This window comes from Erpetoichthys calabaricus, chromosome 15 (assembly GCF_900747795.2).
Source record: "Erpetoichthys calabaricus chromosome 15, fErpCal1.3, whole genome shotgun sequence".
Classification (NCBI taxonomy): Eukaryota; Metazoa; Chordata; class Cladistia; order Polypteriformes; family Polypteridae; genus Erpetoichthys; species Erpetoichthys calabaricus.
This window is the reverse complement of record NC_041408.2, coordinates 46431095-46503183: the sequence shown is the minus strand read 5'-3', so window position 1 is coordinate 46503183 and position 72089 is coordinate 46431095.

Genomic DNA, 72089 nt, shown 5'->3' with positions numbered 1-72089 from the left:
TAGTCTTGTCGTGTTGAACCAGAATCCAGTGTATTCTAAGAAAACTGCAAGGAATAGCAGGATTTAGCACATTTTGAAGCTTTGGAATCCCATAGGAATCAACCTTGAAACTGAATGGTAATGATTTAGTAACACTTATGTGTTTTGAGAAATTGTCTGCCCTGTTAGGAGAAAGAAAGCCAGGTATGTGTGTGCTTATTTTGGGCAAGAAGGTGGGAGAGGAACTCACTACCCTTTTACGAGACTTTTATCAAGAAGGGTTCTCAGTTCAGTTAGAGCTTTGTTTCAGAAAAGGAGCACTTAGTCCAGGTTCTGCTTTTCTAACACTTTTGTAAATAACTTGTCTTGAGCTGCAAAAATGGATACTTGTAATTAGCCTTTCTCTGGCTTGGAGATTTATATCTGTGTAGCTGCTGGACACTTAAAAAGGTGCTCTGTCTATGGCAAGGAATCTTTTTCTTTTCGTGTTTCAACTAAGGATTGTAACCACAAGTGGGTGCCAGTGAGCCCCAAACCCAAGACACAGTTATACAGCACAGGCTGATGTGATAAAATAAAGGATTTTTATTCACATTAGGCAGTTCTTCTCAATTCTCCAGCAATCAGCCGCAATAACAATACACAATAATAACAATTCTTCTTCCTCTCCACCTCCACTGAGTGTTGCCCACTGCCTCTCAACTCTGACTCGCCGATGTGAGGCAACAGGCTCCTTTTAAGCCGGACCCAGAAATGCTTCCAGTCACACCGTGTCCTCAAGGAAGCACTTATGGGCCATAGAAAAAGTAGGATGGTCCTCCCCAGAGAAAAAGTAGGGTGGTCCTCCCCAGACAGTGCCCTCTATCGATCCCCAGGGACCCTGACAGGGCTGCACATCCAGACTCCATCTCACAAACACCCCTGTGGGTGTCCTGACCAGGTTCCCATACATGTATCACAGCCACCTGGCGTATGGGGGATGAAACCACTCTCAAACCTCGTTTTTTCTCAATCTGTCTGCTATAGTATACTGGCTGGGTGCAAATTTATTTCCTTGTCCCTCTAGCCAGTTTCCTTACAACATCACACTGGCATCCCATCTGGGTAATAGATATCCTCTGCGGCCTGCTCCCTCCTACAAGATATATAATTGAAAGACTAAGGAACTGGAGCACCTGTGAATTGTCTGGGACTGAATGAAGACTGCAACCCAACCTGGTTGTATAATTCTTTGCACTACTTATCTTTGCTGCCATTGGTTTTGATGCAAATAAATATTATTTCTAGTGAAAGGTTAGCTCAATGTTTTCGTCTAAATTGCTACTAGCATTACTAAGAATTAGACTGATAGATCCTAGTTTAACTGTGGTTCCTTATGGGCTAATAGATTGAAGGTAAAGACAGCCCCAGTGAGCAAGGCCACTTTTTGATAGGGGTCCCAACAAGGGTTGAATACAATGGAATTCAATACAGACAGTGAGACAAGTAAGACATTACAGGTCTGTTGTATAGCTAGTTTTGACATTTCTTCCTATCCCTCATTAAGAAAAGAACCTAAGCAGTTAGTTGGTACCTTTAGTGTTAGGTGCAGTCATAGGTGATCAGATAACATGATAAAACATTAAGAAATTGTGTAATTGTATTTGTATTATTATTATTTTTGAATGTGAGTTGATGCTCATTTCAAAGCCCTCTTGGTTTTAGAAACATTAAGTAAAATCACAAGCCTGACTGTGCTGTCTTAATTATGTTGGTATGGATTTGAAGGGTGTTTGGGTATGATGGGGGTTGTTAACTCCTTTTCTGGGGATGCACTGCCATGCACAGTTTCAAGCATTTCCCACATTTCCTACCCCAAATCACACCTGATCTAATTCATGAAAGGTTTCATCAATTGGATTAACTAGATCAGGTGTGTTGGGGGCAGAGAATACTTGAAACTATGTGGGAGTGGGAGTTCCCAAGACTTGTGTTGAGAACTCATGGACTATAGATGTACATGGTATAAAAGATATTTGTAAACAATTAAAAAGAATAAAAAAGAAAGACTTGAGAAGGATATGGTAGACATTGTAACTTCCATACTCATTCACACTGTGGACAATTTAGAATTAATATTAATATTCAAGTCATCTAATTATGAATGTCCGTGAATAATGTATCACACAATAAAGTAATAAAACAGCAGACTGTTTGCATAAAACTTAAAACTAGTTTTTCCAACCTCCATAAACAGAAAACATTAAATTTAAGCAACAGTAGCTTCCAATTTCTTTTGTACAAGTTCAGCATATTAGTTTGCATAATTACAATTTTAGTAACAATTTAATTGGTGTCAGAAAGGTTATACACTATTAACATCAAATGTGTAAATGTCCATTAAAGCCTTACTGAAATCCAATAATATACACATATCAAAGTCCTTCAGACCAACACATTTCAGGACCATTCACGTTGAGATTGTTGAGGTTTTACCAATTGGCCAGTCAGTCTGCCTTCTGATATGGTATCTTGTGATGATACTGCTCACAGTGGTATCATCGACAAATTTCAGCAGTTTTAGTGATGGTTAACTGGAGGTGCTGTCATTGGTGTAGGCAGACAAAAGGAGAGGACACAGAACACAGCCTAGAGGGAGCTCTGTGTTCAGGATCACCTCAAGAGTACACAAGATACAAGTATAGTGAGAGTTTTTTTTCTTTTTCCATGGATGACTTTTTACATTGTTTGCCATTATCCAGCTTTGGTTACAAAGTTGTTCTGTCATTTCTCCACGAAAACATGAGATGAAAAGCTTTCTCAGCTATCATTACAAACTACAATGGGGTAAGTAACATATAAAAAATATATAATTTTTGGGTGGAATATTCCTTAAAGAGAAGGTTAAGAAAGGCAGAGTAACTGGTGCTTAGGAAGCATGTCTAACATACCAACATATCAGAATCCATAAGTTGTGCTTCACAACAGGACTCAGTCAGGTCAACTTTGGAATCAGCCTTAGGGTTCTCTGTTAGATGGCACTAGTGAGACCTGAAAGAGAGAGGAGCCTAAAAAGAAAGCCTCTTGTTAGACACAACAAAAGGGGAAATCCAAAATCTGATGGGGTGTCTCCTAAAGGTTTTACTTGTTGGGAGGACTGGTTCAGAAATTTCAGGTGCTCTGCAGCTTTGCTTTCAGGTATACCAACACAGGGATAAGAAGTCATCTAGAAGCAAATATTGATTAACAAAATAACACATTTAAATACAGAAAATGCCTATAAATCTTTAGGAATGCTAAATTGGAAGCTTTGCATAATGTCAACCTTACTACCCAGCATTAATAGAGTGTTAATCCCACTGCAGAAACAAGAGAAACAGTGTAGGTCTTTCTGATTCTTAAAATACAAGAGCTAGCTTAATTTGGGGTCTCTTACAGTGGTCTCTAGATCATCTTTACCCATGAAGTTAACTCCAGAATGCAATATAAATGCAATATAAAGCTGGAATGAAGGTTCAGCCATGGAGCGGTCTATGCAGACTGTTTCTTAAAAGAGAACAGAGAAGAAAAAGATTGGTTTGATGAGTAGTCTGGTGTGGCTTAAAAGGTGAACCATGGCAAAAGTTCATTTGAGTGGAAAGCTAGTTCTTTAGCTGCAGTAAGACAGCATGTGTTCCTTTTGTTATTTTATTTATTTTACAATTATAATTACTACTTTTTACATTCTGTTTAGGTGTATTTCCTGTTTTATGTTCAAAGCTGCCAGAAAAAGTTTCAGTTTGTTTCTCCACATCCCTACAAGTAAAAATCAGGAGTGGTGACCCCTAGTCTTTCTCGTATACTCAGATATGGAGATGGATATTTGAAGAGTAAACCAGAACACAATGATTATATTTTTATATTATGTACATTAAAGAACTATCAACAACAAATCAAATCAAATTAATAATATATTGAACAATTGTTACAAAAGTAAAGTTGAATAAATTGGACTCTGCAGCTGCATGAATAAAAGGTAAAGTACCACTTCTGGTTAACGGAAATAGCCCAAAAATTGACAGAAATTAACGTTTTGTACCTAATACTTGTATGCAAAATTTGGTTGATCTAAGTGAAAGAGTACTCAAGTTATCGTGTTCACATACATACACACACAGTATTTCCTGACTCAGGTAGGTCTAAAACGTCAATATTCATCAAAATCTTGAAACGCAACTTTTGGTGGAATCCAATACTTTCCCTATACTTTGTATACAAGAAAGTCATGGAGGTCTAAAACATCGAGATTCATCAAAATCTCGACATAGAACCTTTGGACAATTACAATACTTTCCCTATACTTCATATATGTGAAAGTAAAAAGGGATTTAGAGAATGTAGTTATGACTGTATATGTATAGTTCTTTTCTTCAATTGTTTAGTAAATCAATTCTTCATAGTCTGGGCATATTTAGCCAATTTATTCAAGGTCAGAGTGAGCTCAAGCAGACATTTTAATTATATTGTAATGTATACAGGTGGACTGACCCACCTGCCAGGATGACACTGCTTGAGGGAGCAGCAAAATGGATGAGTGTCCTGGCCAGGAAGAATGCAGCTCCTTGCCTCAGATATGAGACAAGATAATGGAAGGATAATGGAAGAATGTTCTGTGAGGGCAAAGAGTCATCTACTGGACTAGGTGGCGATGCTCAGCTGGCACACCCCCAGTTTGGGAACCCACAGAGGTTTGTGAGAGCTGTAGCTCGAGAGGACAGCTATGTTGATTACCCCAGGGGCCAACATGGGGTGCTGCCAGAGGAGGTCTCCATTACTTTATGGCTGCTCCACCTGATCTGGAAGTGCTTCCGGGGTACAGTGCTGTGACACTAGAAGTAATCATGGGTCCAGCATAAAAGGAGCCAGTCCGCTTCACTCAGAGAGCTGGAGTTGGGAGGAGGTAGACAAGGTTTGCCTGGGAGGAGTAGAAGAGTAGAAAAGGGAAGGATTGAAACATCATATCATATATTATATGGTATTGTGGTGTGTTGGACTGACTAGAGAAAGCCTGTAAAAGTACTCTATCAAATAAAACAATGTTATTGGAACCTGGGACTGTGTCTTTGGTAGATGTGTTTGAGGTTTGGTGCTCTGCTATGCTTGTTAATGGTCACAAGACATACATAAAATTTGTGGTGCAGCTGACCAGAGCTCAGCTCTACTACCTCTAATTCTGAGCTGACAACATTTCATGACATCCAAATTTACTCCAGGGGCCTCATGTATAAACGGTGCGTACGCACAAAAATGTTGCATACTCCTGTTTCCATGCTCAAATCGCTATGTATAAAACCTAAACTTGGCGTAAAGCCACGCGCATTTTCATGCTAGCTCAAACCCTGGCATACGCAAGTTCTCCGCTTGGTTTTGCAAACTGGCGGCACCCAGTGTCAAAGCAGTGTTTTTGTTCAAGTGTGGTTTCCCTTTCTTTTTTAGATGCACATCCCTGACGCGGCTTTATACAGTAAATGCACTGAAATTAACCACATATTGTTTATTATTTTAAGGCATCTGATTGTAATTAACCTGTAACAATATAATGGTCCACGGAATGGCCAAACTATTCCAAATACCATAGCTGTTTAGCGTTGTTAGCCTCACTGCACCTTCTTCTTCTTTCAACTGCTCCCATTAGGGGTTGCAACAGCGGGTCATCTTTTTCCATATTACTCTCACTGCACCACTCGGAGTATTTATATCACTGTACCTGAGTGTGGAATCACAGCTCTACAGCAGCTGATTGTAAAGGATGAAACAGAGAGCCATATTCACCATAATGCCATAATGATGCCAATAATGATTTTCTGTATATTACCTAAATTGAAGAGCCATCCTCCAGGACCCCAACAGTTCCTTTGACTTTTTATCCTTCATTCACTCATTTTAAATAGGTGAGTATCAAGCACCAAGAAGGTACATGACATGATTGACGACTGGGCTGGGGACGGTTGTCTCCATGAAGTGTCATGAAGCTTCACATGACTGATTACTGGGGTTAGAGTTCCCATAAAGTAGTAAGCACCAAGATGCACCATCACTCAATCAATTATCGGGGGGGGGAGGGGTATTGGTCCCCATAAAGTGATATGAAACAGGAGAAACAGGTGCTGCACAGCAATTTCAATATGGGGGGAGTGAAAAGATAACAACTGTAGTGCACTTGCTGGCACCCACAGACCCCAGAGGGGGCTATCTCACTGAAGCATATTTTTCCCAAGATTCCTTGTGGATATCAGAATGGGTCTCCAAACCCAGGGATGCTGCCATTTTGTGGGTTGGAAAGGCATATAGCTTTGAAACAAAGCCTCACTCCATTGTTCTGTTACACTGGTCTCCCAATTAGGTAAGGGAATGGAGTCATTCCTGGCTGGGAGGCCTGTCCATGCAGTTCTTTAGTCCCCGCTCAGCTCTGAGCCTCATTAGGGGGTGACGGTGCCAGTCTGAGTCACCAGAGGAGGATTCACAAACATTTTACATTTCCTGCTCCTGTAGGAAACAAAGTCAGAATTACCTGGCAGACATGGTTTCCAGTACTTACTATCGCCCTCAATCTGTTAAGGCTGTCCATTTTGGGTTACAACCCTTGTCCACCAACGCAGGGTACAGTGTCTCCAGAAGTGTCCCAATTACTGACACTCAAAGCAGGGTCCTCAGGATTCAGTGTATTTTCTGTTTTCTTTTTCTGAAGCAGAGAGGGAACTTGGGAGCACCCTCCCTTTCCAGTGCTTTCACTAGTTTTTATGGGGTCTCACCTTCTTTCTCCTGCTTGCCGCATGAAAACATAGTCAAAGCAGGAGGAGACCTACAGGCACATGATGTCAGTAGGCTTATCCCATTGGATTCTTTCCCTTGTTTGGCGAGTCTCTATTTTAATACGGACCCCCCCTTCTTGTAACGGTGTAGCCACCACCTGTTAAACCATTCCCTTTTTGGGGGTATCTTGCTCTTGCATCTTCAGTACGCCTGTTATCACTTTCATTTGCACCAAAGCAGGTGAAGCAGATTCACAATCGCTTATGCTTCCTAAAGGGACAGATTGATATCCCTGAAGCTTAACTTAGCTGACAGGCTAAGAGGGGTTCCCAAACTTTTTCATATGACTGTATCTATGTGAAAATAAAGAATCGTTTTGCATTTTCATTTGGTCTTCTGGAATGATTTATTTGAAAACTGAGGAAAGATTTTTTTCCACAACAATATTTAGTATTAGATTAGTCAGATGCGCACATACAAATGTGACTTACTGTATTGTGTTTTCAATGTAAAATAAAGTTGTAGGATTACATTGGTAGCAAGGGACAAATTTGCCCTCAACTAGATGTTAGTCTACTACAGATTTAATTTAATTTAATTTAATACGCCAGTTATAAATATTTGAGCTGTTATTATGAAAATATTTTTACAATTTTTAAACCTATATTTATGGATTCTTAATTCAACAAAACAAGTTTTCACATTAATGCATCAGTAGTCTACAGATAACCAGAACAAAAACTATGCTAAACACTGAAAATATATTTGTGATAACACAGGTTCTCCAGTAGAGGACAGTAAAAGTCCATTTCTGTAATCAACATGCATTAGTGGCATAAAAATATTTTTGTCTATGACAGGGAATAGCAAGTGGAAGAATGTGTTCATGACATACTCTATATTAAGAATTTACAATCTTGGTAAATACCGAAAAGCTTACAATACCAAACTATCTCATTTTGCTAAAATTTTTTTTGCAAATGTAAATATAAAGCTGTATGTACATGCTTTAGTATACTTAGCTAGATAGACAGATAGTTAGATCTTTAACATTTGTAATACAATTCCATTTTTAAATAAATTAACAGCCCAAATTACAAATGAATGTCATCATGTGGGTTTCATACATTTGTACTCAAGTATATTTTGCTTATAAATAAAAAAAAGGTAATGTGGAACTTCAGTAGGAGATTTATTATTCTAAATCAAGAATAATAATAATAAGGATTCATTACATTTATATAGCGCTTTACTCAGTAATAATGCGTTCATCCATTTTCTTAACTTGCTTTACGTATTACAAGGTTTAAGTAGCTACAGCCTCTCCCAACTGCTTTGGGCATGAGGTAGCAATGAGCCTTGGATGGAAAGGAAACCTAATGCAGGGTGGTCTCTTTCATGCTGGGTTACCAATTAGCCTAATGTCTTTAAAATGGAGGAAAACGTGAAACCCCATGCGAACATGCATAGTCCACACAGGCAGTGACCAATAAGCACTGTGTAAATAAATAATGGTCACTTGACGGTACTTTGGTTTTGAAGCAGTGCATATTTAGAAAATTTTTCAGTTAAGTAATAAATAGGTTCTGCAGTATTAAACAATGTGCAATGTGCTCAAACCTGTACTTCAGTATTTGTATTTCTATACAGAAACATGTGATCAGATACAATCTTCTTTAGCTTTTCATGCTTTTGTAAAGATGTGTACTAATCAGCCAAACAATATAAGTTACTTAATTAAAAATACATACAATACATTTGGGTAGAGCATGTGTTTTTATATGTGTAATTGTCTTTTGTTGTAGCATAGATCTGTTTTAGGGTATATCAATATGGGTAGAATGGTTGAAAGAATAAGGAAAAAATATGCACACTAACGGTGGTGACATAAGTAAGCATGGCAATACTGGAGGAGGGCAGGATGCCCTGCCAGTGGTATCTGTGTACCAAAAAGGCAAGAGAAATGAAAAATGTTGCTAGAGTGCAGGAGGCCTAATGTGTCTGGATAGCTGAGATATTGGGAAACTACAGAAAGTGGACAGAAAAGTTAAAAGGCTATCCACCTGACAGAGCACAGCATATGACTGTAACCTCCAAAATGGGATGAATTCATCCTTTTATCAGAGAAAACTGGCAGGACTGGCAGGAAGCTGGTTGTTGAAGAACTCTTTTTAAATTAACACTTGGGATCCAATGTTTGATTCTCTTCATAATTTTCAGCAATTCAATCATGTCACCTCTTAATTTCTGTTTGCTTGAACATCAAAAGTTTAACTGTATCACTCTTCACAGATCAAAATTCATAGTCCTGGAATCAGCCAAGTTGCGTATTCTTTGGACTTTCCCAAGTGCTGCTATGACTTTTTAGGTATATTCACAGATAATTCAAAAACAGCCTCTGCAATAGCCACATATAGTATGTCTGTCTGTCTGTTAGTTTGTCTTTCCACATGAAACAACTTGGCTCCCAGTAGACCGATTTTGTTGACATTAGGCACATATGTTCTTCAAGAATCAATATAATTTTTGTTGAATTATCTTGAATACAGCGTGCTCAACCCTTTATTATCAATTTCAAAATTTCCAATTGATAAGCTTTGGCAAGTTTGTGAATTTGCCTATCTTAAAACTGAGAAACATTTGGTGCGGCTTCCCCTACAGATCACTTTACTATGTCAATTTTACATTGAGAGCAGTTACTTAAAACTGTGAATACAGTAATCCCTCGCTATATCGCGCTTCGCCTTTCGCGGCTTCACTCCATCGCGGATTTTATATGTAAGCATATTTAAATATATATCGCGGATTTTTCGCTGCTTCGTGGGTTTCTGAGGACAATGTGTCTTTTAATTTCTGGTACATGCTTCCTCAGTTGGTTTGCCCAGTTGATTTCATACAAGGGACGCTATTGGCAGATGGCTGAGAAGCTACCCAACTTACTTTTCTTTCTCTCTCTCTTGCGCTGACTATCTGTGATCCTGACGTAGGGGGTGTGAGCAGGGGGGCTGTTCGCACACCTAGACGATACGGACGCTCGTCTAAAAATGCTGAAAGATTATCTTCATGTTGCTACCTTCTGTGTGCAGCTTTTAAGTATGCTGCACGGTGCTTCGCATACTTAAAAGCTCAAAGGGCACGTATTGATTTTTTTTATCTGTCTCTCTCTCTCTCTCTCTCTCTCTCTGTGCTCCTGACGGAGGGGGTGTGAGCTGCCGCCTTCAACAGCTTTGTGCCGCGGTGCTTCGCATACTTACAAGCCAAACAGCCCTATTGATTAGTTTGCTCCTTTGAAGAGGAAGATATGTTTGCATTCTTTTAATTGTGAGACTGAACTGTCATCTCTGTCTTGTTATGGAGCACAGTTTAAACTTTTGAAAAAGAGACAAATGTTTGTTTGCAGTGTTTGAATAACGTTCCTGTCTCTCTACAACCTCCTGTGTTTCTGCGCAAATCTGTGACCCAAGCATCACAATATAAAAATAACCATATAAACATATGGTTTCTACTTCGCGGATTTTCTTATTTCGCGGGTGGCTCTGGAACGCAACCCCCGCGATGGAGGAGGGATTACTGTATATATATATATATATATATATATATATATATATATATATATATATATATGTATATGTACATATTTATATATATATATATATATATATATATATATATATACAGTGGGTACGGAAAGTATTCAGACCCCCTTCAATTTTTCACTCTTTGTCATATTGCAGCCATTTGCTAAAATCATTTAAATTAAATTTTTCCCTCATTAATGTACACACAGCACCCCATATTGACAGACAAAAAAAAGAATTTTTGAAATTGTTGCAGATTTATTAAAAAAGAAAAACTGAAATATCACATGGTCCTAAGTATTCAGACCCTTTGCTCAGTATTTAGTAGAAGCACCCTTTTGAGCTAATACAGCCATGAGTCCTCTTGGGAAAGATGCAACAAGTTTTTCACACCTGGATTTGGGGATCCTCTGCCATTCCTCCTTGCAGATCCTCTCCAGTTCTGTCAGGTTGGATAGTAAACGTTGGTGGACAGCCATTTTTAGGTCTCTCCAGAGATGCTCAATTGGGTTTAAGTCAGGGCTTTGGCTGGGCCATTCAAGAACAGTCACAGAGTTGTTGTGAAACCACTCCTTTGTTATTTTAGCTGTGTGCTTAGGGTCATTGTCTTGTTGGAAGGTAAACCTTTGGCCCAGTCTGAGGTCCTTAGCACTCTGGAGAAGGTTTTTGTCCAGGATATCCCTGTACTTGGCCGCATTCATCTTTCCCTCGATTGCAACCAGTCGTCCTGTCCCTGCAGCAGAATTAAGGCCAACTCCCGCATGGAGTTTGCTAAAAGACACCTGAAGGACTCTGAGATGGTGAGAAATAAGATTCTCTGGTCTGATGAGACCAAGATAGAACTTTTTCGCCTTAATTCTAAGCGGTATGTGTGGAGACAACCAGGCACTGCTCATCACTTGTCCAATACAGTCCCCCACAGTGAAGCATGGCGGTGGCAGCATCATGCTGTGGGGGTGTTTTTCAGCTGCAGGGACAGGACGACTGGTTGCAATCGAGGGAAAGATGAATGCGGCCAAGTACAGGGATATCCTGGACAAAAACCTTCTCCAGAGTGCTAAGGACCTCAGACTGGGCCGAAGGTTTACCTTCCAACAAGACAATGACCCTAAGCACACAGCTAAAATAACGAAGGAGTGGCTTCACAACAACTCTGTGACTGTTCTTGAATGGCCCAGCCAGAGCCCTGACTTAAACCCAATTGAGCATCTCTGGAGAGACCTAAAAATGGCTGTCCACCAACATTTACCATCCAACCTGACAGAACTGGAGAGGATCTGCAAGGAGGAATGGCAGAGGATCCCCAAATCCAGGTGTGAAAAACTTGTTGCATCTTTCCCAAGAAGACTCATGGCTGTATTAGCTCAAAAGGGTGCTTCTACTAAATACTGAGCAAAGGGTCTGAATACTTAGGACCATGTGATATTTCAGTTTTTCTTTTTTAATAAATCTGCAACAATTTCAAAAATTCTTTTTTTTTGTCTGTCAATATGGGGTGCTGTGTGTACATTAATGAGGGAAAAAATTAATTTAAATGATTTTAGCAAATGGCTGCAATATGACAAAGAGTGAAAAATTGAAGGGGGTCTGAATACTTTCCGTACCCACTGTATATGGCGGACAGCTGGGACGCCTCCACTCTGGAAGCACCGGGAGAGAAAGTGTGGCCAGAGCATTACCTTCCCTGGAACATTAGATGGCAGCCCCCTGGGTTGCAGCAGTGCCTCGGACTCCCGCAGGGCTTCATGGGAGTTAGAGTTTGGTACAGCCCTGTTGGGATCCGCGGGCGCCGCCAGGGGGTGCTACAATTACAGCTGAGCCCTGGAGAGCAGCTCTTCCACCACACCCAGATAACCTGTGAGGCTATCGCTATATTTTTCAATCAAAAAATTAATGATATTAGAAATAACATAGTATATCTCCCCAACACTAAGGATCCTCCTAAACCCCAGTATTCCATTATAAACAAATTAAACTCTTTCACTAGGATAGATTTACCTGATTTACATAAAATAATTTCTCAAATGAAACCCTCCACCTGCATCCTTGACCCAATACCAACAAATTTTTTCAAAGAAGTATCGGGCGTGCTAATTGATAATGTTCTTGACATAGTAAATTCATCATTAGATACGGGGATCTTCCCAGACTGTCTTAAGACTGCTGTAGTTAAACCCCTACTTAAGAAAAATAATCTCGACCCCTCTGCTCTTGAAAATTTTAGACCCATCTCTAACCTGCCTTTCTTAAGTAAAATTCTAGAGAAGGCAGTCATTATGCAGTTAAATGACCACCTCAATAAACATGCTATTCTTGATAAATTTCAGTCAGGTTTTAGAACAAATCACAGCACAGAAACTGCACTCGTTAAAGTAATAAATGATTTGCGGGTAAATGCAGACAGAAGTCATTTATCTGTTCTCATCCTCTTAGATCTGAGTACCGCATTTGACACCATTGATCATAATATTCTTAGAAATCACCTTAGTCAATGGGTGGGCCTCTCTGGCAGCGTCTTAAATTGGTTTGAATTCTACCTGGCAGGGAGAAAATTCTTTGTTAGTTGTGGTAATTACAACTCAAAGACACATGATATCTTATATGGCGTTCCACAAGGCTCTATCCTGGGTCTGCTGCTCTTCTCAATCTACATGCTTCCATTAGGTCAGATAATCTCAGGGCACAACGTGAGTTACCACAGCTATGCTGATGACACACAGCTGTATTTATCAATTGCACCTGATGACCCCCATTCTCTTGATTCACTTACACAATGTCTAACTTGTATCTCAGAATGGATGAATAGTAACTTTCTCAAATTAAATAAAGAGAAAACTGAAATCTTAGTGATTGGCAATAATGGATACAATGAGGCTATTAGAAATAAACTGGATGCATTAGGATTAAAAGTCAAAACGGAGGTAAAAAGCTTAGGGGTAACTGTTGACTGTAATCTAAATTTTAAATCGCATATTAATCAGATCACTAGGACAGCATTTTTTCACTTAAGAAACATAGCAAAAGTTAGACCTCTTATATCATTGAAAGATGCTGAGAAATTAGTTCACGCATTTGTTTTCAGTCAACTAGATTACTGTAACGCACTCCTCTCAGGACTACCCAAAAAAGTCATAAATCGTTTGCAACTAGTGCAGAATGCACTTACCAGGAAAAGAAAATCCAAGCACATCTCTCCAGTTTTGATATCACTATACTGGTTACCTGTGTCATTCAGGATTGACTTTAAAATTCTGCTTATGGTTTATAAAGCCTTAAATAATCTCGCCCCATCTTATATATCGGAATGTCTGACATCTTATATTCCAAATCGTTATCTCAGATCCTCAAATGAGTGTCTCCTTAGAATTCCAAGAGCAAAACTTAAAAGAAGTGGTGAGGCGGCCTTCTGCTGTTATGCACCTAAAATCTGGAATAGCCTGCCAATAGGAATTCGCCAGGCTAAAACAGTGGAGCACTTTAAAAAACTGCTGAAAATACATTACTTTAACATGGCCTTCTCATAACTTCACTGTAATTTAAATCCTGATACTCTGTATATCCAATTCATTATAATAACTATTCATGGTGGCGCTAAAATCTGTACTAACCCCTACTCTCTCTTCTGTTTCCTTTTCCGGTGTTCTTTTCTACTCAAAGCACCATGATATTCCAACAATGATGGATGGATTAAAAGCCAGAAGTCTGTATGACCATCAGCATCAAGTGACTTCGTGAGAACCCTAACTACAAAGAGGACTATTTCATTTACAGTATGTTAGGTAGAATGCCCAGGGGGGACTGGGTGGTCTCGTGGCCTGGAACCCCTGCAGATTTTATTTTTTTCTCCAGCTTTCTGGAGTTTTTTTTTGTTTTTTCTGTCCACCCTGGCCATCGGACCTTACTCCTTTTCTATGTTAACTAATGTTGTCTTAATTTCTTATTTTATCTTTTATTTTTCTTTTCTTCATTATGTAAAGCACTTTGAGCTACTTTTTGTATGAAAATGTGCTATATAAATGAATGTTGTTGTTGCCGGAAACACAGCATCAGACACCTGGAGCACTTCTGGGTGCCCTATATAAGGGGCCAGCAGACACTACTCCGGGAGCCAGAGTCGAGAGGAGGGGGACGAAGCCTGCCAGAGGGAGAGTGGAGGAGAAAGAAAGACAGAGAGAAAGAGAGAGATAAAGAGAAGATAAAAAAGTGAAAAGAAAGTGTGTGTTTGGGCTGTTGGTGACACTGCAAATAAAAATCACATGTGCTTTGGTACTGGTGTCATTAGTGTCTGTCTGTGATCCGGGCTGGAATGTTCACTATATATATATATATATATATATATATATATCATAGCGATAATTTTCAATATTATGTTAAGTTTGTTCAACCCACTTTTCTTAAGAAGGCAGTTTAGTGAAGTTCTGAATGCTGTTTATGACACCAGTTCTTTAACATAAAGCCTTGGAGAAGATATGCCTGCAAGTTTCTCTTTTAAATAATTATTTTGTAAATGTTTGTTGAAATGTTTATCTGCTGTAGTTAATTGCTTTATTTATAATGTATTTCTTTATTGATTGATTACTTGCCGTGAGCACTGTACTGAAAGCACCCTTTTTATTGTATTTTGTAGTTTTACAATCAAGAATGAAAGATTTATCAGTATAAGCCTCACTCTGAGCAAAAAACGAGTTTACAGGAATTATTGTTCGCTATCCGTCTAGTTTTGCACGGACACACAATTATGAGGGCAGAATATATGTACTGTATATATATATATATATATATACACAGTATATTTTTCTTTTATTTGTTCGACAGCCACTCCTGACAGCAAAATAGTGAAAGACCTCCAGTTGTGTGTACTGAAGCAAACACATCTCACTGCAGGACATGGGATGGGACAGGTCAGAAACAGTGATATTTCAGTTCTGATATTAATTGTAGTTTTAGTTTTTATTTTATTTTATTAAATTAATTTTTATTTTTATTTCGTTCTAGTCTTCAGTGGAGTCAACAATTTTCATTTTTATTTAGTTCTGCATTTAAAATTTTAGTTTTTATTTTACTTAGTTCTGGCTTTTTTACATAATATTAGAACAATTTTAGTTTTTTTCTGTTGCAAAACCACAAATGCTGTTATTTTTCAGTCAACAAAATACACTCACAGTTCATAATGTCATTAAACACAGCTTGACTATCAATGATGAAACAGATTAAGTGGCCTAATGAGTACAGTCAGCAAGATCAAATGTTTTAAACCAAGAACCCAGTCTGTGCTGGTTGCTGTTAAGTATTAAACAAGCACACATTTCAAGAGATTTTTTCATATTGCAATGATGTTCACTGTGCAGATAGCCACACAGTGAAAATATTCGCTGGACAAGCGCCTGTAATACAGGTGCACAGACAAGGTCCTCAGCCACTGGTGCCAGCAGACTGTATGTTGATGATTTCTGCTGCCAGTACTGAAGCAGTGACATGCGGTGAGGTTCATGGCTGGTGGGGCACGGACTCCTTCAGAGTCAGAGTTACAAATATATGAACTCAAAAGAGTAGCTTATTCACTATTCAGTTGACAGCCAGCATGCACATTGACTACTGGTTATGTTTCATATCTTATCAGCATTCTTTACACACACATAGGTAAGGAACATATTTGGATAGGAAAGAACGTTACATTTCTAGTGGCAAGAGAGAGCGGAGAGAGTGCATTTGCTCCGCACCCTCCATGTGTTCTAAATTTGCCGTTGCAATTTCACAATTTATACTCATTCAATACAAATGAAAGTATAGAGTGGTGTACAAAAAACAGATTTCAATTTTGACCTTAATTGAAATATGTAGTTGTATTTAAAAGCTTTTAATTCTGATGCTTTAATCAATTTTAATACAGACTGTTCAACAAAAGGATAACAAGAAAAACAAAAGAATATTTTATTTAAGGTCAAAATTTAGTTTTTAAATATTGGATTTTTTTTCTTAGTCTGACCCCATTTTTTATAAAATTGAAAGCAGTTTATGGTCTTACCTTTATTGGTAAATGAAGCCCATGCGCCTATACTTCTCCACGAAAATCTCTGTCACTCTCTGTCACTTTCTGTCATAAGTCCTCCTTATTTTCCTTTAGTTTTAAAAGTCTTAATCTTCCATTTTGGCAATCAGTTGGAACAAAAAATAAAAATAAACGGACTGCTCTAGTGCACTTGAGTTTTTGATATCGCTAACTTATTTGCGCCCAGAGCGTCTGCATAGAGCAGCAGCAACGAGCGCTTGTTGGGCTTCAGTGTGGCATGGTACTATCTGCCTCACCTTGTGCCTTTTCACTGTGGTTTTATGTTTGATCAGCAAGACTAAATATGTCACAGACATTCATTAAAGATATTAGCCAGACTGTGGAAAGTCAGGGTGTATAATAAACATGCATGCAAACCTTATATTGGCGACATACAGAGAGACAGCAACAAGCATGCGCCAATTGCATGCATCAACCCCGTGTATGAGGGAGACCGCAGTCCGAGGCGAGGTGAGGCTTGCCGCTGCCACACCTCGCATTTCTCCCCTGTCTTTGATCAGGAAATGCCTAAATTCATTGATTTTGACTATAAAAATGATCAAAATGATCACAATTATTAGATTCATACAGAAAACAAATTTATAGCACACACCTGTTGTCAAATTTATTTTATGTTATCATTATTAGTTTTTTTACTTTTCATGATGACAGGTGAGACTACATGTCCCTGTATGAAGTGCAGTCCTGGTACCAGGGAAGTGCTGGACTTTCATTAAGCACTGATCCAGCTGGCCCTGCACTGAAACTCTGAGACTCTTTTCTTCTTCTTGCACGCTACATTTGCTTTTATTATCATCTGCGCTGTAATTAAAGAAATTTCCACATGTTACTTCCTTGCTTTCTACCCGCAAACATCAGTGCAAAACTCGCCATCGTCAACCACACTTGCTTACTGCTTCAACCCGATGAGCCAAATGTGTGCAACAAACAAACAATAGTCCTTGTGTCACGTACTGTAACTATAGTAAGCCTAAGGTACAAGTAACATAGTAACAGCAACATAGCAACAGCGTAACGTAACTGAATGCTCAGGGCGACCTACAAACAACCCCTCTGCATGACTGAACCGAATTGAATGAAAATGCTATTGCTGTTTTTTTCATTTTTACTCAATTTTCATTCTCGTTTTAGTTCGCTCACATATCACTAATTTTTATTTTTATTTAGTTTTAGTTTCTCTATTTGCTTTAATTTCAGTTCTCATTCTTGAAAAACGAAAAAAAAGTATTTTTAGTTCTAGTTCTCATTTTTGTTATGAAAATAACACTGGTCAGAAGAAGGGTGGCTTGGATGATGGAGTATTACCATATGAGAAAGGTATAGCATTAGATGTGTGTTTATTTTTACAATTCAATCATAAGGATATTCTTTATTCAATGTGCTAGCAATGATACCATTTATAAATTCAAGATTTTAAATCACCTTTGAGTACTAATTCGAAAAATTTTATGTTTAAGAAATTTGAACTACAATTAGTCACAGACCAACCACATCCAACTGCTAAAAACAGCACAGGAAACCTTTATCATCTGCGTTTGAATCTGCTATTTATGAAAGCATTTTCAGCAACATGATACTGTAAAATGGTGGTAAAAACACACTGCTAGTACAAGTTCCTATTCCTTTTTTAGGACACTGTAATTGCAGTAACAAAACTTGAATGGCCTTTGAAGGCTTTAAAAAGTGCAGGGCTAATAGACTTCAAGATCCTATCACTATAACTTGGTGGACTTGGACCTAGTGTGAAGCGACCCCAGGACTGAGTTTAAAGTCACCTCTAGCTAAAGGCTCGTTGAGTGCACAGTTGGGAAGTGAGTTTAGCTAAACACTCCACTGGTGGGAAGTATCTGAAAGACAAAGACAGAGACATGGAAGGAGAGTAAGGGGTGAGGCCACCTAACCTAGTAGGCAGGTGCTATAGACTATAGTGGCTATAGACATTATTTTGTTCAGTTCATTTTATGCTAAGTATACTTTGTGTTTTTAATACTCATTATTTGGGTGTATTCTGGCCACTCTTATGCCATTCATTCATGATTGCTGAAAGAGTGCCCCCTTCTGTCTACAATAGTAAAAGAATATCACATTTTGCAAGCTTGTAACACAGTTATCAATTGCTTCAGCCTGGTGAGACGATTTTTGCACTGTTTTTTTCAGTTGTAAGCATGTTAGCATAATATGTAAAAAGTCTGTTCACATTAAAACATCTTGGTTCCCAGTTTACTGATTTCATTGTAGTTTATTACACTTATTCTTCAAGAAAATTTGTATGAAAAGTTAAGTGGTTTATGCCCTGTTCACATATGCTTATTGTCTTATACTCAATGGTATCAGCATCATCGCCTCCAGCTCCCTTCAGCCCCTTGATTGAAAAGAATGGTCAGAAAGTGAATTGATGGATACCTAAAACCAAGATAAAATTATTCCATCCATTCATTTTCTTAACCCACTTAGTACAATGGAAGAGTGCCTAGCTCAGCATTAGGCACAGGAATCAGTCTATTTTCACAGGGCACACACATCCACCAATACTCTTTTATGTGGGCACAAGTTTAAAACATCAAATGCACTTGTTTTTTAATTGTGGTAGGAAGTCATAATTACAAGAAACATCCCATGCTGACACACAGCCAAAGTACAAAGTCTAAATAATAATAATAATAATACATTTTATTTATACAGTGCATCAACCATCTCCAAGCTGAGGTTCAAGTTTACACTCCTTATATTTTCAGGCAGCATATTGTAACATAAATATGACTTCATCATTACTATTTGAATGTGTTTATCATTATTGTAGTGTTAAAAGATGTCAACGGAATTGAAACAAGAATGTGCATTGTCCTTTGTACCTAAGCAGAAAGAAAGAAAGAAAGAGAAAGAAAGAAAGAAAGAAAGAAAGAAAGAAAAAGGTTTTGTTCACTAGCCATGACTATTGTTATTGTTGAATGAGAGCTTTGAAATCAGAAACTTTATTTTTTCATTGTTTTTATTAATTACTTTTTTTTAAGAAAACATCGCAAACACTTTTAGCTTTGCCATTTCACTAAAATAATAGAGACACACATTTATAAATTGTATGCAGAGTTGTATTAAATAAACAGAAATGCAAATTCAGAGAGTCATCAAGCTACTTTTCACTTGGTGACTTTTGACGTTTACTGATCTCTGGTGACCACACCTTAACATAAAACAATGGTCCGCAATATATTTAGCTTTTTTTCCCAGCTAATATTTCATAGGCTTCACTTAAGTTTACCATTGTGGATTTGCTGTCTGCAAGGACAGCTTAGTCCTAATTGTCTTAAATGATCTAATGTGAAGAAAATTAGTTGCAATATTCCCCAAGCTGTTTTGGTAGTATAATGTTGTCTTGATGCAGTATGTCTTATTACATACTTGTGTGTATTCATTTAAAGTAGAGTGTAGATCCTGCACAATATAATTAGCTATAGTTCAAATATAATTATCTGTAATAAACAGAATGAATTGGGTAGCCAGCTCATCATATAGGAATGGCTCATGGGTCAGTTGACATCTCTTTTTTATAACACTGACCATTATCTTTAATATGGTTAACCCCAAGCTAGTTGATAAGAAGAACCTTGATTATTCTTTATTCTGGTTTTCTATAATACTTACACACATTTCTTCAAATTATGCCTATCCATTCTAGAATTATTTAAGTAATTTGTTAAAACAATTCAATAAACACAAACATGTATGGCACATTTTACCATTGTTACTATAATACATGGTAACACTTTTAATAATCTTTATTAAAGTAAATTCTTTAGATGAAAACACAAACAAACCACAAGTTTTACTTACAAAAATACCTAAACTATGAAATAAGGAATCACAACTTTCAGGCACAGATACTAATACTAGTAAAAATTAGTTTAATGATTTCCTTAAATGAGGCCCCACCTGTCACTTAGACCCATTTACACAAAAACACTTCAAATTTTAGTTATAACAAAAGAACATCATATACTCAGCACATTTCACAAATCTGTGCTCGTAAGCATAGAACAAAAGGGTGTGTGTAGTGTCCAAAATACGTCACAAAGTAGGCCACAAGGGACATGCCCCAAGCCAGCAAGTCCCCAAACTGCTACCTGCAGGATTTGGCCCAGATAGACCTAAAAGTTCAAAATACAACGACAGTCCCAGAAATATATCACAGTACTTTTTTTTTTGTTAATTTTTGCATGCATTTGGATTGTGTTATGGGAAATCTAATTTTGTCGTTATTTTATAATTTCACTTTCATTTTAACAAAGTTAAAAATTTGTCGTTTTAATGCAGTGTCACTTTATTTTCTAATAGGTGCCACTACTTCAAGTACCTGTCACATGATGACTAGTTGGTAAGGGGTATTACTAAGGGGCAGTATTTATTCTAGCTCCATGTGTTACACTTTGTCCAAGATTATAGACATTCTGAAAAAATCTTTGCATGTCCTTTTCATTTTTGTTCTCCTTTGAATCTAGATTTTTTTTCTATTATTCTAGCATTTTGTACATTGGTATTTGGTATCCTGATCTCCAGGTTTTGACTTCTGGCCTGATTTTTTAACTATATTTTACCTCCTGCTCCCTTCCCTCACTGCCCTTGTTGCCTGTCATATTTTTTCACTCTGTGGCAGAACAAAAATAACTGCAATATTCATTCCTACTATTGTATATTTAATTCATGTTGTGTAAACAAATATTTAACAGTTCAAGCTCTATTAGCAGTGCTATGAATTAGTTACTAGAAAAAACACTTTCAAAGAGTAGCATACTTTCTAGCAGTGATGCACAGATGGTAAAACCCATACCATATTAGAAAATTGGAGAAAAGCAATGCTTTAGAAAATTAAACAAGAAATGGAATATTATTCAATTATTTATTTCTAATGGAATAATATTATACAGTATATGTAGTTGCTAAATGGCACACTCTGTCAACCAAAAGATTTTCTGACGTAGGCTCTTTATGATTTGCTGTTGGGCAGACTGCTGTGGAGCATAAAGCTTTAAATGTATAGTGTAACACTCTCATGACCTACCAATTAAATCATATTCAATCATATTCTGTAATCTCAAACTTAGGTGGTGTCATTAATGGCATAAATGAGCAGAGAACTGGCTTTGTAACAGTCCACATAGCCTTAGATCAAGGATTTTGGACTTGGGTAGTATGAAATGATACTGTAGCTCTTTAACGCTGTAAGTGGGTACTTTATAGTCAGTAATTGGCTAAACATTTTGAGAGTTACTAAGTTTTTTTTTCCTTCCCCTGTAAGGCCACTGATTTTTACATGTTTGGTGTATAAGCACCTAAGGGCTGGTTAGACCTTTTGCCTTCAGACTTACTGATTGCAGTAATTACTTTAAGTTTCATGGCCATTAAGATGCAGTGTAAATGCTATTCATGGCTACATTACTCATTTTAATGTATGATGTGAACACCTAGTGATTTCTTCTGGCCTTTAGAGTACTTGGCATGTATGTATTCTTGGAGTCTTGTTGTTGCTTACATCACCTGTGAAACTATTTTTTAAGAGTTTTCTTTTAAGGTAATTAACTAGAACTCAGTGTGACATGCTAAAACACAGGAGGTTGGCTCCTACTTTATTATCCAAAGCCAAATTGGACAATCTTCCCACTTAAAAATGTTTATATTTAACTGAGATTCACCTGGGAATCAGTGACTGTTATATGAAAAATATTTAGGTTAATCTGCTGCTACTCGTCAAGTCTGCTGATAAATGTGTCTGCCTACTTAAAAGAAGTAATTTGCACAATAGTGTGCATGTAATTATGCATAACTGCTGGGCTGACAGTGAATAAAAGTGATCTCACTGCCTTGCAGTACAGTTTGACTTTCTGGTAGTCTTTGGGGCTAGTCCTCCTTAAACACCACCTATTGGTGCACTGAGCTCAGTAATGTCATAGCTTGCATGTGTGCCACATCGCAAATGTTAATGTCATAATATGTTATATTTTGAATATAAAGAATTCAACAGAGTAGCAAGTGGAAACTTTGTTTAAAGGCAGGGTGTTAGAAAGTTAGTTATAAGGACAAGCAGGTTTATTACCTAAAAGGTTGAAATGAAGTCATAAATACGTTGACAGTCTGGTACAACACAATAAAAATCAAGAATCATTAATATTAGAAGAAGCAAAGGATAACAATGGAAAAAAATACTTAAGTAAAAAGATGCTAGGCTTCTAGAAAATATAGACTCATTAAATTGAAACACAAACACAGAGCACAAGGAGAACAGAGAGAGAACACTGCTCATTGATACACACAATAAGTGGCCACTTCATTTGACAAACTGAGCTAATTGTGAGTTGGATTTTCAATCTACCTGCAAAACAGCCTCAGTTTGTGTAGTAACAGTTTAAGCAAGGCATCAAACATATGTCACAATGATGATGGCCCATGTCTTTTCCACTGAGTCCCATGGTGTGGCAAATTAGGTAGTAGTGAAGCTCAACTTCACACTGCTTGTTCCTTCTCCTCGCAGATGTTCTCAGCTGGAGTGTTAAATGTAATGTCAAATACATGGAGCCTTATCCTGCACAAAAAGGCCAGCCACAGATAGGTACAGTACAGTGCTTACATTAACAGAATGCAACTAATAGGAAGCAATGTTTAGGAATCCTGTGGCATTGGAATGTCGTACGAGGAAATCGACTGCATGCCTGAAAAACACGTCCTATGTCATTATACCACTCATTCACCTGCACTTTAATACTCCTAGCTGGATAAATCCATAGACTCACAAGGTCAGACTCATGAACACTCATAAAGCTGAGGCATTAAACTTTGAACCCAACCCCAGCTGCCTGGCAAGACCCGTGTATTGTGGGTTAGTGGTTCGGATTATGCGGACAGGGTGAAATTAGATGGGCTTATAAAGTTTGTCTTAAATGTGTAATTCTGATAAATTTGATTTATTTACTCTTCCTCAATCTCTCCAGAACTTCAAAAGCCTTTCCTCTTTCAAGTCCGATCTTAAGATATATTTATTCACCCAATATTTCAATTCCTTTATTAAGATCTGACAGTTTATATTCCTTTTTTGCCTGTAAATTTCTGATGTTATTATGAAGTTATTTATACTCTGTTTGTATTGTGCTATTGAAATATTTTAGATTTCTATTTACCTATTTCTTGATTCTTATTGGTAAATGACCTTGGGTTTTAAAATAAGGTGCTGCAGAAATAAATTGTATTATTATATTAGTGTATTGCAATTATATTTACAAGATTTTATTATATTAAATGATCAAAAATGAATACATCGAAAAACTTTTTTTGAAATATAAACTAACAGTTACATACATTATACAACCGTATACAGTATACTGTATTTTGAAACTAAGTCATGGTCATTCACAAAATTAAAATCCAGGTCATTCTAAGAATGCTGAAAGAAAAAGTCAAAGCAATAATTAAATTTAATAATTGTTTTAGGAAATGTACAGTATATACAAATTCAGTTACCAACAAACACAGTAGCAGAGCTGAGTAGTTAATCAGTTTATTGTGACCTATATTAAGCTTCATATGAAAACTATATCAAGCACTGCCTTCTAATCGTTTCAATATGAATAAAAAAGAAAAAACATTTAAACCAGAATGCCAAATCTAACTCAAACCACAATCAAAGTCGAAATGAGTTCAAAGTTCAGAGTCCCAGTCAATGTTACTTAAACATTTTGAAGAATCATTGTTCTAAGCTTACAGCTAGTTTTATATTTATTCAGGCACTTATTGTGTGGTGATTGCTTATGTGGAGAAAGAAAATGGAAGGACAGGAATTTGGGGTGGTACTTTGACAGAGACAGTATTGCTGCAATAAATTATTTAATCCAGGGTCATACGCATCCCAGCAAGTATTTTATGGGAGGCAGGAACAATCCCTGGATGGGTCACTAGCTCATCACTACCGCTGTGCCACCGTGCCCCCACATTTTTAATACATGCTTTAATGCATTTCATCATGAAAATGATATCAAGTATGCATCTTAGTATTCTAAAATGTTCATAGAGCTGTAATATCATGATGTAATTTTTTCTGTGTGGCGATCACTGACTGTGCGTTCCTGCCGGCATTAGAAAAAGTGTATTAAAGTAGCACATAGAGATTAACGACTGGGTCAGGGAACACACAGAACTTACTAGCATGCTACTTTAGTTATAATGGGGTTTGAGAAACTATAGTAAATTATACAGTAATTTTAAGATGAAGTTTACGGCGTTATACTTTAATGACAAAGTAAGCTACAAGATTAAAGTGGAAACTTCAAGATTAAAGGCAAGAGTTTGACTTTTTTATCCTTTATTGAATTTACTAAAAGCATGTAATGTTCCATACAATAAAGTCAAACTTAATAAAACTAAATTCAATTCAACTCCCATCAATGAAAAAGAGAGGATGGCCAACAGCTAGTTTAAAACTTTGAAAGTAGTAAAGAGGGAAAGAAGACCTTCACCCAATATAAATGCTTATTCTAAAATGTTATTGATTAGATCCTGCCAGGTTTTAAAAGAGTTTTGAACAAATCCTCTGTGTAAGAAATTGATTTTTTCCAATTTCAAATGCTTCACCACCTGAGGCCACAGGTCCGCCACGCCCTCAACCCTCTACAGTTCGCATACCAGGAGAAGGTGGGAGTGGAGGATGCCATCATCTATATGCTACACCGATCCCTCTCCCACTTGGACAGAGGCAGTGGTGCTGTAAGAATTATGTTTCTAGACTTCTCTAACGCCTTCAACCTCTGCTCCTCAGGGACAAGCTGACTGAGATGGGAGTAGATTCACACCTGGTGGCATGGATCGTGGACTATCTTACAGACATACCTCAATATGTGCGTCTCGGAAACTGAAGGTCTGACATTGTGGTCAGCAGCACAGGAGCGCCGCATGGGGCTGTACTTTCTCCGGTCCTGTTCAGCATATATACATCGGACTTCCAATACAACTCAGAGTCCTGCCACGTGCAAAAGTTTGCTAACGACACTGCTATCGTGGGCTGCATCAGGAGTGGGCAGGAGGAGTATAGGAACCTAATCAAGGACTTTGTTAAATGGTGCGACTCAAACCAATTACAACTGAACACCAGCAAAACCAAGGAGCTGGTGGTGGATTTTAGGAAACCCAGGCCCCTCATGGACTCCGTGGTCATCAAAGGTGACTGTGTGCAGGGGGTAGAGACCTATAAATACCTGGGAGTGCAGCTGGATGATAAATTGGACTGGACTGCCAATACTGATGCTCTGTGCAAGAAAGGACAGAGCCAACTATACTTTCTGAGAAGGTTGGCGTCCTTCAACATCTGCAATAAGATGCTGCAGATGGTCGATCAGACAGTTGTGGCGAACGCCCTCTTCTACATAGTGGTGTCCTGGGGAGGCAGCATAAAGAAGAGGGACGCCTCACGCCTGGACAAACTGGTGAGGAAGGCAGGCTCTATTGTAGGCATGGAGCTGGACAGTTTGACATCTGTGGCGGAGCGATGGGCGCTGAGCAGGCTCCTGTCAATCATGGAGAATCCACTGCATGTCACTCTCCTGCTCCACTGATAGACTGAGGAGATCGTTCCTCCCCCACACTATGCGACTCTTCAATTCCACCCGGGGGAGTAAACATTAACATTACACAAAGTTACTTTCTGTTATACCTGCATTTTTATCACTCTTTAATTTAATATTGTTTTTTTTTTTATCAGTATGCTGTTGCTGGAGTATGTGAATCTATCTATAACATCAGTTACCCACTGACTTAAAAGAGGTGGGCTAGGATTCTTCCAGTTGAGCAAGATAAGTCTACATGCTAATTGTGAAGTAAAGGCAATTACAGTTTGTTTGTCCTTCTCCACTTTAAGCCCATCTGGGAGTACACCAAACACAGCTGTTAGTGGATTAGGAGGGATTTTGACACCCATACTGTCTGATAGGCATTTAAAAATATTTGTCCAGAATTATGTTAACTTGGTACATGCCCAAAATATATGGCCTAGTGAGCCTGGAGCTCGATTGCAACAAGCGCAGGTTGGATTTTGCCCTGGAAACATTTTGGACAAATTTAAACAAGATAGATGTGCTCAATAAAAGATTTTAAGTTTAATAATTGAATGCTTTGCCCATATGGATCTAGAGTAAATTCTGTGCATGGCTGCCCTTCCACTCCTTTTCTGAAATGTTGAGTAACAGATCCTTTTCCTACTGTAATCTGGGATCTTTAAAAGGAAGGGACTTTAAAATGGTTTTATATATTACAGAAATGCTGTCCGAGTATTCAAGACTGATCACTATTTCTTCTGGAATAGAAATAAATGGGAGGTGAGGAAAATTGGGCAGATTTTGTTTAGCAAAGTTTCTAATTTGGAGATAGTGGAAAAATTGTATTGATGGGAAGCTAAATTTGGAGTGTAATTGTTCATAGAATGCAAAGCCATTATTTATATAAAAATCTCTAAATGATTTAATCCCACACGTTTTTCAAACATTAAAAACTGTAAGTTTGAGAAGATGGAAAAAGATGTTTATCATATAGAGGTGCCACAGATTCTTGAAGTGCTTCCTACATTGGTTCCATATTCTGAATGAATGAAGGACAATTGGGTTGTTAGTATATTGACAATACCTTGTATTTACTGGTGTAGAAAGCAAGGAATATAAAGAAGAACTGCAGTATTTTACTTCTATTGTAGACCAAGCCAGTGTGTGTTCATCGATTTGTGTCAATGTCCAGGTTTTTATAGCTTGTATATTTGCTGCCCAAAAAGAAAACTGAAAATTAGATAGACCCATGCAGCCTACTGGTTTAGTTCATTGTAGGGTCGCTTTTGGATACGTAGATATTTCAAATTCCAAATAAATGAAGTTATGATTGAATCTACTTTCTAAAAAAATAATTTGCTAATGTATATGGGGATGTTTTGAAATAGAAACAAAAGCTTAGGGAGGATAATCATCTTGATAGTGTTAATTCTCCCTGCCAAAGTAAGATGGAGGGTAGACCATCTATACACATCTTGTTTAAGTTTTTCCAAGCAGACAGCAAAATTTTGTTCAAAAAGAGCTTTATATTTACTTGTGATGTTTACCCCTAGGTATTTAAACTGATCTGCAATGATACAAGGGAAGGTGTCCAATCTAATGTTGTTTACTAGATAATTCACTGGAAAAGGTACACCTTATTTAAATTAATTTTGAGTTCAGATATCTTTTGAAATTCTGCTTGTGCATTTACGGCTACAGGCAAAGAATTTTGTGGTTCTGATATATACAGTACCACATCATCTGCATACAGTGATATTTTCTGTTCAAGTCATTCTCTGAAAATCCCCTGATGCATTTCGAAAGTGAACAGCCAATGGCTCAAAGATAATTGCAAATAGCAGTGGTGACAATGGGCATCCTTGTCTAGTACTGTGTTCCAAGTTTGAAGTAGTCTGAAATAATGTTAATACAATCTGAAGCTTCTTGACCGGTATACAGTAGTTCGATCTATGCACATATCTTTGTGCCATACCCAAATTATGCAATGCAGTGAATAGGTAGTCCCATTCAACCATATCAACTGCTTTTTCTGATTCCAAACTAATAAGATCTCCAGAGTGTTAGACTTTATGGTTGAATATATTATATTAAACTAGGGGGCTTAACCCCCGTGTTTGGTTTTCCGGACACACTTTTAAGATTTTTTTTTCTTTGAATTGTTGATATTTCCTTAGTTTCACTTTTATTTCAGAACTTATGTAAAAACAATATTTGGACTCTTTCGAGTCCAAATATGCTGAATCTTTTAAATAAGGTCAGTGAGACACGTGTTTAATGACTTTGTCAGGTTAGAGATAATGAAAACTGGAATTCAAAAGACCCCAAAAAAACTTAGGCGCGAAACACATGCAGAGCAAGATACAGAATATGAAAGCAGAAAAAAATGAAAGTGTCCAAAAAAAAAGTAAACATCGCATTAGCGCAAAAAAGAAATTATTACTCGGAGAAATAACTAAAAGGCGAATAGAGATCGAATATATGGACATAGCAGATATGTCAGAAGTATGTAAATATTGTAAGGCTTTGAAGTTTAAGTCAGAGAATTTCAAAAACGTGTTTTACCTCACATGCATTTATTGGTTATTTTGCAAAAAAAAATTATTAACTGATGATGATGTAGATCACTTTGTCTGTGCTGAAATTCCAAACAGAGAAACCTATCCTGAATTATCTCTAATGTGCTCTGCATGTATTTGGCCCTTTTGTTTTGTAACCTCTTTATGACGTTTTACTTTGTTTTCTACTCTGTCTTTTATCTCTGACCTCGCTTTGTCCTGCTTTTTTTTCAATGACACCTGGTCCGTGTTGATTATTTTCCCTTTTTCGAGTATTAATTTCTGTTTGTTTGCGCTATTACAATCTTTACTTTCTTTTTTTATACTTTCTAATTTTCCTACTTTCATATTCTTTAACTTTCTCCACATTTGAATCACGCATACATTTTTGTTTTCATAATCTGCTCTGCATGTGTATAGTGCAAACATTTGTGAACATCTTTATGAAGTTCTACTTTGTCTTTTACTCTGTCTTTTAATTCTGAGCCCGACTGGACGTGCTTTGTTTCAATTTCACTTGTTACAGCCTAATAATTACTTGCCTTATTTTCTGAATTTGCACCTAGATTATTTTTTCTTTTTTTTTTCCAACACTTTTGAGTCTCTTTTCTCTGCACTGCTTTCTTCTTCGCTTATTCGTCGATGTTTCATTTATAGCGTATTGTCCTTATACGCTTTATATGCGCTGAGACCCTGGATCTGTGTGTGCTCAAATCCTTCACAAGACTGAATGTTTTGCTGCCCTGTTGTCTTATTTGATAGCTTGTAAGTAGGGCGTGTCTTGCAAGAATCTCATTTTCTACGTCATCGCAAGACAGTCCTGGGTCAATCGCTTGGCACAATGTCTCATTTTTACGGTCCCCGCAAGACGCACCGTGGCCAATCTCTTTCGTCTCGTGGGTTTTTTAAATGTCTTCCGAGAAGATCACATATCGTAGCCTTGATTTTGCTTTCCAGGATTTTTTTTTTATAATAGAGAGATAAGCATAGAGGATTGGAAGCTATTAAAGTGTCTACCTTTAATAAATCTGGTTTGGTCCTGTGATATTACTGAAGAAAAACAGCAATTAATGCTTGCCGAAAAGTTTGAGGTAGAATTTTAATGTGTCTCGGACATTAAAAGGGATCTAACTTAATTGAAATTTTTTTATAAAATTTAGCAGGGTAGCCATCCGGACCTGGGGCCTCATGTATAATGCCGTGCAAAGAATTCACACTAAAACATGGTGTACGGACAAAAGTGGAAATGTGCATACACACAAAAAAAATCCAGATGCATACATCTGTGCGGACAGCAACTTCCACGTTCTTCCCAGTCAGTGTGAAACATAATGCACGCGCCTGCTGCCCCACCCCAACTCCTCCCAGAATTATGCCTCTTTGAATATGCAATTCAATATAAATAGCACTTAAGCTCAGCATTCTGTGAAAAGACAATGGCTAAAGCACAGGGGGAAATAGAAGAATTTCAGCAAATACCAAATGGAGGCAAGGAAAAACGTACTATTTGTTGATTTAAACAGTGGTATAAATAACAAAAGGAAGTTGATCAAGTGACATAGAGTGTCGGAGAAACTCGAAAGCTCAAGTTCACAAAGTCGCACACTGCCCAAAATAAAAAAGAAGTTGTCAGATATCAAAGTTCCTGTGAAAACGCGAGTCGTAGCCCACTGTCTGAGTGTCATATGAAAGCTTATTAGGGTACAGAGAAAAGAAAAAAAAAAATAGGGACACAGTTAGAAAAAAGCTTTAATCTCAAAATTTCCACTTTAATCACGTAGTTTATTTTGTCATTAAAGTAGAACATCATATACTTCATCTTTAAATCGTTTAATTCACTAGTTTCTCAAATCCCATCGTAACTAAAGTAGCACGTTAAATGCTTTGTTTTGTATGTGTTCTATGTGCTCTATGTGTGTGAATCACTACGTGCTTCTTAAACGGGCTTTCTCTTCCTCTGACAGGATACAGAATCCATTATATTCGTACAGCTCTCTGAATAATTAAAATACTGAGATGTATACTTGATAGGAGTTAAAAGCATGTTATTAAACATGGGAACCCGGTGGCACAGTGATAGTGACGAGCTGGCACCCTGTCCAGAGATTGTTCCTGCTTCCCACAAGATGCTTGCTGCGCTGTGCGCGACCTTCAATGAAATAATTTATTGCATCTGTACTGTCTCTTTCAAACGTACTAACCTCCAGTTCCTGTCCTTCCTTTTCTTTCTCCAAGTAACCAATCACTACACAATCAGCTCTGTGATAGATGTTAAGCCATCTGTAAGCTTAGAATGCCGATTCTTCAAAACTTTTAAGGAACATTGAAATATCTTCGTAGCACATGTTTAATTATTCTATCCATCTATCCTCCAAGTGTCATGCCAGCCCCAGCAAGAATGCAGCGCGAGGCAGGAAAAATCCCTGAACTAGCTAGCCCTGCGGCGGAATGTCCTCACATGTTTAATTATTAACAATATAGATTATTTAAGTGATGTTAACATTTTATCTGTATAATGTAATAAACATATGTTGCTGCATTTCATCTTAAAAATTATATTGTCATCATATGTAAATACGCGCTTCATAAAGTGGTTCAGGTTGTGCAATATTATAATTGTATCTCAACTTTACAGTGAGGTAATTGTACTAATAAGTACAAACAGTTCTACAAGGAGCACTTGGTGGACTGATTGAGTGTGTTTATAGTTCTTGGGATGAAACTGTTTCTGAACCGCAATGTCCCTTCAGGAAAGGCTTTGAAGTGTTTGCCATATATGAGCAGCTCAATAGATAATACGCCTTGCTGAGGCAGTGTGTGCTTGATGCTGTATACCGATAATTGTCTTTCTGATCAGCTGCTATAGAGCTGTGATTCCACACTGAGATACAGTGGGTTAAATACTCTGAGTGGTGCATTGACAGTAACAACGCTAAAGCAGCTATAGTATTTGGAATAGTTTCAGAGGGGGACATTTTTTGTACACTGGATGGTTCCATTTCTCTGTTAGGCAAAGGAACATGTAAATATTACATTTAAAACATAGCAGATGAAGAGGCAATAGGCACCCATTGTTGGGACTGGGGTGAGAAGTTAAAAGGCACATTTTCTGGGTAATCCTGTTACTGATTATTGTTATGGCTGTCTACAGGATATAGGTATTTGCTGTCTTGCAAAAGAATCACCGCTTTGAAGTTTTAACTGGTTAAATATACAAACAATACAAAATTGTGATATAATAACTTCTCCTTCCTTGGGAAATGTTTGTATTTACCTGACTTTGAAATTAAAATGCCTGAGAATATTGGTTTCTAATCAGCATATGTATACTCATTGATAGTTGGTAACAATACTTTTTGTTAGCCTGTGCCATTGTTTAATCCATTGTCCTGTTAATCTAGGCAGGGACTGAAGGAGATTTAAACTACTGGGTAGGAGTAGGCAGAGAGAGGGACGGTCCACTGAGAACGCTGTCAAGACACTGCACACAGAGCACAGGGGCTCGCAGGCAGACAAGGGTACATGGCGGGTGCGACGTGAGGCACAAGAACAGCAACACTTACCTCCAGGGAGGAAGAGACAGCTCCACAAGAAGACGGTTGTGGATCCAGCGAGACAGGGAAGCCACATGAAAGGACCAAGCAAAGCTGGCGGATGAGAAGTGAGGCATGCCTAGGTCGCAGCAACACAAGGAGCCCAGAGTGGAAAAAAAGAACAAAGAGATGCTGACAGGGATTCCACAATTTTGACAAAATTCTGTTGGGAAATGAGTGTCCTGTGAACAGAGTGCATCTGTGGACAGTTGGACAATTAGTTGTTGGGGTAACACAGTGCGCAAACTGGACTCTGCACCACTAAAGGTTATATCCTCCAATTCTTGTTTTTAATGGACTTTTAGAATATTGACTGTGTGCTTTCCTTTTTAAAAAAAGGAATTTCATTCCTGATATTGTTCATTTTTTTATGTTCCTTTAGCTTTTTAATGTACTTTATTTACTTGTGTAATAGAAGTTACTGTTGCTTTTCCTGAAATTAATGTTGTGTCTTTCATTGTGTGTTTACTCACCACCCAATTTAAAGAAACCTGTGTGTTATTTTCTGTAGATTACCTGTGAGTGTGACCAGACACCTGTCACAACAGTTTGGCCATTCCATGGACCATTATATTGTTACAGATTAATTACAATCAGATGCCTTAAACTAATAAACAATATGCAGTTAATTTCAGTATATTTGATAAAGCCGCGTCAGGGATGTGGATCTAAAAAAGAAAGGGAAACCTCACTGGAACAAAAGCACTGCTTTGACGCTGGGTGCCGCCAGTTTGCAAAACCGAGCGGAGAACTTGCGTACGCCAAGCATTTAGCTGGTGTGAAAATGTGTGTGGTTTTACACCAAGTTTAGATTTTACACATCACAATTTGAGCATGGAAACGGGCTTACGCAACATTTTTGTGCATACGCACCGTTTATACATGAGGCCCCTGGTGCTTTCCCACTCTGAAGTGCGTTTATAGCGTTTAGTAATTCTTCATGATCTATTCTGATAGTTTCACTGATTAACTCTGACCTTCTTGGGTTCTGATTTATTTTTGAGGGAGAGATATAAGATAATCTGTTCTCTTAAAAATGCCTTCAGAGTTTCCCAGAGTATTCCTGCAAAAAACTCAGAGGATGCATTTGTCTCTAAAAAAGAATCAATTTGCTTGGATATAAATTCTGTATAGTTCTCATCAGCTAATAACAGCGGATTAAGGCGCCAGCTGCGAGATGAGTTTGAGGGGCTTAGTAATTTGAGCCCCATGATAAGAGGGGCATGGTTGGAAATAACAATAGCGTCGTACTTGCAAGATTTGATCGTGGGCAAGAGATTATTATCTATAAAGAAATAATCAATTGTCGAGTAGCAATATTGTACCAGTGAGAAGAAGAAATATGCTCTTAAGTATGGATTTAGAAATCTCCATGGGTCTGATAACTTATGATTAATTAAAAACTGTGTGATTATTTCTGCAGTTTTAGATGTCATCACTCTTGTAGCTGAACACTTATCCAGATCTGAATTTTAAACACAATTAAAGTCTCCAGCCATTATAATTTTAAGAGTTTTCAAGTTAGGAATGGATACAAATACATTTTTGGATGGAGTCTCTATCATCCACATTGGGTGCGTAGATATTTATCAAAATCACTTTACAATTAAATAAATTACCCATCACCATCACATATCGCCCTTCAGAATCTAATACTGCAAATGAAATTGTTCAATGAATTAAGATTCAAACACATCTAGTTTTCTTTGTATAGCTGGATTGGAATGTTTGGCCAGTCCAATCTTTTTGTAACCGAAACTGATCATTGGTTATTAAGTGAGTCTCCTATAAAAATACTATCTTGGTGTTTAGACCTGTTAGGTGAGAGAATACTTTCACTTTAATTCATGATTGACACCTTTGTCATTCCAGCTCACTAACTTTACTGTTTGGTCATAGAGAGATTGTTTCTGAACTTTTGTTGTCATTTTATAATCTTAAATTAAGGTAGTACATTATTACATGAGATAGCTTTAACCTTAACTTCCAATATTGCCAATAGTTATGGCTATGAAGCCTATTGTTGTGTTGGCACTTAGAATTGTGGGGATAAAAAGGACAGATCAGAAATAGCTTACTCTCTTTCTCTCCTCACCCATACAATCCCCCCCTTAGTCCCTTGACATTTTGACTTTAATCTTGACATACACTTTTTTTTTAGACAGTGAGTTGTGATTTGCCTTTTCATGTTGATTTTGATATGTGACCACTTTTTTTATTTCAGGCACTTTGTGACTTTCTGAACTTGAAGTTTTTAATGCCTCCGCCATGCTGTACCACTGCTTAAATTTCCTTGTGTTGCTTATATCATTACTTAAGCCACCAAATAGTATGTTTTTCTTTGCCTACACTTCACTGAGCAGGACCTCCATTTCGCATGTTTTTTAATAAAACATTGAATGGAAGGGGCTGTTTATATTGATTTGCATATTCAAATACACAGAATTCTGGGAGAAGTTGGAGTGGGGCTGTAGGCGCGTGAATATGTGTTAAAATTCACATTGATGGACTTTTATAAAGGGAAAATGTGTAGAACTTTGCTTACACAGTTTTATCCATCTGATTTTTTTTGTGTATGCACATTTCTATTTTTTTCCATAACACATGTTTTAGTATGAATTATACATGAGACGTTATACAAGAGGCCCCAGGAGTCTGTTCCAAAAAGTGGGATTAATGTGAAATTTGGTTAAGAAAAATCAGAATTCACAGAAATCGGACCAATTCCACCCTAGAAAGCCTGAATGTAGTCAAACCTGAATTTCTACAACACATTAAACCAGAATTACATGTTCTGTAAGGCCAAAGATGCGAGTAACTCACTAATCCTGCTTTTTTTTAATGGACTTAGGATCTTCCTGTTTGAGAAAGAAAGATTTGACAAAATCCAGCTCAATCACTGGGTTAACCAGTGCTCTGTAACTAACCTTCAAATAGTAGTTTAATGTGAAGGATTAATTAAGGAGCAGAGGATTTAATCATAAGATCAAAGTCAGTAAATGTCCTGTCAGAAATCCTGATCCCAGCAGCTCTATTTAAGAAGCAGAAAAAATGGAAGAAATGTGAAAATATGAATATGAATGTTCTGAACAAACAATTGTTACAGAAACACTACTTTTTCACCAAATTTTGCACTGGAAGTGTAACCAGACATGCTGGAATGGCCAGAGTAGAGTCTGCATGTATGTTTCAGAACACAACGTGTTCATGACATACATTGTAGCTTTTAGCTGACATTGATGCAAATCATAGGTATTTCCGGATATTTGATATGAATATTTATATATGAAAACTTGCCAATAATTTTGTGCACCTCTTGTTTTGTTTGCATGAAAGTCGTTCTCCCTCTGTTTCATAGACTTATAATTCGTGGTTGACAGGCTGTACAGTGTTCAACTCATAAGGGTTTTTAAATTATGTTACAATTGCGTATTAATCTGGTTTTGCATGATCTGAATGAAATCTGGTGTTCTGAAACCAGGTAATCTGCTGGTGTGAAATTGTGCTATAGTAAACCATAGTATAGTATCTTATTCTGAGATACAGGACTATATAATCTCACTTGATGAGGTAATTGGGGTGAGTCACACCTGCATGTGAGGGTGCGATCATTCTCCATTGCTTAATCGGCTTCCTGCAGTGTGTGATTGAGCCACTGCATCCATGGAGCTGTATAAGTATGGACTGGCACAGGAGATTGAGAGAAAAATGGAAAAAAGAGAAACGAAGGAAAGGCTTGGAGAGCAAGAGCAGCATTGGGGGTGAAAGAGAGAGGACAAGCCAGCCAGCTTAATGAGAAAGGTCAGTGTGGTCAGGGGTCCCATGTGAAGCGAAGGATTGTCGCTCGAGGGATAGATTATGCCCATTGACAATGTGTAGGAGTGGGTTCAATCAAGGTGGAGTTCTTCCTAGGGATCTGAGAGACGACTACGTGTGTGAGAAGGAAGACGGGAGGACAACTGGCCCCGAGCGGTCTGAAAGAACACAGCGTAGGCAGCCAAGACGGGGGTCGGTAGTGAGAGAACTGCCACTGCTTAAGTCTCTTCAGCTGAGAAAACCTTGGGTGAGCTGGAGAGACTGTGAAGGAACTATGTTTTGTTCATGTTTTAGCCTTGTTTTAAACATTTGGATTTTTTTTACCTATTTATGGATTATTTATTTATTGAACTTTCAGCACTGCAATATTTATTTAGACACTGGTTTTGATTTTGGTTTTTAATAAAAACACTTGCACCTTTTTCTACCTTTTTTTCCCCTTTGCTCAGTTTGGTTTATCCCCATCTGCTATTTCATCCGGTTACATTACTGACTGTGTTGGGTTCGAGAGGCTCCCAGAAGAGAAGTGGGAGCATGGAGCAGGACCCGCACCATTACATGTTGACATCACCAAACCTACATGAAAATAAATCCAATAGAGAAACATAAAAAATGCCAAATGAATCAAAATAAATTCTTAACAATTTTAGGGATATCATTTTGCTTTCAACCGTGTCATGCTCTTGAACTTTAGCTTGGCTCTGATCCTAAGAAACATTATTTTTGACAGAAATGCCTGGTCGTGATTTAATTTTGCATTTTGATAGTAATGTTTGTTCAAAGTGTACTGCTCAAAATATTAACAGAGGTTTAACAATCTCAAAAGAATTGTTTCCCTCTGTTTTTAAATGGCAATGAGGTTGAACTCATCATAGGTAATTTCTTCAAATGTGCTGTTTAAAAACAGTAAATTAGTCAGGAAAAGTTATTCTGTGTTTCTTTACACGTGCTTATTTTGATATGCAAACCAAGGTTCTTTAAGGAAAAATCAAAAACATATATGTTACTCACATAATGTGTCTACAAAAATAAATGTGAAATAGCTTGTTGATATTTTGTTTTACTCTTACAATTTCAATTTAATTATTTAAAAAGTCTATGGGTACTTTAACAACAGAACAGATTTTAAAAACTTGCATTTGCAATGTTTTTTTTTTCTCTTTTATCATCACGTTAAAATAAAAGGGTAAAAAAGTCTGTTCACTGGCAGAATAGGTAGCAGTAGCTAACAGAAGACAGCCTTCAAAAGCAAGTCATAAGGATATTCAATATGAAGATGATGTCTCCCTGGAATAAGATAATGAGGTGTTTCTCATCTATTATGATTGAAAAGGACAGACCAGAAAAACAGAGGTGTGCATCAGGAGAAAAGAGTCAAAAGGATATAGACCAGAAATCAAAAAGACTTTCATCAAAACCAAATCGCAAATCAGAAATTAAAGTGAAGGAACAGATATATATTTAAGAACCAGTAATCTAAACTAAGAATAACAAGTAGTTAAGTGTGTTCAATCTTTGATAAATTAGACAGCTCTGGTGAGCTTTAAATGGTTGTGGCAGTGCCATCACCATCACATGGTCCCAGTGTATTGTGGGATACACCATCATGGAGAAAAGGCAACGCAAATTCCTTGAAAATGGCCGGAAAAGATGAGAAATACATTTTCACTTTTAAACCAAAGCACCTATCATAAAACTAATGACTGGAGTTAATTCTCTGGATTTCAAAGCCAAAGGATTGACTTCACATTAATATTTTAAGTCTACAGGAAACTCATACAAAATGTAATAAAAACTACCAATCGTAACATTACATTGCTGATCAAATATGATGAAAACGAGGAGAATAAAAGCTGTTATAAATTCCTTGAAGGAAATGATTCCCCTGCCCTATCAAATGGAAATACATTTGACAAAAACTGATGATTTGGAGAAGTAGTCTAGAACAGGATTTTTTCAACCTGTAAGACGCATGGAAATATGTCAACGGGTTGCAAAGTTTGAGCAAAAATTCAGTGTGAAATCTTATTTATCTTTGAAAGTCACTAATTCATTCTTCGGCCTCTAGGGGACAATCTCACAACAATAACCGTATTTGTTTTGCGATAACTGGTGAATATTTGTTTTATGCATACTGCTTCTGGCAAAGGACAAATCTGTAGAAGGCTGACAAAGACTGAGGGCAATTGATGGTCATTTTATATTTCTTCCATTTCCGAATAATCACACCAACCGTTGTCATCTTCTCACCATGCTTCTTGCTGATGGTCTTGTATCCCATTCCAGCCTTGTGCAGGTCTACAGTCTTGTCTGTGACATCCTTTGGCAGCTTTTTGGTCTTGCCCATGGTGGTGGAGAGGTTGGAACGGAAGAAATTGATTCTGTGGACAGGTGTGCAATACACATACTGAGTTGAGATCAGGAGTATCTGTAATTGATTGACTGAATGATTGATTATAATCTGTGTAAGCCAGTCTGTGTAAGCCGGAATTCCGGTTAGGTTGTAGGGAATCAAATATTTATTTCTCTCAATGATCTATAAATAAATCAATTTATAACTTTTGTGTTTTTTCTGAATTTTTGGTTGATATTCTGTCTCTCTCCATTAAAATGAAATTACCATAAAATTAAAGACTGTTCATTTCTTTGTAAGTGAGGAAACTTATAAATTCAGCAGGGGATCAAATACATATTTCCCCCACTGTGTGTGTGTGTATATATATCAATGTTTATTGTTGATGTGCTGACTTAATTTCAAATGTTGTCTTTAATTAAAGTGTTTTAATCTTTAACTGGTTCAATATATTAGGATACATTTATGAGATTTTATATTAATGAAACATACAAACTCACTTAAACCTTAGATAGAAATTAGGATACTAAGAAATAAGTCAGTTCCCTTTGTAGTGCCCCCAAGTGGTTTCATATTTGGTGTAGCTGTTGTGCAATTGCAGGTGGAGAAGTTGATTTGGAGTTGACTCTGGCTTATGTACATTGGTAAGGGATAAAAAAATTAAAATGAGTTTAATGATTTTTTGTATTTATTGCTAAAATATCTACCAACAGACTTTGACCTGCTAAAGATTTTAACCATTTTCTTAGCCTAGTATTCATTTGTTCATGCTCAGTAGCAATCAACCTAATTCAGCCTAATGGACAAGTGACCACTGGCTTAAATCTCCAAGGGAATTCACCCTCTGGCTTGTTTTATTTTGTTGAAAATATAGGTGTGTGGCACCCTGGAGACTGTGGGTGTCTTAATCTATTAATGCTATATCTCATTTTCTCAATTACATAGATAGTTCAGAAGAGTTAATACTTGCAATTCATTATACACCCAGCTTTTCCTAATAATCAACATAATCCAACAGTCACTGAAGCGTATAAAATACTCATCAGAAAGTAGACAGTATTCCTAAAGCATCATTACAATGTAAATTTCACAGTATAGCACAGGCGCTATATAATACTGTAGATATTGTGAGAGATCTCATATTAGATCTGGAGAACATTTCCAAAAATACTGTGCCTCCAAAGGAATGCAGCATGGAGGAAACTAGCAGCATCCTTTCCAATTTGTGATTTTTTAATCAGAGACACCTACTCTGCATTTTTTACTGGGGAGTAATATATAATTAATAATTAATATAATTCTTATATTATGCAATATAAATATTTACAAATATCACTTGTCTTTTTTGTGGCACTGACTTAAATATATTTTATTCAATATTATATTGCACTTCAGTCCAAATAGAAATATAAAAAATAGTTTTGTTATTTTTTAATCGTGATTCAGATGGTGATCCTCTATCCCAGACTGATCCCTCTAATATTATTTCTGCAAGGAGCTATGCTGAGGCTGAGATAGTAGAATGGCTGATTAGACATCAGAATTGGAGGAAGGATAAGAAGTTTTCTTTTGATCTGGTGAAATTGTTTGTGCTGATGGGTGATTCTAACATAGCAATAATTCCATACTTCAGGCAGTCGGATATGGAAGCATATAGTTTTCCTGGGGCCACTATTAAAGACTTGGAAGGTATTATAAAAAGAATAAAGTCTATTAAAACTGGCATATTAAAAGTCATTATTTGTATTGGTCTGAATGATTGTAACAAGGTTTGTCCATTTAGAGAGACCGATATGAAAAATAATTTTTTTTCTTTAATTAAAATAGTTAAAATCATATTTCCAGCAGCAAAAATCTATTTTGCCAAAATACCTTATTCCAATGGAAGATCAGTCTAAAGAACTTTGTGAATGGGTAATACAGGTTAACCAGATTTTGAAGGTGTTTCCAGGTATTATTACAATGGACAGTCTAAGCTTGGGTGATGTGGAATTGGAGACAGGAGATGAACTGCATTGGGAGGCAGGCCAGGCATATAATATAGTGGACTATTGACTGGAAACTTTAGAACTGTTGCCGGGGGCAAGTAAATTTTTACCTGCTCGATATACTGATCTCCTTAATTTGAGTAACAGTTTTAGATTAACAGAATCAGATGTCTCTTTATTACAAAAAGGCCTGACTTTTGTTCTCACCCCTTTAGAAGTGGATATGGAGGAGCTTAGGAGGGATATATGTAAGTACCACCGGAGGTTAAAATTGTTGAACTTTTTTGATTTTTGTTGAGCCATCACACTGGGTTCTCAAGAATGAAAATGTTAGTCAGATTATCTTAGATTTGATTGAGAAAAACCAAATAGATCTGAAGGTAATTAACAACTTTATATCATCATTGGACAGTCTGATTAAGGCAGAGAGATATTCTTTGGAATATCTTAAGAGAAATAAAAGTATTATTATTAAACCTGCTGATAAGGGCTCCATGGCGGTCATTTTAGACAGGGCCCAATACATTCACGAAGCCAGCAGCAGCTAAACAATTGACTTCACTATCATCCCTTAAAAAAGTCTCTCCTAGAGAAGACTAAAAATAAAATGCTTAAAATATTGAATAGTCTTCAGGAGGATGGATTCATAATGACCAAGCAAAAAAGGTTTTTAGCTGGACCATCTGATCCCTCCATAAGAAAGTTTTATCTCCTTCCAAAAGTACACAAAGCACCTGAAAAATGGACAATTCCATTTCAGGTGCTTCCGGGTCAACCCATCGTATCTGATTGCTCTTCAGAATCTTGCCAGGTATCCGAATTTATTGATTATTTCTTAAATCCCCTTTCACAAAAATACAACAGTTTCATCTGGGATATGTACCATTTTCTTCAGTTAATCAGTGACAAGGTCTTTCCTGACAGTTCTTTCATGTTTGTGATGGATGTAGAATCTCTCTACACCAATATAGATATTGGACTGGGGTTAAAAGATGTAGAAGGTTTCTGGATCCAAACAGGCCCGATAGTCACTTGCTGGGTCTGCTTGAATTGAGTCTGAGAAATAATGATTTTGAATTTAATGGGTGTCTTTCCCTTCAGAATTATGGAATGGCCATGGGGAAGAAATATGCTCCCTCGTATGTGAATATTTACATGTCGGAGTGGGAGCAGATGGCATTCGCTAGATGTCGTAGGATTCCACTTCTATACTTAAGATTCTTGAATGACATCTTTGGCGTGTGGATGCATACAAGGGAGGAATTTGATCATTTTCTCCAGATCCTTAATACCATCCATCCGACAATCAGACTGACAGCGGAGACTAGCTATGAGACAGTAACCTTCTTAGATGCGCAACTATATTTCCAACAGATTTCACAAAATAAGAAAAAGCTCTAAAAGTCTATTTTAAAACCACGGATACACATGCTTTCCTCCAAAACAATAGTTACCATCCTAAACACACGTTTAGAGGGATAATTAAATCCCAGGTCATTAGGTTCTTTAGGATCAATACGGAGGTTGAACATGCATATGAAGCCATATACGGATCTTGTTTACATCTTTGAGAAAGAGAGGGTATTCCAGGAAATTTTTAAGGGAAATTAAAACAGAAGTAGCAGCAAATTATAAAAACTATTTAACTTTGCCTTGTCCTTCCCTGAATAAATTTACAGGGGTCCCTCAGCTTCTATGTATGGATAGAGATTCCGTAAGCTTGGAGGATTTGTCTTTGTTGACTTGGGCTGGTTCGTTTGAGGAAGGGTGGATTCAAAATAATAATTGTTGTGGAAATAAAAAATGGCAGTGGTGGTGGCAGGGTGTATACTCGGTTTGTTTATTTTCTTGTTCTTTTCACAAGTCCACTACCCTAAAATGAATTTTTTAATAGATCTAGGATTTGAACAACTTTACTCCGCCGTTTTTCCTGTCCTGTCTTGCCAGTCTGGGAGATCCAATTGCTGCAAAATAAAAATAATGGTGCCTTAAAAATATCTCAAACATGTTATGGGATATATGATCTGCCCCTTTCATATCCTAAATTGAAAAACTGGTGTGATAGGGCTTTACCCATATTGATAGGCCCTTTATTTTGGCAAAGGAGTCCAATATTTAAAATTGAATATTTTTTTGAGATCGGTCTTCCTGATAAATATTGGTTCCCGGCAACACAGGAGGATCTTTCACTACTGAATAACAATCTTTTGACTATTCCTGAGGGTTTTATAATTTTTACCCTGAACATAACATCCTCCCACTGGTCCCTAAGCTTAATATTATGGGCCCTGAGGCTAAGATCATCCCACAGGTCCCAGAGGCTAAAATCTCCCCCCTAATCCCTAATGTTAAAACTCCCTTTTTAGGCCATGAGCAGAATATTTTTTGCTTAGACCTTGTTTAGAGTGAAGTTCCCCCCACCAAACTCTAAACTTAAAGTCATTGGGAGGGTCCCTGAGGTTAAGATCACCCTACAAGTCCCTGAGGCTAAGACCCCCTACTGGTCCCTAAGGTTAATATTCCCCCTTTTAAGTCCTGAGGAGAATATTTCTTGTTTAGATCAGGAGTGAACTTCCCCCCATCCAACCCTAAACTTAATGTTTTTGGGGCAGGATTTGAATTGACTACCCCTTCAACAAAACCTAAGCTTAACATATTTCTTTTAGGCCCTCATAACCCTAATAATATTTGGATCCCCATACTGGGTTTGGATGAGGTAAACAGGGTAGGTATGGAGGTGGAATTAATTTTTGAGGATCAGGATGTGAGTCAGTTGGGGAGTCCATCCATCCATCCATTATCCAACCCACTATATCCTAACTACAGGGTCACAGGGGTCTGCTGGAACCAATCCCAGCCAACACAGGGCACAAGGCAGGAAACAAACCCAGAGAAGGGCGCCAGCCCACCACAGAGTTGGGGAGTGAGTTTAAGCAAATATTTCTGGAGGTGATAACAGAGGGTGGTTGGTGTTCGGACTTGGGGGATTTGGCTGAACATACAGATTTTTTGAAAGAAATGCAGGATGGACTTGAAATGGAAATACTCAGGGAGGTGGAGGTGAGGATGAGGCAGTAGATGGAGGAAATGGAACTACGGGAAGTGGCAGTACAAGTGACGGATGTTGAACAGATGGTGAGGCAAAGGGAAAACAATATTCTTCCCATGGTGTTTACGTTCTCGGCTCAAGCCCAGGGAGTAGTGAGAGTATTGAGGGACAACATTTATAAGGAACAACAATCAGATGATGACCTAAAAAATTTAGAGTGATGGCAGCTTATAGGAGAAACAAGAACTTAAAGGATTTACTTGTGAGGGCTTCTTGTACCAGAAGAAAAAGGAATAAATGTGCTTGGCAGATTCCTTACAAAAATAAAAAAATGATTAGTAATCCCTTTACATCTGTTGAGTGGCCCATATTTCAGACATTATCCCTCAATACTGTCAATTGTATTTATGCAATACAATGTGCAACCTGTGGTCTTATTTATATAGGTGTTAAGGCCTGATGTATTCAACAGAGAGTCAGGAAAGACAGATGAGTTTATATACTGTATGCACTTTGCCCAATCATTCACCCGTTGCTTAAAAAAGTTAGAGTGGATTGAAACTTTAAATACATTTTTCCCGAATAGTCTGAATGACAGATAATGTGACCAAAAAAAAAATACAGGGCCATATTATATGTGGGTATTTTCTATTTTTCATAAGACAATTGAAAAATTAAAATTTAATTGGGTATAATACTGGTGCCGGTGAACCAGTGTGTGCCAGCGTAGGCTGGTATCCCCTACCCTAATGGAATGTTTCTGCTTCTCATGTCAGTCTCTGTAACATTACCTACTGTACTAATTCCATTAAACCTGCTCATAAGGTGGTCTAAGTTAGTATGCAACTTTGTTCCCCTTCAATGACTCCAAGACACACATTGCAGCTACACTTGGTCTTTGTCTGCAGCTCTGAGACACACTGCAATGGCTCTACAGTAATCCCCAGAGTTAGTCTTGTTACTATAAGTACATACTAAGAAGATATCAGCATGGGATCATCCCCATCTCAGAGCACACTGCAACTGACCCATTAGGATTTTAGCACAACAATTATATAAGATTGAACCTTTTAAATTTATAATCAAAGTTAGTATTAAAAACAACATTAAGTAAACAAGGTATTTATGAAGTATTTTGCATTAATGCACTTATCAGAGTAATTCATAATAATCAGGCATTAATAAATAGCTTGCTGCACCAGTGGAATGAGCCACAAAAAGTTTTCATTACCCTGTAATTTATAATATAAATTGAATTAGGATATATCATATTTCAACACTTTATGAACCTTGCTGGAACTATAAAATATATGAACAGTGGAAAATTAATACTTGCCTAAATGTTATTTATTGTTACTGGTAATGTTAGTGTTTTTGGAACTTCTGGTGCATGAGATATAACCAAATATATTAAGTTTTACTCAATTAATAAATAAATTAAAATGAAACTACATATATGATTGATTAATTTTGTTCTTAAACATGGATGCGTAGGTTTTAGCAAAAACAACTATCATCCACATTGGAAACGTATTGCCTTTGAGTATTTCAGAAGATCACATTGGGCTCATCAAGGGTATACACTCATTTCTTTTACCTTTGGTTGTTTATGATGTTTTATCTCTTTAATGTTAAAGACATTTATCTTGTGTCAGTGCACTCAGAGGTATTATTAGAATTGAATGGAACTATTTATTTCTCATGGGCTTTAGGATCAGGCAGAGCTTTGTTTAGAGTGGTGCCACTGGGCCAGGGTGCAGAGCTCATAGGTGCTAATCTGTGGTGTCTAACATATTAAAAAGCGACCTCCCACGTACTTTTAACCAGCAAGGCGAGACTGCATAAACCATGCTTCCTTTGGGCCATTGGTTGGTTTGACTGGAGCCTATCCCAAGTGGCACAGGGCAAGAACAAACCCTGCAGGGCGTACCAGTCCATTGCAGGGTGAACACACTCACACCCACACACTACGGCCAATTCAGTGTTACCAGTTCACCTAACTTGTATGCCTTTGGACAGTGGGAGGAGCATCTGGAGAAAACCAACACAGCCATGGGGAGAACATGCAAACTCCACACAGGGAGCACCCAGGACATGGACCCTGTTCTTCTTACTTTGAGACAGCAGCTCTACAACTGTGCCTCCATCTTTACTATATCATTGTACTTTTTTGTTTCCTATTTATTTGCTGAGATAATGGCAAGGCAAGTAAAGTTTACTTAAGTTCTAAGTGTTATGTAAAATAAGCGAAGGAAAGTGATGTTGATGTTAATTTATCATGGTATGTTAATTCTGTTAATGTCATTTTAAAATACTACATTGTATATATTATCTTTTTTCCCATATGTCTGGTGTGCATTTAATATCTGACCATTGTGATAAGAAGAGATATGAGACATGGCAAAGGTTTGGGGCAGCCACCCATATAATCTGTATCTTGGCTGCAAAAAGTAAAAGTTTGAGTGCAAGTCAAGTTTACAAGACATAGTCCAAAACCGAACTGAATTCCAGAGTAAGGGAGTGAGGCTTTATAGGAAGTCTGGGGGAAGTGATGTCATCCTTGGGGCCGGAAGTGAAGTCGTCCTCGGGCCAGGACCAGAAGTGGCGTGTCCCGAGTTGAGGCAGTGGCTCCTAGTGGGATTTCCCAGTAAAGGTCTGCAGGGAACGTAGAAAGAGCGTTAGTGTACCCCCTGGGCAGATGTGTTACCATGATTCTCCAAGCCCTTCAGCTGCCTCCTATTCACACGTGTGTGACACCATTTAATTTGTATGGAAACAATAATAATCTAGTTATCTCTCTATTACACTGTGTATCATATGTATATATCAGTCAACGCATTTAATGAAATAAGAAAATACTAAAATGTAAATCTGCAAATAAAAAAAAATTAAACTGCAGTGCCATTTAATTAAGCCCCATGTCTTTAAGATTATCATTATTTAACCCATCCCAAATCCCACTTCCACAGTTTTAAGTACTTTTTCATTTATTTTTAATTCTGTTAAGTGTTAATTGATAACTACAGTAGAGCATGGATTTCCCAAAGTAATGGGGATTGGAGACAGTTCAGACAGGTAATTAAAAACAGATCAGACGGATGGAAAAATCTGATAGAGAATATACTGATACATTTTTAACCCATCAAATTTTAAATATTTGATTTAATAATAGTAGCATGTTAATGTATTCATTAAATCATTTGTATAAAATAGTGCGTTAAGATCTAAATTACTTCACATGTATATTTATTTTTGCCAAATGCGAAATTGACACTCCACTGTACTTGAAATACGCTGGGCGCCGCCAACACCGTGGCCAGTTGTGGGTTCAGATTTGGAGGACATCTTTTTATTTTCCCTCTTTTCACTACTGCCAGTGATCTGTTTTACCTTCTGCTTGAACAATGGCACTGATGTCAGCAGCATTTGTTGTTTGAAGAGGAAACTCAGAACATAAGGTTTTACTGTACTGCATGCAGATGATATAACATTCTACATTTATACCACTTATTATTCACTCCCACATATGCTGCAGAAAATGTACAAATATTAAATGATTTTTGGGTTGAAGATTTACATGTGGTTTAAAGAATTTTCTTTGAATGGTAGAGCTTTTCAGTCTAAATTTCCATCCATCCATTTTCTAACCCGCTGAATCCGAACACAGGGTCACGGGGGTCTGCTGGAGCCAATCCCAGCCAACACAGGGCACAAGGCAGGAAACAATCCTGGGCAGGGTGCCAACCCACCGCAGGACACACACAAACACACCCACACACCAAGCACACACTAGGGCCAATTTAGAATCGCCAATCCACCTAACCTGCATGTCTTTGGACTGTGGGAGGAAACCGGAGCGCCCGGAGGAAACCCACGCAGACACGGGGAGAACATGCAAACTCCACACAGGGAGGACCCGGGAAGCGAACCCAGGTCCCCAGATCACCCAACTGCGAGGCAGCAGCGCTACCCACTGCGCCACCGTGCCGCCCACTCAGTCTAAATTTATAAAGTTAAAATGAATATTTCCTCTAAGATCTTATACATTAACTTCAGGGTGGGTGCTGTGCAGTAGCAGCCTTTTACTGAAGCTCTCTCTTTTGTATTTGTGTTTTTCAACTTATTTTATTTTTTGCTTATTTTGAATAATTTTACAATTAGATGTAATCTGGCATCTGGCTTGTCACTCAAAATAGCAACTAATAATCATATAAATGGATTTTAAATTTACAATCTGCTGCCGTTGCACAAGCCGAAATGCTTGCTTTCCTTTCAGATAAGCTGAGGAGTTCAAAGAAGCTATAGGGAGAGCACCTATGCAGCTCTGTTTCCCCCTGCTGGAGGTGTTCATCCAAAGACAAAGAAGGTGAAGACTTGGAGCGAGAATAAAAGCAAGGCAGAAAGGATTCAGAACTGGTCTGCCATCCACTATGTTAGGGAATGTTCAAATAAGATGAACAAAAAAACATTAGCTCACACAGCAAGTCAGATTGTGTTCAGGTACTGTTGCATTTTGTGTATTATGGAGAGATGGCTTACACCTGCTATTCCTGCCACTATTTTAATGCTGGATGGATTTAATCTGAAATGAGCAGAGACCAGGTATGGTGTGGAAAAATGGCAGTTGGGGAACTTTTAATTTATCTGATGTCACACACGTGCGACTAGGAGTGAGCTGAGTGGACCGAGTGGAGGTAATTACCCGCTAGGCCAGGGGGTGGCGGGGTGCACTAAACCTACCTCTGTTATCTTTACAGGCCAAAAATGGGAAAACCTGCCTGATGCAACGACACTTCCAGTTCTGGTCCTTAGACTGAAGTCACTTCCAGTCCCCACCCCTAGACTGAAGTCACTTCTGGTTCTGGCCAGATGACATCAGTTCCGCCTTTCGGCTTATAAAGCCGCCATCTTTCCTCCACTAATCAGTTAAGTGGAGAACTCAAAATAGTGCACATGAGTGCTGTGTCTAAATCCTTTTGCAGCCAGGGACAATATATGGGTGGCTGCCCCAAAACTTTTTATGTGTGTCAAGGCTATTCATTTTATACTGAATAAGGAATGGTGTAAAAGGGAGCCAATTATAAAATTGCTATAGCCAACATTTTAATGTTTGCATTACAAATCTATCCATGTTATCTGCCTAGGGGGATAAGTTACAACATTCTGATTAATGTTTATATTCCTCCTACTGCGATTGGGACCGCAGCAATAGAAAATTATTCACCCCACTACCAACACTCTAATGATGAATCATTTTGAACCAGTAATTTTAATATGTGATGATTTTAACTATGTGACACTTGAAGGACCAATGAAAATCAGTATGTGTCATGTTCCACTTGTAGACACAATAAGCTGAACCTCTTTTATTCTAACATTAAGCATGCATTTATATGTATATCTTTAGCATCACTGGGCAAATCTGACCACAATCTGAACCATTTTACACCCATCTATAAACCAGTTGTTATACGTGTGACCTGTTTCTAACAATATAGTGAGAATGTGGACCCTGGTGGCTGTAAAGGCCCTGAATGATTATTTCCAAAAGACAGACTTGGAAATGATGTGTGAATGACATGGGTATGATATTGATGGATTCAGTCACTGCAACAAACAGCAAGCCCTGAATTACTAAGGAGCTAGAAAGTCTCCAGAACGATAAGAAGACATCTTTAAAAATCTGATGGCAAAGAGGCTCAGAGAGGTGTACAGAGAGTTCTGAGGGTAAAAGTTGACTAACAGGAAGGACAGCCACAGAGCTAAAATAGAAAAGAAACTCACTCATAATAATATGAAAGATGTTTAGAATAGACCAGGCAGAATTACTGGACTCAAGCAATCCAGGGTACAGAGTGGTAGAAGGGAATGCAGACAAAGCTAATGCCCTCAACCAACTTTTAATAGTTTTTTTTTCCCCTGTTTCAATGGCCAGTCGTCCCTCACACCACACCTCATCATCAATTTCCTACATGTATTTTACTCCTACGACTTCAACTGGTATGGATAGTGATGAGCCTACTTCTGACCATTAATATGGATTGTCTATAACTGATGACCAAATGATGAGACAACTGACAAGGCTACACAAAGGAATATCTTTGGGACTGAAAAAAGTTAGTCTTTGAGCATTTAAGGCCTATATTGATCAACTTCATGGTGTCCTCCATCACTAGTTTAGTCTGTTAATAAGGCTCCATAAAGAACTGCTGCTGTGGAAAACAATGTTTATTTCTCCAGTTCCAGAGACAGCAGGCGCCTCTTCACCTAATGACTACAGTATTAAAGGAGCGTCACCATTATACATCATAAAATTTTGACAGGTGTATGTCCAGCCACTCTGGTATTTCCGGTACCCACCGTATGCCACCTGGTTAATGGGGCGTTTCCCCCGCGCTCTGGTCTCTGCCTGTTGTCGGGTGCGCTGTTTGACCGGCATCGGACCTTTTGTCAGTCGTGCGTAAGGAAAATGGTCGGCCGATCTTAGCCTTGATCCCAAAAACTGGGTCTGTTCGTCTTTGTGATCCGAGACGGTCCTTCGGGCCCCTGTAAAGTGTCAAAAGGTAAGTCAGCAATTGGGGCGGAGCAGGCATCCTGCTCCTGGCTGCGTACAGCGCCGGGGGTGTGTGTACAGAGAGTACAGAGAGCGTGAGTGACCCTGCTCCTATCTGCGTACAGCGCCGGGGTGTGTGCAGAGAGCATGAGTGACAGACCCCGTGAGAGGATGTACAAGAAGACTTTAGAGAGAATCTATTACACACCCAAGGAGCCTGGCAGTTTTGGTGGTATTAACAGCTTCTTGAAAAATGTATCAAATCGTCGAAAAAATGTTAAGCGAAAAATGTGTTGGAATGGATGAGTGGACAATACACTTACAGTGTGCATAAACCAGCATGGCTGAGGTTCAAGAGAAACAGAACAATTGTTTCAACGGTCGATGACCAGTGGCAAGCAGATTTGGTACAGATGTCTTATTACTCAAAATTCAATGATGGATATAAATTTATCCTTACGTGTATCGATGTGCTCTCAAAATATGCTTGGGCTGTGCCATTAAAGGCCAAGACAAGGAAAGAAGTTTCTCGGGGTTTTAGTTTAATCTTTAGACAGGGTCGAGTTACTAAGAAGCTACAGACAGACCAAGGCAAAGAATTTCATAACACATTGGTATGAAAACTACTAAAACATAACAATATTGTACATTTTGTCACGAACAGCGATGTAAAGGCCAGCATAGTAGAACGGTTCAATAGAATCTTAAAGTACAAAATATTTTACATATGCCAATACTTTTCAGTATATAGATGTCTTGTCAGTCTTTTTGCAGAGTTATAACCACAATTTTCACACCACGATTAACACAAGACCTGTAGATGTGACTCCAGAAAATGCTCTGAGTGTTTGGAAAACAGTCTATGGTAGGGCCGGGCAAAGAAAATCCACTCCGTGCACTTTGAAAATAGGTGATCATGTCCGAGTTTCAAAATTAAAAGGTGTATTCGAAAAAGGCTATGAGCAGTCGTTTACAGATGAAATATTTATTATCGTGGACTGTTTTAAACGGATCAAACCTGTCTATAAACTAAAAGATTATGCAGGTGATGAAATTCAAGGGACGTTTTATGCAGAAGAGTTACAAAAAATAAACCCCGATGCTAACCAGGTGTACCACATCCAGAAAATTCTAGCCACTCGTGGGCGTGGTAGAAACAAGCATGTATTGGTAAAATGGCTTGGCTGGGACAAGAAATTTAACAGTTGGGTCAAGGCTTCAGAAGTGAAAGACATAAGGAGTTGAGAAAGCAAGAAAAAAAAATGTCTACAAGCAGAAATGGATTTTATGTAACACTGCCAAGTAATTCATCGGCCAGGACTTTTCCCAACAACACGATAGCATCATTTACCGTTCAGCTAGCCAAGACAATAGAAATGTCCAGAGACTGGGAAGTGGCATTGGTGGAACTGACTTATCCAAAAACGTTCAATTCCATCACTCAGCCAGCACCTTTTATACTAATGAATGAGGAAACATGATCAACAAAATGGATATACACTTTAAACAAAGGCTATTTCACGACTATAGAAGCATTGTTGTGAATGAATCATGTCATTAATACCAACCCGTCATCACCTAAGCCAATACTTAAATACAATTCTGCCAGTAGAACCATTCGCCTGATGGGTGATAAAAGTATTTTGCTCCAAGTGACTGGGGAGCTGGCTTACATTTTGGGGTTTGATCCAGAGAAGCCGTCTAACAAGTCACTTCACTCGGCTAATATCACAGGTGGTTTTTCCACCATGTTCATGTATACAGATATTATCGAACCACAACTTTTTGGAGATTCGCATGCGCCATTACTGAGATGTGTAAACATAAAAGGTGAAGATGGTGCAAATGTCACCATATTTTTTGAAAAGCCACACTACATACCTCTCGCCGTGCAAAACTTCAATACTATAAGGATTGAAATTAAGACAGACCAGAATAAACCAGTTCCGTTCCAGTATGGTAAGGTAATAATCAAGTTGCATTTTCATCCAGCAAGATCTATCAATTTTTAAACATGCTTGTAACAAAAAACTATAGAGATCCACGCACCTATGCATCTTATTACAAGACACAAGCTGGCAATGGTCTACCAGGGTTTCATGGTCTCCCGGTCCGGTACGGTGCAGGTATCGGTGGTATTTTTAAAGCTCTCTTCAGAAAAGTAGTACCTCTGTTTAGGCGTGGGCTAGAAATTGCTAAACCTCATATCAAGTCTGCAGCGAAAAGCATTGCTAATGATGTCATGAGTCACGTGACAGGGGCTGTAATGAATAAAGTTGCAACACCCCAACAAGAAGGTTCGGGTATGATTGTTATAAAGAGAGGTGTTAAAAGAGAAAGACGCACACCCCATCTAGCACTGCTCGGGCCACCTGCACGGCCCAGGAAGAGAGCAAAGAGGAAAAAAACTTGACACTCTGCTAAAAGAAAAAGAAAGTCAACCAAGAGAAGGTCCAGAACTAAGCAAAATTCTGGTGATATATTGTAAACATGGCTTTCATACACTGTGCATCAGATGAATGTGCAAAATCGGAACTGGACGTATTTCAACTGTCACCAACACAAACCAGCATTGAAAAAAGCTACTATGTCGAAGTGCCGCCTCTCACCGCATTGTCAGAAAATGCTCCACTTGAGTTTTCGATTGCCGGAAATGATCAATACCTGGACCTCAACAACACACTCCTCTACTTAAGCTGTAAAATAAATAAAAATGATGGAACAAATCTGGTCGCAGATGCACGTGTTGCCCTTGTAAACTACCCGATTGCTTCTCTGTTCAGTCAGGTGGATATCACCATCGGGGACAGATTGATCAGCCAGAGCAATAACTGTTACCCATATCGAGCGTTTATTGAAACCATATTAAATTATGGAGATGAGACTCTGAAAACACAATTTTCAGCTGGCCTGTTCTATAAAGACACACCCGGTCAACATGAAGCCACTGCTCTGGATGGACCAAATTTGGGCTTCAATAAAAGAGCTGCTTACACGTCCAGAAGCCACAGGGTTGATTTATTGGGTCACATCCATGCAGATCTGTTCTTTCAAGAGAAATTATTAATTAATGGGGTTGATGTAAAAATAAAGTTGGCACGAAATAAAGATGACTTTTGTCTGATGAGCAATGGTGATCAATTTAAGGTCACCATATTATCAGCATCATTGTTTGTGAAAAGAGTTCAAGTCAACCCTGCAGTCAGACTGGGTCATGCAGAGGCCTTGATGACCAGCAACACAAAATACCCAATCGACCGAGTTCAAATGAAAGTGTTCAGCATACCTACCGGTAGTCGTGTCTGCAACCAGGAAAACCTGTTTCTGGGACAGCTGCCAAAATTGGTTGTTTTGGGATTTGTTGACAATGCAACTTTCAGTGGCAACTTTACACACAACCCCTTTAATTTTAAACATAATAACATCAACTTCATGGATCTTTACCTGGATGGAGAGCAGATACCCAGCAAGCCTCTGCAGCCTGATTTTGTTAATGGTCACTGTGTCAGAGAATATTTTCAACTGGTGGAAACCGCAGACAAGAGGATGAAAGATAAGGCACTGTTAGTCGATCGTGAAGAGTTTGCTAAAGGCTATTCACTTTTTGCATTCAACCTAAGCCCTGATATGGAATCAACAGGACACTATTTACTCATCAGAACAGGCAACCTCAGGACTAAAATAAGATTTGCTCAACCGCTGCAAGATACAGTGAATATGATTGTGTATGCGGTTTTTGACAACATCATTGAAATTAACATGCGTCGGCAAGTTATTTACGACTACAATTAAGCCATAGACATGTTCAGACATGCAGCCTCTGGACACTGAGCAGCTCAGGACCGCCCTTGCATCTGGGCCACTGACACGCATCCATTTTCTGGATGTATTCCCTTCAGATCAACTGCCCAAGGAGTAGTTGGTTGCCAGACCTCTGTTTATGATCGTAAACACAGACCCCCATGATAAACCCGGAAAGCACTGGATTGCCATTTACCTTGCAGATCATGGAAAAGCTGATTTTTTTGACTCATATGGAATTCCCCCAGGTTCTGAAATATTTCCCGAAGTTATTATGAAATTTTTGAAGATTAATGCTAACTGCATCACTTATAACAGTATTCAGTTACAGGAGTTTTTATCCACCAGCTGTGGTCACCATTGTATTTTCTACTTGAATCAAAAAAGCAAAAGACTTACCATGAACCAGATATTGGACTTGTACACAGGAGATGTTCATCTAAATGACCAGATAGTTGTTAGATATTTTCATCAAATAAAAATGGGACAAACTGAAAATGTGAAACTCGGATATGTTTACCCAGAAATCAGAAATAAGTCAGTCACGTGTTTGCTTTTGCTGAATATTATATGCAGAATATTATATGCAGTGAAAAAAAAAAGATGTTGCAACTATCTGTATCCCCTTTGTTTGAAAATAAATAAATAAATAAATGAGATATTAATCAACATAAAACATGTCTGTGGTTATTATAGTGAATAATACAATAATCAGACAGATAAAAATTAAGAGTCTGTATGTATATTTTTTATTTATTTATTTATTTTTTTTTAAATGTTCACACGGTAATAACACATGGTGTAAAAGTATTTTCACAGAGTAACAGAGTCATGATAAAATCAAACAAACGAAATCATGTAAATGAAAATAATAATAATAGTAATAATACACACTAATAAAACACTGTACATGAAAGAAGTTGCTTCCTTATTTTTCTAAGCATTAATACATGTTATAAAAGTATTTTCACAGAGCTAATAGAGTTGTGATACAATCAAACAAACGAAATGATCTAAATGAAAATAACAATAACAGCAATAATACATACAGTACTAATAAATAGCCATATTAAAACACTATTTTTCTACATTTATTTTTAAAACACTTTTATTCATACTGTGAGCCATGTGTGTTTTTTAAATAGTTGACTTTTTCTAAAGAATGGCCGTTTTCTGATCTGTCTAACTAACCTGGGTGTTTCAGCTACAGAACAATAGGCCCTGTCAAGCATTACTGGAAAATCACGTGATACAGGTGGGCGAAGCTGTTTACGGCTGGTTTGAATCGCATTGGGATCATTTTTAATCTCTTGAAATAAAGCCCGAATGCCCATATTCGGAAAAATGGACCCGGGCACGTTAATTTCGGCCATAGCGTTAAAGAATAAATCACAACCTTTTGGTTTTCCATTCTTGTTTAATGTTCATGTTTGCATAGCGAACTTGATCAGATCAACCATATTTGTGCCAATAACAGGTGTGCCTTTATAAAAAAATTCCCCTCTTTCATTCCAGGACGTTGTGGACGGGTTTTGTGTCATTTTCCGAATTAGCATTTCAGTATTTTTCCGGTGTCTCTGAGAGACAGATTCCAAAACGTCTCTTATGACAATATTACCACGGTCAGTGGTCGGGGGCAACTATGTGGTCTGAGATGGCGCTTCAGTTTCTGGTAGACTGAGAGTCAATGTAGGCTTCTGTGATTCCCGTTGTCTCAATAGACTCAGATATCGCTGCAAAGTATGAAAATACAGTTCCACTTTTTCATGCGGTGATAGGGCGCTATTTTGTAAAATACTCCTCATCTCATGGTCAAGTGCTTGCATAGTGCTTTTTGTCATATCTGTTTCTTCACCGGCAGATGTTTTGATCTGCTCCAGTTGTTTTTCTGGAACAAGGCACATTTTCTCAGTGTGCTCCATTTACCGATTCGCAATTAGACCGGTGAGTAAAGGGATTGCTATGCCGAGTAGTTGACTGATAAGTCCACCAGACTGATTTATAATACGTTTCTTTCGTTTAATAGTAACTTTTTTATTGCTAAGATTTTTTATAATAATGAGTTTCTTTTTAAGAATGCCAATCTGTCTGGAATTTAAAGGTAAGCCACCATTAATTGCATTGAGTGCAATTTTACAAATAGCCAGAATTAAATCATCAGAAGCTGCACACAAAATGGACTTTCTCTGTTTTGGTTTTGCCTTTATAAGCAATTGCATAAGTTGTAAATTTCATTTAATCCTGGAAGACATGGTGTTCAGGATGATGTCTTTTATAAAATGATGCAGGGGCAGCTAAAATCATATTTTTTTATCCTTGGGCTTTTTAAATACGTAAGCCACTTGGCGCTGCGATGGGTATATGGATGCTCTGAGACGAAAGTCATCTGGTGTATTAGTATTTAAATCTACCAGTAGAAAGCCAAAGGCTGACTTAGTAGCATCCTCATAAGCCTCGAGAAGGTAGCACCTTGTGGGGTACATCTGACGGGCCAATATTGATATCTGTTGCCTGTCTCTGGGATTCTTAAACAAAACAATGTATTTTGCATTTAAGGCTCTGTTTTCCCTGACAAAAAAGATTCTGAACAATATAGATTACACTCAAATTTCTATGATGAACATACTTTGTGAATGCCAATTCCAACTCATTACTTTTACAGGCAGATTGCATGAGATCATCTACGACAATCAAGTTTATTTTAGCACGGGGCAACAACACGTCGTCATTTAGGGAGTCCGGGAGACCATCTATAAATTTTATACATCTGAATTTTTTCATCAATTCTGTATAGAAAGGTTGCCAAATGGAATAACAATACAGGATATTTTGCGGTTGGTGAGACATCATCTTCGTCCCGGATTCTAGCAATGTTTTCACAAAAAAAGATTTCCCACAGTTGCTCGGCCCACTTAAGATACAGGAAAACAGGTGTTGTAAACGAACGTCCATTATTATTTATTTTATTTTTTCTCAGAATCAATAGCCAAAAGGTAACAACGTAAAATGTTTAATACACGCTTGTCACAGACAACTTTTTGTGTTTTTTTTATTTTTCTGGTTTCTATATGCCAGCTGCATTTCACCCTGACAATACTAATATCTTCAATTTTAATATTTTTATGTTGTGAACACACATTTATATTTTCTGCATAGTCAAAGACCAGTTCTTTTAAGCTTTCAAAATTCACCTTTTCACAGTTCTTAACATTTAATGTTATACCTTTAACTTTTAGACAGGTTTCACCGTTGGATAACTTGTAAGCATAACTTTTCGGGCCACTGCTTACAAATTCAGTGATGTGTTGGAATCTTGCTCGTCAATTCTCCTAAATAGCAACCGGTTTCTGGGTCCCATTCGTTTGCTCTGGAAATATAAAGAATTAAATCTGTGTCATAGTATAGTATTCTTTCGTTCAGTTTGTTTAAAAGATTATACAACTCTAGTCTTGCATAAGCTGTAGTAAAACTCGCAATAAATATGTTTACATTGGAAGGTGTGCTGTATCGATCTTTATCATATGTCCAAGTCACACACGCACATTCATCATCAATAAAATCAGAAGTAGATACCTCATAGTTTGGGGCAAATAATAATTCAAACAGTTTTTCTGGATCCGTAACTAAAGATGTATGTGGCAAATTAGGTCTTTGTGCAAACTTACTCCATAAGGAATTTAAAAAAAGTTTTGCAATTTGTCTTCTGGCCAGATTTTTTTTAATCAGGTACTCGCTTAATTGTACACCTTCCTTTTCATAAAACATGGATACAATACTGTTTACACTGTTCTGTGTTTAGACAGCTCTCATGATAACCAGAAGATTCTTGCTTAGCTTTTAAATGAGCATTAATATACTCTGAAAAAAGTTCGGTAGAGCTTTGTTCAAAATGCCATATCTCATTTATGCTTTCAAATTTGTAACCCAGCTGAATGGCTGCAAACAGTTCCAGTGTTGTCCAGCAACCGGTAAGCACTATTTCCTCGTGAGAGTGCATACACTGGGTCTGCTGCTGTGTTAAAGCACAAGTCTGGCAAAGCGTAAAGTATAATTGTTTGTTTATTTTGCATGGCAAAACTGGGAATAGAAGATTTCTGGGTGGATACACCCTCACCCAGGCTAATCCGAAATACGTTTCTAATGGTCTAAAGTCCTTATAAATAATTTTTGGATGACTGATTGGATATCTTTTGGTTTTATTCACATAAGGATATAAACTCGTAAAATCATAGTAATGGATTTTTTCACCAGCGCACACCTTGTAATATAAACATGCTGCATTTGTTCAACCGCCAAAGACAGATTCCCTAAGATTCAAAGCCTCAGGGAGGTGAGCGGTTTTCAGGAAATTCTGCACACGGATGTTTTCACGAACCATTCGCCACCAATTATGTTCCCAGATTTGATGCACCTGAAAACCCTGCATTTTTAAGTAGTGAACTTTTTCCATAGTTCTTGAATAAAGCAAACCGAATGTTGTGTTTGTAACACTATTCCATGATTTTTCATTATAACAGATATTACACCCGTGGAAAAAACAACCGTTAAATTCAAATGCCATCTTTATACCATTATTTTTTGCATACCCATCTAGATAATATTTTCCAATACACATTTCACCTCCGGGTTTTAGCACGTGCCGAATATCTATTTTATCTTCGGCCTCTAAATACATGAGCCATTGGATGGATGGTGTAGAGTAGCACTTCTGTATTCTGTGATAACTGTCTTGTAATGGCAAAGCTATGGTTTGCTCACGCAAAAATTAAAGTCTAAACATTGCCATACAAACGCTTGCTAAAGTAACATATTGAAAAGGATCAATTGATAATATTTTGTATTTGACCTGAAACTGCTTGTCTAAATACAGGTAAAATTCTGTTACAACTAATATCTTTACAACGAAATTTTCATTACAACGAAGTATTTTTATGGTCCCGACAGCTTCCCCATATGACACGAGTCTATAGAAATCTCGTTACTACGAAGTACATTCAGCAGATACTTTCATTATAACGAAGTGCACAAAAAAGACCTTGAAATGCAGCTCTCAATTGTGGCAAAAAGAAAAAAGACGTTACCAGTGAATTCGGAATTTCGCTAACGCTATCACCGCTGTCAACTTTCTTGAAAGACAGAGCAAAAAAAGTAGAAAAATCTCGGGTTGCAAACGTATGTGAACTGCTGCATTTGAAGACATCAAAAGAACCATTTTTATGTGGTTCAGTGATGCTCGTTCAAGAACCATTCCTATTAATGTGGCACTCATTCAAGAGAATGTGAGGTTTGTAAACTCTCTTGGGAATCTCCCACAACTGGACAGCAAGCCAAAGAGCGTCCCGAAGTGCGATCTCCGCTCATGTACGGGGCAAAAGCAGATATGCTGCGTCTCTCCGCCAAAGTAAACAGTGTCATGCTTGGGTCACAGATATGCACAGAAACACAGAAGATTGTAGAGACAGGTTATTCAAACACTGCAAACAAACATGTCTCTTTTTCAAAAGTTTAAACATGCTCCTTGACAAGACGATGATGACAAATCTGTCTCACAATTAAAAGAATGCAAACATATCTTCCTCTTCAAAGGAGTGCGCGTCAGGAGCATAGAAGGACAAGAGATAGAGAAAGGCAAACAAACAATCCGCAAGTGCTTTTGGACTTTTATGTCTGTGAAGTACCGCGCGGATCACGCGATAGATCAGCGGCAAGTAAGCCCAACAGCAAGGGAGCAATGTGAAGGTAGTCTTTCAGCGTCTTTTTTTTAACCTGTAGGGGTGCGATCAGCGCCCCAGCTCACAACAGAAAAGATCTCGAGGGGTGATGCAAGGTTAGGAGCACGTAAATTGTAAATCCAGATACTGTAACAGGATTACTTGATCACTGACCTGGCCACGACTCTGCCTGACTGCTGTGTCTGTGTATAACAGAGTGGCAGATCACGCTACAATAAATAACTGTGCCGCTCCTGTTTCAAGCTGAATAAAGCTGGTTTTGCTAAAGTACTGAGACTAAGCCTCGTGTTTTGGGATGCAAGACAGGGACTTATAGCGCGACCACGATCTTTTATGATTTGCTTCATTAAAGCACTGTGAGCCTCCTATTGCCCTGCCCCAGCAACGGACAAACAATCTTCCACAGACTCCGCAATTGCGCTTCAGGACACACTTCAGCGTGTCGTTCCCGTTGGATGGGGGGGGGGGGGTCTCAAAAGAGTTCAGAAACTTCACGATATGAAGAAGAAATAATGATTCGGCTCCTGACTGATAACTGTGCAGCCCACAACATGCTTCCACATTTAGATAATGTTCATGTTGAATTCCTCCCACCCAATTGTACGGCAGTGCTTCGGCCATTGGTTTTGGGCATCATTCGCACCCTGAAAGTGTATTATCGCAAGGAAATGCTGAGAAAAATTCTCATCAGCATAACTTGTAGGCAGGAGGAGATTAAACTTAACGCGAAAGAAGCTATTGAAATGATTGCAAACACCTGGACACAAGTTAAAGAAAGCACTATAGTAACAAATACAGAATCTCATTACAACAAAATTTGCTTTACAACTAAATATTTTTTAGGTCCCTGTGAGTTCGTTGTAACAGAATTTTACCTGTACACATGTGTCGTTTTGGTGATCTCCATAACCTCTCTTCTTTCTTCTCATCTGGCATCATACTTTCCACACCATAAAATTCTACAGCCGGTCTAGGCCCGACATAATTTTGGTTTTCAACCGTGTTAAAAAAATGAGGAAAGTATTATTTTGCCCCTTTAAAACCCAAAGCCTGTGATAATTTACACAATTTTGATGCTAAAAAGTTCAGAGTCTATGAATCTGATGATTAAACCTTTCACTGTTATCGACATGATTTTTCCACTGATTGTTAACAAATCCATTTTCATTTTTTCTTTTATTAATTGACTAATTACAAAATAACTGTCATAGGATTTTGCATTGTGTGCAATAAAAGTGTAATTCTTAAACTTTCTATCTATAAACGTTGATATAAATCTTTCAACACAATCGTTTTTGGCAAATTCCCAGCTTGTATTACCATCCATGTGTAAAGCATAAATGTAATTTGGTTCGAGTAACCCGTGTTTTGCCGACATTCAAAATCATAAAATATATATTTTTTTGATACCAGGCTCTTTAATAACGGTTGCATATAACATAAGTGATTGTCACAGCTTATGATTGTTTCTTTACAATGAGGGCATAGCCTCTGTTTGCAACGGTGGGTAAGGGCTGTGTAACACTGACAGTATGCACAGTATTCTTTCCTCTGGCATGTTTGTTTGTTTTGGTGTTTCTCGTGGCATTCGTTTGATTGACAGATGATTTTGTATATCTGGCATCTAATTAAACAGCCTGTTACTTCAATGCAGGAAGCATCAAGGCAGGCCCTGCAAGTATTGGCACAAACATGGCGATCTTTGTGAGAATAAGTTGCATGGCAAATTTCACAAAAATAATGAGCCCTGATAAATTTCTTCACATCTAAAATGCCAAAATGATGTTCACTGTGTAATGGAAGAAAAATCACTTTAGAGTTTGGCAGCGTAGGACCCGTTGTGAAGTATTTCCACGTACTCTCATGCATGTATAGCACCTTTATAGAAACATCTAATAGACGCTCAAATTTTTCTACATCTGAAAAAGATATTTTCTTGTCATCCGAAAACCCCAATTGCTTATGCATTTGTCTAGCTTTTTGCAGAGTGTCGCTATCTGGTCTCATTACTCCGATGTGAGAAATCCACTAATAGACGTTGTTTAGTATTAATAATTTTACTGAAGAGTAATGTGTTAATTCTAAGCCTTGCGCCACCCCGCATGTTTTTCACAATGGTTACTACAAATCGGAGAGACGAATCTTTAATAATTTCTGTATTACTTTGCAGCATCTGAGACATGTAATTTAAAAAGCTTGTGGCGTCTAAGCTGTCTAGATTCTTTTTTTGGGAATAAGGATTGTTTTGCAAACTCTGGGAAATAAGTCGCAATTGAACAAAATCACATGGCGCAGTATTCGGGGATAATGCATCTAAAAGACCCTGAATACCTTGATGAACAATGTTTATGGCCTGCGTATATGACTTAATTCTATCCAAACTGATAAACCGGAATTCATAGTTACAGTATGCTCTGTAGCTCTAATTCTTTTCATCCGTCTTTCAGATTCCCATACAATTTCAATGTGTGCATTAAGAGCCGAAGAATCTGTTTGATCTCTTGCCCTATTAGCCCTAGGACGCCTGGAACATTTCAGTCGCCTTTTCTGACAAGCGGACAACCGTTTGTATTTCTTTTTGATCTTTCTGATCATATTTAAAAATGTGTTATGAGGTTTCATTTTACCTTGCTTTAGTCATATAGAATTTGTACCTGAACCGGCACCCAGACTTGTACAATCTTTTAAGATCACGCTTTCCAGCCTATACAATCTTTGGAAAGGTGTCTGAAGTTCATCTGCTGGTATGGGCTCAGAATCAAAAATTGCTAAAATAGACGTCAGAAGATATTTCTTTAAAAGATTAATCTGAGGACATAATATCTCCTCAATAAAGCCTGATAAAAACTGTACACCTTTATGTCTGTTGCTAAATGAATTAATAATTCTTATAGCACACATCAGCCATTTCTCGATTAAATGATACACACTGTTATCAACTTTATCATCTGAATGAATGGTTTGTTTTCCAGACTTGGTTGTTGCTTTCTCTGTTTTCTTTCCTTTGGAAATGCTACCAATGGATTGCCCAAAATCTGAAAAAAATTAAATTAACCACAATCTTAATAGCTATATCATATACTGTAAATACTAATACGTACATCCATTCATTAAGCTCGCCAATCCCACAGGGCCCCCGAAATAGCGACACACGCCCAACCTTTTTTCTATACAGTTTTACCCATTTTTCTGAGGCCTTTGGGCAGCAAAGTTCTTATCAGTGGTTTGCACACAGGGTTAATTAAGGGGGCCCCTGTCTATGTGTTGCTCTTGGCTAATGCTAGGGTGCATTGAGTACTATAATAATAATAATAATACATTTTATTTATACAGAGCCTTTCCCATGCTCAAGGCACTTACAGAATATAAGAAGTACGCCAGGGTATACAGTATATAGCATTGTACAAACCAGATAAATAAATAAAGAAGATTACGACAATGAATTCAGAGGAAAAAATAAATAAATAAATAAATGAGCCTAACAGATAACACATTTGATGGTCTAGCACAAACACATACAGGTTACATGTGCATCTTGACATTGAGGTGAACTGAGAGAAGGGTAATAAAGTCAAGTAGAGCTAAAAGCCTTCCTGAACAGATGAGTTTTTGAGTTGTTTTTAAAATAATTCATGGAGTCAGCTGATCTAATTAATTTTTGGTAGGACATTCCAGAGTGTGGGCACTATACAACTGAAGCTATACATGGACAACTGGCCCTGCAGATCACAGGGGTCCTATTGCCTGTTATGTGAACGGCAAAATACATACAGACCCGATTTTGGTATTAACAGCAAATGTTTTTTCTTTTTATTTTCATACCTGTAGCCCGCCGAGGTGTCATCACACTTACTAATAAGGTTGTTGAAACGCGTCTTGGAGGTTTTGTGATGCTCTTTTTTGGTGAGGCCGTCGTTAATCGAGATTCAAGCAATTTCTCACGTGCTGAAATATTGTTAAAAATAATAATAATAATAATAATAATAAGGTAGTGGTGGTATTTTAAAATTAACATTGTACATACAAATATCCTTATAACCCCATTAGGGTGTAAACCAATGGATTTTTTCACTAATTATACATGTATATATATTATACAAATCTTACCGGCGATTTGGTACTAATTCTATGTCGATCGGAAAGGTGTGCATCAAATTCATCCGAATCTAAGAAGCGAGCCATAATGCTCCAGGAATGCAGAAGGCATTAAAATATTTTAATGTGTAATTCCGTCCAAGTCAGTTTTTATATATATATATATATATATATATATATATATATATATATATATATATATATATTAGACCGATAACCATCTAACATTAATCAAACATTATCGTTTATAAACACACGGTGAAAACGTAAATACGTACAGTATATTCCAAATTTTATTATTTTATTCTATGGGTACCTCTAGAATGTTCCAATGTTATCACTTATAGACAGCCGGTGAAACGTATATTCCAATGAATTTTATCATTTTTATACTATGGTCACCTCTAGAATGTTCCATCGTTATCACTAGACAGACAGTCAAACGTATATTCCAACGAATTTTATCAATTTTATTCTATGGGCACCTCTAGAATGTTCCAAAAAGGCCCCGGGACCAAGTACACGCGTATTATCTCAACGAGCAGCAACAGATGTTAATTTTGTAAAGAAACCTAGAAATCCATTTTACCATTTCATTTATGGGTTATAATAGAATGACACATAGTAATGCACAAGCATAATAATATACACATTTTAAAAGTACATCTCCTACTTTTGCACTTCTGTTCGGACGCAAACCCAGATCTGCTGGCTTAGAAAATGACAGCTCTATGTGTGCCGCGGCACCAGCCAACATACGTATCAAATGTGCCGGTTCTTTTTTCTTATTCTTATTTTAAGGCACAAGTTAATCATACCAGGGATAAAAAGACTAATTAAACGTACACACCATCATGACCTATATATATATATATATACATAAATATTAACGTGTTACTGGATTTTTATGTAGTTATTTATTTTACAGGACTGTCTGCCCTGGCCTATCTTACCAACTCCTAGACGCATCATAAATTAAATGGCGCGTATTAAGAATAACAACAACAGAATTCCATTTTACCTTTTCATTTTTGGGTCTATAATAGAATAAAACACTGTAATGCACAATCATAATAATATACAGAATTTAAAAGTACATGTCTTTTGCTCTTCGGCTTTTTTTTTTTGATGTGTTTATAATTTGATTTATTATTTATTATGTTTATAATTTGTTTATGATTTGATCTGTTATAATTGTAATATCTTCCTGTATCTTCCCATCCTTGTTCTCTCCTATTTTCATAATCACCATATCTATCATTTTGTCTTTCTGGTGCATATCTATATCCATCATCCTGTTCTACTGTGTAGTATTTATAATTCCTATTTCCATAGTAATTAGTTGTATATTGTCTATTGTTCCCATACCCATCTCTTTGATAGTGACGTGTGTAAGTATAATACCCTGTGTCCTCTCTATTACCTTCAGGGTTTCTCCTCCAGTTGTATGGATCGGCTCTTCCATCATCCCTTCTTCCATCCCTCCGTATCCAATTGTTTGCCATAGTTATGTGTAAACAAGGAAAAAGGATTTTATAAGCAAAATATCAGTAATAGTTTCTTACTTTTGCTTTTATTTACACTTTCCAAAATAAGTTACACCAAGTATTTGTCAAGTTCACAAATTTATTGTTTTGAAACAATTAACAATTAGTATCCTTTTTAATTATATTTGTGTGAATTACTTTATTTACATATATTGCTTATTTACATATATTCCTTATTCATTCTCCTTCAGAATATTTCTTTTATTTTTATAATGATCTGTCCTATTCAAGTATGGACAACTGTTTTCCTTTGTTTCTTTATATTTCTAAATTTGTGTTATTTCAATTAGAATTACTCTGAAGGTACTCCCTTATTCCCAGCTTCTTCAGTAAAACCTTGATCCCCCTCAAAAAAATTTTTTTTCCGTAGGACCTTCAGTCTAATTTTAGATATACGATCAAAAAAAACTTTTTTTACTTTAAAACCCTCAGTTCAATTTGAAAACCAATCATATATTGTCCGAAGAAATATTCTTTTACTCATCAATATTTATTCCAACAATGGGACCTAACATTCAGTTCATAATTGTAAAGATATATAGACATTAGATCTGAAAAAAACTATAAATAATGGATAGAGAAAACAATATCTTTTTGTTTGAAAAACACACCAGATGTTTTGCATAAAACAGCTTCCTCAGTGGTGACTTAAAACCAAAAATAACTTAAAGATAGAAAAATGAACTGAATATATAAGTGCCCAACGTCCTTATATACTGTATCAATGATATATTTCCTTTAGAAGAAAATAAGCCTGCAACTCGCGGGACCTGGCAAGGTTAGGTTTTTTTTTCAAAACGGTTACTTTTTATAGTGTAAGAGGTTTACACTGTTTGTTAACCCTTAGGTTTGTTTCAGTTTCAGTTTTCAGAGATTTTCACGCGCAGTGAAATCTCCTGGCTTAGAAAAACGACCGCCCGAATACCCGAACCAGCATTGTATGTGTTACGATATTTTTGTCGCTGTTTAATTCATATGCTAATACATTTTTTTCACGGACATTGCACTTCATACAATTTTGACAGTGGCGCCATGTTGCCTTTAACCCATAGACTTTTCGCATCCCCGCCGCCCGGTCTGTATCCTGATTGGCTGTTATGAACATGGGAAGCGCTTGATGCAGTCAGTACATGCCCAAACCAGCCTGGTGTAATGCCGTTGGCTAGCTTAACATGAGGTCTGTGTTTGAAGATATGCTGGCGGGTTATCTAAAAAAAATCTTATCTTTAAATGTTTTGATTGGCCCGAGCGTTGTAAAAAGCTTCGCCCAAAACGGGGTTTATTTTCTGTAACTCTTCTGCATAAAACGTCCCTTGAATTTCATCACCTGCATAATCTTTTGGTTTATAGACAGGTTTGATCCGTTTAAAACAGTCCACTATAATAAATATTTCATCTGTAAACGACTGCTCATAGCCTTTTTCGAATACACCTTTTAATTTTGAAACTCGGACATGATCACCTATTTTCAAAGTGCACGGAGTAGATTTTCTTTGCCCGGCCCTACCATAGACTGTTTTCCAAACACTCAGAGCATTTTCTGGAGTCACATCTACAGGTCTTGTTTTAATCGTGGTGTAAAAACTGTGGTTATAACTCTGCAGAAAGACTGACAGGACATCTATATACCGAAAAGTATTGGAATATGTAAAATATTTCCACATTTTGGACTTTAAGATTCTATCGAACCGTTCTACTATGCTGGCCTTTACATCGCTGTTCATGACAAAATGTACAATATTGCTATGTTTTAGTAGTTTTCGTACCAATGTGTTATGAAATTCTTTGCCTTGGTCTGTCTGTAGCTTCTTAGTAACTCGACCCTGCCTAAAGATCAAACTAAAACCCCGAGAAACTTCTTTCCCTGTCTTGGCCTTTAATGGCACAGCCCAAGCATATTTTGAGTGCACATTGATACACGTAAGGATTAATTTATCTCCATCATTGAATTTTGAGTAATAAGACATCTCTACCAAATCTGCTTGCCACTGGTCATCGACCGTTGAAACAATTGTTCTGTTTCTCTTGAACCTCAGCCATGCTGGTCTGTGCACACTGTAAGTGTATTGTCCTCTCATCCATTCCAACACATTTTTCGCTTAACATTTTTTCGACGACTTGATACATTTCTCAAGAAGCTGTTAATACCACCAAAACTGCCAGGCTCCTTGGGTGTGTAATAGATTCTCTCTAAAGTTTTCTTGTACATCCTCTCGCGGGGTCTGTCACTCATGCTCTCTGTACACACCCTGGCGCTGTACGCAGCCAGGAGCAGGATGCCTGCTCTGCCCCAATTGCTGACTTACCTTTTGACACCTTAATATTTTTATTTTATTAATTTTCATTGTAATCATTCCATACAAACAGATCAATTTATAACCCAACAAATTTGAAAACAAATCAAACCCCACCCCTGAGAAGGAGAGCTTAGCTAAAGGAAAATTTCTTTAAGCTTTTTAATAAGGCAACATTAGACAAAAGAAGGGGAGAAGTAAATATCTATATAAATAAGAGATGGAGAAGGGAGTTAAATGCAATAATAGTTAATTCTCTTATTCTAAAATAATATTGATTAAATCCTGCCAAGTTTTGAAAAAATTTTGTACAGATCCTGTAACTGAAAATTTGATTTTTTCCAATTTCAAATAATATAAAACATCAGTTTCCCACTGACTTATAAGAGGAGAATTAGGATTCTTCCAATTTAACAAAATAAGTCTGCGTGCCAAGAGTGTAGTGAATGCAATCACCGTTTGTTTGTCCTTCTCCAATTCAAGTCCATCTGGAAGGACACCAAACACAGCTGTTAGTGGGTTAGGAGGGATTGTGATACTAAGGCTGTCTGAGAGGCACTTAAAAATTTTTGTCCAAAATGATGTTAGTTTGGTGCAGGCCCAGAACATGTGACCCAGTGAGGCAGGAGCTTGGTTGCAGCGCTCGCAGGTTGGATCCTGGCCTGGAAACATTTTGGACAGTTTTAAGCGAGACAGATGAGCTCGATATATAATTTTTAGTTGAATAATTCTATGCTTTGCGCATATAGAACTCGAGTGAATTCTCTGCTTTGCTACCTTCCACTCCTTTTCTGATATATTGATTAAGAGATCTTCTTCCCAATGTCCTCTTGGATCTTTGAAAGGTAGGGACTCTAATAAGATTTTATATATTGCGGAAATAGTGTTTGTTTCCTCGAATTGAGCAGTATTTTTTCCAGCATTGTGGAGGGTGCAAGGTGGGGGAAATCGGGCAATTTCTGTTTAACAAAATTTCTAATTTGAAGATAGTAAAAGAAATGTGTAGCTGGGAGGTTAAATTTTGAACGTAATTGTTCAAAAGATGTAAATATGTTGTCTATATAAAGATCTCTGAGCATTTTAATCCCAAAACTTTTCCAGGTATTAAAAACTGGATATACTTGCGAAGGTTGAAAGAGGTGGTTCCCTTGCAGAGGTGCCACTGATAAAAGATTTTCCATCTTAAAATGCTTCCTAATTTGGTTCCATATTCTGAGTGAGTAAAGCACAATTGGGTTATTAGTATATTTGCGATAACTTTCATTTATTGGAGAGCAGAGCAGGGAATATAAAGAAGTACTACAGGATTTTACTTCTATTGCAGACCAAGCCTGTGTATGTGCATTTATTTGTGTCCAGGTTTTTATGGCTTGTATGTTTGCTGCCCAGTAATAAAACTGAAAATTAGGTAAAGCCATGCCACCTTCTGCCTGAGGTCTTTGTAGGGTCGCTCTTCAGATACGTGGGTGTTTTGAGTTCCAAATGAATGAGGTTATTATTGAATCTAACTGTTTAAAAAACGATTTATTGATAAATATTGAAATGTTTTGAAATAAAAAGAGAAGTTTAGGAAGGATATTCATCTTAACAATGTTAATTCTTCCGGCTAGAGTGAGATGAAGGGTTGACCATCTATGCAAGTCTTGCTTAATTTTTTCCATACAGACGCCAAAATTTTGTTGATAAAGAGCTTTTGACACCTTACAGGGGCCCATAGGACCGTCTCGGATCACAGAGATGAACAGACCCAGTTTTTATGATCAAGACTAAGATCGGCCGACCATTTTCCTTACGCACGACTGACAAAAGGTCCGATGCCAGTCAAACAGCACACCTGACAACAGGCAGAGACCAGAGCGCAGGGGAAACGCCCCATTAAGCAGGTGGCATATGGTGGGTACCGGAAATGCCAGGGGGTGGGACATACACCTGTCAAAATTTTATGATGTATAATGGTGACGCTCCTTTACTACTGACTACAGATCAGAGGCCCTGTGAGAAGCTGGTCCTGGAATATACAGTATGAGTCCTCTAATGAAAGACCACATACATCCACTGCAATTTGCCTATCAGACAAAGATGGAGTGATACATTTATCTATTGTCTCCTGTGCTTTAAATACTATCAGAACATCCCTGTTAAATGGTAAGCTCAGGGATATGGAGGTGGATGTGCCTATTGTGTCTTGGATAATGAATTTTTTGTCCAAGAGAACAAAATGTGTGATGCTCAAGGACTGCGTCTATGATGTGGATGTAAGCAATTCTGGAGCACAGCAAGGAGGACCACTGACATCCTTGTTCATCCTGTACCCCCCAGACCTTTAAAAATGACACCAGTTCATGTCACTTGCTGAATTCTCAGACGGTTCCTCACTAATATGATGTATTAACAAGGATAAGAGTATAGGACTCAGGTAGGCAAATTTGTTTCATAGTGCAAAGAGAATTATCTGCATCTCAGCATCAACAAAACCTAAGAGCTGGTTATTGACTTTCCCAGCGCCAAAGGGTGGAAGCTGAGGTGGTAAACTGCTACAAGTACTTCAGGGTCCACATCAATAAGAAGCTGAACTTGTCTCATAACACAGAACTATTGAAGAAAGGGCACAGCAGATTGTTTTTCTTAGGAGGCTACATTATTTTAATGTGGGTAATGATATCTTCATATTGTCAAGCTGAGTCACAGAGTTGCACAGGAGAACACCAAAGGTTTTCCAAGGAGTAGAAACTTTATTGCTGTTCAGGCAGATACAAACACAAGTGTCTTTCAGAGGTGATCTGGCCTCGCAAGGAACAGCTGTCAAACTTGACACATCGGCCCCAATTCCTGCTTAATAGAACACAAAGTCTTCTTCATCAAGAAGGTACAGCTGGTTGGAAGCAGTGGCCGGAGCAGAGGTTGTCTGGGGGAAGAAAAACAGGAGAGTGAGACACAGACGGCCGCGGCTTGGCCTTTTAATTGTTCAAAGCCCCGTGCCACAAGCCATCATGCCTGCAGCTGACTCTGCAAAGAGGAGCTGAAGAATGTGTTTATTTTCCATTGAAAAACTGTTTAAGACAGGGTTTCTGTAGGGTGGCCGCATCCTCCTGCAGGGGTTTCTGAAGGGCAGCCTTGTACCCCTGCTGTATAACTCATTTTTCTGGGCTGTAGCGTGCCAGTAACATCAGTTCAAGAGAGGCCCACCAAATCCACAAACTAATGCACTTTGGACCCACTGGGGTTGCTAGCAGAGTAGAGAGCAAAGTCAGAACTCATGGCCATTACGAACAAAGCTGCACATCCTCTGACACACTATCATCAAGTACTTTTAGCCAATGAATTACTCAACGGAGTGTGTCAAGAAATGTTACTGAGGCACTGGAGTATGTACTCCAATACACCTTCATATTGCCACACTGTGAATACTCTCTTATCATTACCTCATTGTTTTTTCATTGTTATTGTGTAAGTTTGAGGGGGATTGTTGGTGGTGTTGTTTGCGTATTATTTATTGAGTCTCTGTGAAAGGTAAATTTCCGGACAAATAAAGTACTATCATCTCTCTATTTATTTTTCAAATAATACCTATATCCAAGCCATTTTTTATTTGACAGGCTTGTGTCATCATGTATGCTAAATACAAATGCTTCTGTATGTAGAAATCTCTACTCACATTGGTAACTTGCAAATGAATCCTGCTGAACTGGAAGTATCTTGCTGCATCCACCACTTTCCTAGGATCCCACCAAGACTGCACAAAGCAGCAGAAAAGGTCTTGCTTATGTGGGAAGAAAAGAGCTGGTTAGGATAGATATGCCCTGTTTGTGTGCTGAGTGCCCTGAAAGGGCAAAAGAAAAAGCACCGCCGAATGTAAAAACATGAAGGAGCCCACAGGAGTCAGGTGAACAGGTGCCGTAAATAAATACCTGATACTCTATTTATAAATAAAGTGTGAAGACAAGAAATTAACACCAGAGTGTGCAACATCTCCTGACTGCTAGAGAACACACTGCTCTTAAATTGCACATATAGGAGTGTGCTGCTCCTCACTTAGTGCAAGCAACTGGCATGTTGCCTTGAAAACCTGGTCATTTAAACTTTTACACCTTAAATTATTAGTTTTTTTGTTTTTCAGTATTTTATTGTCTTGGATATAGTTACTTGTTTTCATTTGTTCTTGGTATATTAACAGCCACTTTTCACTGTTTGGCATTTAAAACAGCTGAATGATGGCAGCAAGTGCTTTGGACTGACATTTCCATATTTGACATTTATAAGGAATATTATCTAAAGAAGGTCTGAAGAATGCTACATGGATCAGTCTCTGCAGAATGTCAGAGGTTCCTTGCTGGTTTGGTGCTGGTGAGCTGGTCAAGATCTCACAGAGACATTTTTGAGGGACCTCTGGTGTTAGCAAGGGTGTTTTAAGACCAACCAGGTTTGTTAAAAAGGATTAGATGGTCACATCTCACGAACTTGACAGTGGCAAAGACCTGTAAAGACAGGACCCAAAGTAGAACACAGTTTTGGTATGTATTCTGCCTAAGGTTTTCCATTTATATATTCTTCCTTGTAGTTATTGTTGTAGTAAAGGGGTCATATTTTGCAATTTTTGCCTTTTTGGTATTTTTCTGAGTGCAGAGGGCTGGGGCTGCCATGAGCTCCCCTACCTGTCACACTATTTATGCTATCAAATAGAAGACTAGAAAGGGAAATAGGGTACAAATATTATTTTATATTATATAAAAATTTGAAAAGGTT